We start from the raw sequence: 72089 nt of genomic DNA on the forward strand, positions 1-72089 counted from the left end.
AAAGCGCTTTCAGAAGCGCTGCTATAGGGGTAAGACTACGAAAGCGCTTTTGTCCTAAAAAGCGCTGGTAAAGGCCTAGGTACGAAGGCGTTTTCCAAAAGCGCTGTCATAGCTTCCAATTAATTTTTTTAAAATAAAATAAAAGTCACAAATCCCTAATTCTCAGAATCTCCCTCTTCTGTTAATTCAGTCTATTTCCCTCTTCTCTCATCCACAGTCACGAACTTCCTCCGTCTTCAGCTCAACCATTGCAACAGTCACCGCCGTTCACCACCGGTCACCGCCGTTCTCAGCTCCATCAACACCGCCGCAACTCACGAAAGTCTCTTCTAAAACACTATTCTCAGTTCCTTCTCAATTTCAAGTTGTGTCGATTTCACTTCAGGCGGCGACAACACCTCCTCTCAGTAACAACAACTTCAAATTCGTTTTGAGGTAAATCTTCTCTCATCTTTCACTATTTTTCTATCTTCAAAATATAACAATTTCCTACAAATGCAAAACATGTAGTTACAGCTATGGATGTTGTTTATGCTCTTAAGAGACAGGGAAGAACTCTCTACGAATTTGGGGGTTAGGATTAGGATTTCATTTTCGATCTTTTGTTGTAGGTTGTTATAGCTGTTTATTAATATGGAATTGAAATATTAGAGCAGTATGTTAGAGCAATATGGAATTGAAATGTTAGATATATGATTTTTATTTCAACAATTCTGAAATTCGTTCAATATAATGCTAATGTTACAACCATCTAAGTTTTGCCTCCTTTTTAATATTTACTGTGTTGATTCTAGCTATGAAATTCAGATTTGTATTAATGTTTCTTTGTGAATCTTGTATGGCTATTTTGTGATGCATTTCAAAATTACCAAGTCTGAGCTTCAGCAACAATAGTTACAAACCTTCATTTTTTATTTGTGGAAAACCATATATAATGAAACACCAACAAAAGATAAAGTTAGAGAAAGTGATAGATGATGATAAAATGACAAATTTTAATTTTGGTGGGTTTGTTGCTTGTTTGAGTAAAGATGAAGTTTATTGAAAGGTATTGAAGATTAATATGAGATGGAAAAAAACTAACATGTATGCGTACTGATGTGAGTCAATAGTGGTTATTTAAACAATCTTGTTGCATTTCGTTGTTCCTTGACGAGTTACGATGGTCGAATCTTGTTCATGATTTCCGATAAACAAAGTTGCCTGTAGCAGCACTATTTACTAATAGGTTTGGTTATTTACCTTTTTGCTATTGTAGAACTGATGAATTATTCACTTAGGTGTTAGAACTGATGAATTATTCACTTAGATGAATTATTCTTTGTAGTTATCTATTAAAATTTGGTTGTTATGTGTGATTATTTCCTTTACTAATACATGTTTAGAAATTGTTATGTGTGATTATTAAAACTTGGTTGTTATGTGTGATTATCTCCAATTTTTCCATTATCTTAATTGATTTCATTTTGTTCTTTGAAGCTTGCTTTACTCAAGCTCAGTTAAAGATTTGTAGAATTTTTTCCAGCAGCTTAGTTTGGTGTTTCATTCCACTAACGCTTTTGAAGACTTGTAGAATTTCTTCAGGTATTCAATCTGTTTATATACTGTGTTGTTACCTTAGATATAATATTGTTAATATCTGAACAGTTAATCATGTTCTGGCCTTGTGGTTCAATCTGTCTATATACTGTGGTGCTCTTGTGTCTATCTTTGTGTTTCTTGAAAGCTTCTTATTCATGTTTATTAATGTTGGAGAATGAGATAGTTAAGTTAGGTTGGTTATAAGTAGAAGTAAGTAAGTACTAGAAAGAGATAGTTAATGTATTGCTGTGAAATTTGATCTTTATATATTCATCTAACATTCTTCATATCCCAGAGTGATTAAGGATTTTCTTCTTTCACTGGAACAAATATTTGAGCATTTCGGTTTTGTAAATTCGAAAAGTCTAGAACATATGAACTACTTACTGCATTTTTCAAAAATCGAGTTCTAGCTAATTGAGTCTAGAACATATTTGAGCATTTCGGTTTTGTAAATTCGGGTGTTTGTAGTTACTAGCTAATTGATAATTGATTTCATATCATTTTAAACAATTGAGTTCTAGATTGGGGTTTTTTTGATATTGTGTTAGTAGTGGTGTATTTAACTGCATCATGTGTGTTTAATTTTACAGTTACTTTGAAGCCTCTGGTTTCAACTTGTACAACGCCGATTCAAACCTACCCGTCTCCCACATCAAGTCCAACTCAGGTTACTAGCCATTTCTTCTTGCTTATAGTTGAAGGATAGAAAAACACTTAGAAAGGGGGGGGTTTGAATAAGTGTAGTCTAAAAACTTGAACGATAAAAACAATTTGCACAGTTATTTTTATCCTGGTTCGTTGTTAACTAAACTACTCCAGTCCACCCCCACGGAGTGATTTACCTCACCTGAGGATTTAATCCACTAATCGCAGCAGATTACAATGGTTTTCCACTTAGCCCACGACTAAGTCTTCTAGAGTATCCTGATCACAACCTGATCACTCTAGGAACAAATGCTTAGACACAAGCTAAGACTTTCTTAGAGTATCCTGACCACCACGTGATCACTCTAATTACAACTGCTTAGACACAAGCTAAGACTTCCTAGAGTATCCTGATCAACACTTGATCACTCTAGTTACTTACAAATTAATGTAATCAAATAAGAGTTTTACAATGCTTCTGAAAAGCTATAATCACAACAGTGATATTTCTCTTAACGTTTAAGCTTAATCTCACTAATATATTACAACAGCAATGTAGTGAGCTTTGATGAAGATGAAGTTTCTGAGCTTTGAGTTGAACAGCGTTTCAGCAAGTTTTTCAGAATAAGTTCTTTCAAAATCGTTAACCTTGCTTCTCATCAGAACTTCATATTTATAGGCAATTGAGAAGATGACCGTTGGGAGCATTTAATGCTTTGCGTATTCCGTACAGCATTGCATTTAATGTTTCACGCTTTTGTCAACTACCTCGAGCCTTGTTCACGCTGTGTCTACTAACGTTGCCTTTAATAGCTTCCAACGTTCCTTTTGTCAGTCAGCGTAGCCTGCCACCTGTACTTTCTTCTGATCTGATGTTTGTGTATACAACGTTTGAATATCATCAGAGTCAAACAACTTGGTGCATAGCATCTTCTTGTCTTCTGACCTTGAAGTGCTTCTGAGCGTGATACCATGAGAACTTCAGTGCTTCTGCTTCTGATCTCAAGTTCTTCTGATGCTTCCATAGACCCATGTTCTGATTCTGCCTTGACCATCTTCTGATGTCTTGCCAGACCATGTTCTGATGTTGCATGTTGAACCTTCTGAGACAAAGCTTCTGAGCGCTGATTTGTGCATACTCTTTATATATTTCCTGAAAGGGAAATTGCAATGTATTAGAGTACCACATTATCTCACACAAAATTCATATCCTTGTTATCATCAAAACTAAGAATATTGATCAGAACAAATCTTGTTCTAACAATCTCCCCCTTTTTGATGATGACAAAAACATATATAAATGATATGAATTTGCGATCAGAAAGAGCAGACGGCTAAAGACAATTACACAGCTATAGCATAAGCGTGTGAATATGTCTCCCCCTGAGATTAACAATCTCCCCCTGAGATGAATAATCTCCCCCTGAAATTAATACTAGAAGAATTTTATAAATAAAAGACTTCCCTGAGTATTTCAGTAGAGACGTTCACAGTGCTTGATCTACAGAACATCCATGACTTCTGATTTCTGCTTCCATAGGACAGCTTCAGAATATTGAATTTCTTTAGATCCTCAGAACATTCACAGCTTCTGACTTCTGCTTCCATCGGACAGCTTCAGAACTTAAACTTCTTTGATCTTCAGAACATTCACAGCTTCTGATTTCTGCTTCCATTCGGACAGCTTCAGAACTTGAATTTCTTTGATCTTTTAGAACATTCACAGCTTCTGACTTCTGCTTCCACTAAGACAGCTTCAGAACTTGAATTTCTTTTTTCATCACTTCATGCTAGATTGTATCAGAACATTGTTGAATGTACCAGAGCATCATCAGAGCATCTCTACATCCTGAAATGTTACAGAACAAAACTAAACGACAAAAGTCAGCATGAAAGAGTCAGAACATAGAATATGTTTCATAACACATAATATGTATCAGAGCCATATGGTATGTGTCAGAACACATAGACATAATGTTTCAGATCATATTCTATCATCAGAATGTCTGAACATTCTTCCTTCTTGCTTCTGATTCTGAAGCTTCATAGCACTCAGCTTGCTTCAAGAATCCAAGAACTTGATTCATCTTGTTGCGTCTTATATTGATCTTGAATCTTCAATTCCTGCAATAACACAACTTAAAGCATAGAACTTTGCAAGTTCTGTTAGTAATGCAACTGATTAAATCAAATCATTTATCACATATTTCTCCCCCTTTTTGTCATAACATCAAAAAGAATATAAAAGATTCAGATGAAAAACAAAAAGAAACTCATGGAAGAAAAAGATAATTTTCATTTAAGTTCAAGCAGACAAAAGTACAGAAGTACAAGAAGATAAGGAAGACCAGATGCACAAAAACAGATGCAGCAAAAACAAAAACAAAACAACTAAGTCTCAATCTAAGATGACCCTAGCTTTGATAAGATCTTGGGGGCAGAGGGACCTTCAACATCTGGTGGGTTAACAACTTCTGGAATGGCCAAGCTTGGGTCTTTCTTAGAAGGGTTTTCCCTCAAAAAGTCAAAGAGAGTCTTGAAATCTCCGAGCAGAACAGGATATTGAGGTATCCAGACCACAATCTCCCTACAAGAGTTAGCTTCCAATGCAGCAGCCAGTCTTGCTTCTTCCAATTCATCCACAAACTGCTTCTCCTCAGCAGCAACACAATTTCTGAGAGGATGGTAGTATATACCATTATCACCCTCCAGAAGGTAACCAGGGTAACCAGGGGCAGCAGCCACTAGTCTCTTCTGTACTCCCATTGCTTCTACTTGAAAATCCTTGCGAAAGCTTTTCCAAAGATTTCTTGTAGAAACATCATCCAGACCATTTAGAAAGGCATCCTTCAGAAGGTCTAGACTGCTAATCACCTCATGTCTGAATAGTTCCAAGTAGGTATAGGGTTCAGGTTCAGGCGGATTGAAGGTGAATTTGTAGTCAGGGTAGAGAAGACAGTAGGGTTTGGATTTTCTGGTAGGTAAGGGATGGGATATAGAAGGTGGAGGTGCGGTGGATGAGGAAGAGGGGATATCTGAGAGAATGATTGATGAGGATGGGATATCAAAAAGGATAGATTGAGAAGAGGATGGAGTATTTGTAAAGGGAATTGGTGAGAAAGATTTATCAGAAGGAGTTGGGGGAAGAATACTTAGAGGTGTGGGGTTTAGAATGGGAGAGGAAAAAGATGATGGAGAAGGATTTGGTAAAGTGAAGTTTACTTTTGGTTCAGATGGAGGTGATTGGAAAGATGGTTTAGGGACAGAAGGAGGTGGAGTAAAAACTTGCCTGGAGACGTGTTCAGAAGAAGCATGTGAAGATCTGGTTCTGTGAAAGGAGTCTCTGATCCTTTTCTCCCTTCGTTCTTCAGAGTCCACCTTGTCAGGATCATAGGTGACCCTCAACTTCTTGGCTTTCTTAACCTCATCTTCTCGGGCCTTTCTTTTTAGCCTAGCCTTTAGTTCCTTCTGATCCTTCTTCGGAAGATCAGCCTTGGACAGAAGTACTCTGCCACGGATCCAAGCAGGATCAATATCTGATTGCATCCTAACACAATCTTCCAGGTAAAGCTTGACAACCTGATGCAATTCTTTATGAAATAAAGAGGCAAAGCCTTCAACAACAACTCTTCTTGACAGGATGTCAAGAAAGCTTGTGCACACAGAAGGTACATTTTGAATGAGTTCCAGTCTGAACAAATCCACACCATTGAAGATGGGACCTTGAACTACTCCAAGAAAATGAGATGCATTGAGTTTTCTGATGGAGTCCAGCACTTTGCTTTCAATCAGAATGTCTGAAATCATTCTTCCGAACGGAATAGTCGTTCTTGGAATATGAGGGTACTTCGCCCTTTCATCTTCTCTTGACTCAAAGATAGAAGTCTTCAGATTTTCAAACAGAATATGCGAGATGTTGATCTCAGTCTTTTTGCCAATGCAGAAAAGAGTATACTTGTGATCCGGACTGATGTAGGAGGAGGAGAGCATCCTCTTTCTATGGTGAAGGGAACCCAGAATAATCTCAGTCCATGCTTTATAAAATGGCCTTAAGGTGCCCGTGTTATGAGAATCAATTCCAAAAGCCAGAGAGATTTGTTTTTCAACTTTAGACCAGTCAACTGTTGCATGTCGAAGACCAGACCAACCTTCTTCATCATTCAGATTGTACAGCTTCCTGATTAGCATTCCAGTGATAACCACTTCATGCCCTAGCACGAATGAAATGATGGCAGTTGGAGTAACCGTTGCATGTACCCAGAAATCCTTCACAAGTTCAGGATAAATTGGACCAACCAATCTATCAAGATATTTAGACCATCCTTGCTCAAAGATTCTTGTATCACACTTAAAGCCATTTGCTTTTAGGTTGTTGATGTCCACAGCAGATTCACATAGAACTTCCAGTTCTTCCGTGGGTATTAAGCATGTTTTCAATGGAGCATACTCATATTTGCGTAGAAGGATCTGTGTAGAAGTGAGTCTTTCTTTTGAATTTGATGAACATGAAGATGAGTTCATGATGATTATGCTTTGAGATCAAATCAAAAACTAGGGTTTGAAAAACAGATACAACGAAAGGGATGCACAAAAGAGAGAGAGAGAGAGAAAAAGAAGGAGTGAAGGTGAAGCGGGTTATTTAAAAGATTTGAAAATAACGAAATCATTATGCATTTAATGAGAAATGACATTAGGAGAGAGAACATGGTAAATGAAATGATTTAACATAGTTACCTAGATCGGCGTCTATTCAACTGCACGCTTTGTACTAACCGTACATACACGTGTTCACCATCAGATAATAGATGACAGCTGTAGATTTTGAATAGACTTTACGCCTTCTGATTCTGATCACTGCTTCTGATTGTCACTCTTTAGGAATGATCTTGCTCTAATAGGATCATCTTTCTTCCCAAGGATTACATCTTCTGAATGAGCTGAGGTAAGTCTAGGTGATCTTCTGACTGCTGGCTCTTCAGAAATCCTGAGATTCTCTAAAGATGCAGCAACTTGATCTTCTGATCCATTGCTTCTGAGACTGCCAGCTTCTGCAGCTTTGCTTCTTGGTTCTACAGCTTCTGAGATATCAATATCAATATCTGCAAAATTTTCAAACTGCTTTGGCTTTTCGAGACCAAACTTATCATCAAACCTGATATTGATTGATTCTTCTACAATCAATGTTTCAGTATTGTATACTCTGTAGCCTTTAGAGCGTTCAGAATATCCAAGAAGGAAACACTTTTGTGCTTTAGAATCAAACTTACCAAGATAATCTTTAGTGTTCAGAATAAAACAAACACATCCAAAAGGATGAAAATATGAAATGTTGGGCTTTCTGTTCTTCCACAATTCATAAGGAGTCTTATTTAGAATAGGTCTGATAGAGATTCTATTCTGAATGTAACACGCAGTGTTTATTGCTTCTGCCCAGAAATGCTTAGCCATATTGGTTTCATTGATCATGGTTCTGGCCATTTCTTGTAGAGTCCTATTCTTTCGCTCTACAACTCCATTTTGCTGTGGAGTTCTAGGACAAGAGAAATCATGGGCAATACCATTTTCTTTGAAGAACTCCTCAAAGAATTTGTTCTCAAATTCACCACCATGATCACTTCTGACCTTTATGATTTTGCACTCCTTCTCAGATTGGATCTGAGTGCAGAATTCAAAGAACACTGAATGAGACTCATCCTTGTGTTTCAAGAACTTTGCCCATGTCCAGCGGCTATAATCATCTACGATGACTAATCCATATTTCTTCCCTATGACAGATGCTGTTTTGACTGGGCCAAACAGATCAATGTGCAAGAGTTCTAACGGCCTTGAGGAAGAAACAACATTCTTAGACTTGAATGCAGGTCTGGAGAACTTGCCCTTCTGACATGCTTCACAAAGAGCATCTGATTTGAATTTCAGATTAGGGAGTCCTCTGACCAGATTTAGTTTGTTAATCTGAGAAATCTTTCTCAAACTAGCATGTCCTAATCTTCTGTGCCAGACCTATTGCTCTTCAGAAACAGACATAAGGCAAGTCACCTTCTGCTTCTCAAGATCTGAAAGATCAATCTTATAGATGTTGTTCTTTCTCTTGCCTATAAATAGGATTGAGCCATCCTTCTGACTTACAGCCTTGAAAGACTTTTGATTAAAGATTATGTCATAACCATTGTCACTTAATTGACTTATGGACAATAAGTTATGAGCTAATCCATCTACTAGAAGAACATTAGAAATAGAAGGAGAGTTACCAGACTTTATAGTTCTCGAGCCAATAATTTTGCCCTTCTGATCTCCTCCAAACTTGACTTCTCCACCTGGTTTAAGCACCGGGTCTTGGAATGTAGACCCTCTTCCCGTCATGTGTCGCGAGCACCCAGAGTCCAGGTACCATGACATGTTGTGCTTTTCCTTCTTTGCAGCCAAGGATATCTGCAATAGGAATAATCTTTTCCTTAGGTACCCACAATTTCTTGGGTCCTTTCTTGTTAGTTCTCCTCAAGTTCTGATTGAACTTGGGTTTAGCAAAATATTTAACAGGAGGAACAGCATGATATTCTTTAGGTTTATCAGCATGATATTTCTTAGGATGTGTCACATGCTTCTTGGTGTGAATAGTGTTAAACTTCTGTGCATGTGAAGTGAGCCTAATATCATGAGCATGGCCATATTTGAACTGATCATACAATGGCTTGTATGTGATCTTCAGATCATCAACAAGTTCAAATTTATGTGAGGTATCACCCTCATAGCCAAAACCAAACCTTCTGTTTCCAGAAACACCATATATCATAGAAGCAAGATGACTTCTGCCAATACTTCTAGATAAGAACTTTCTGAAGCTCGAGTCATATTCTTTCAGAATATGATTCATGCTAGGAATGGATTTTTCTGTTTCAGAACGAGATCCACTATCTTTGGATAGATTTAAAACTTTTTCCTTCAGTTCAGAATTTTCCAATTCCAGCTTCTTAGTTTCAAATTCAAACTGCTTTTTCAGCTTTTTGTATTTGATACTAAGATGAGCCTTGAGTTCCAGAAGTTCTGTTAAACTGGAAACTAACTCTTATCTAGATAGTTCAGAAAATACCTCTTCAGAATCTGATTCTGATGGAGATTCTGATCCATCATCTTCTGTAGCCATCAGCGCGAAGTTGGCCTGCTCTCCTTCAGAGTCTGATTCTGATTCTGATTCAGAATCATCCCATGTTGCCATAAGACCTTTCTTCTTATGAAACTTCTTCTTGGGATTCTCCTTCAGAAGTTTTGGACACTCGTTCTTGTAATGTCCAGGCTCATTGCACTCATAGCAGACAACCTTCTTCTTGTCAGATCTTCTGTCACCAGAAGATTCTCCTCGTTCAAATCTCTTTGAACTTCTGAAGCCTCTGAACTTCCTTTGCTTGCTCTTCCAGAGTTGGTTTACCCTTCTGGAGATCATGGACAGTTTATCTTCTTCTTCAGATTCTGATTCTTCAGGATCTTCTTCTCTAGCCTGAAAAGTGTTAGTGCATTTTTTAACATTAGATTTTAATGCAATAGACTTACCTTTCTTCTGAGGCTCGTTTGCATCCAGCTCTATTTCATGGCTCCTCAAGGCACTGATAAGTTCTTCCAACGAAACTTCATTCAGATTCTTGGCAATCTTGAATGCAGTCACCATTGGACCCCATCTTCTGGGTAAGCTTCTGATAATCTTCTTTACATGATCAGTCTTGGTGTAGCCTTTATCCAGAACTCTCAATCCAGCAGTTAGAGTTTGAAATCTTGAGAACATCTTCTCAATATCTTCATCATCCTCCATCTTGAATGCTTCATATTTCTGGATTAGAGCAAGAGCTTTAGTCTCCTTGACTTGAGCATTTCCCTCATGGGTCATTTTCAATGACTCATATATATCATGGGCAGTTTCCCTGTTAGATATCTTCTCATACTCAGCATGAGAGATAGCATTCAGCAAAACAGTCCTACATTTATGATGATTCTTGAAAAGCTTCTTTTGATCATCATCCATTTCTTGCCTTGTAAGCCTTACGCCACTGGCTTTCACTAGATGTTTGTAACCATCCATCAGAAGATCCCATAATTCACCATCTAGACCAAGAAAGTAACTTTCCAGTTTATCTTTCCAGTATTCAAAGTTTTCACCATCAAATACTGGTGGTCTAGTATAACCATTGTTACCATTGTATTGCTCAGCAGAGCCAGATGTAGATGCAGATGGATTTGTTTGAATTTCACCAGCCATCTTTTACTGAAGCGTTTTTCTCTTCCTGAATCTTTTCTAAACACGGTTAAGTGCTTGCACCTTAGAACCGACGCTCTGATGCCAATTGAAGGATAGAAAAACACTTAGAAAGGGGGGGTTTGAATAAGTGTAGTCTAAAAACTTGAACGATAAAAACAATTTGCACAGTTATTTTTATCCTGGTTCGTTGTTAACTAAACTACTCCAGTCCACCCCCACGGAGTGATTTACCTCACCTGAGGATTTAATCCACTAATCGCAACAGATTACAATGGTTTTCCACTTAGCCCACGACTAAGTCTTCTAGAGTATCCTGATCACAACCTGATCACTCTAGGAACAAATGCTTAGACACAAGCTAAGACTTTCTTAGAGTATCCTGACCACCACGTGATCACTCTAATTACAACTGCTTAGACACAAGCTAAGACTTCCTAGAGTATCCTGATCAACACTTGATCACTCTAGTTACTTACAAATTAATGTAATCAAATAAGAGTTTTACAATGCTTCTGAAAAGCTATAATCACAACAGTGATATTTCTCTTAACGTTTAAGCTTAATCTCACTAATATATTACAACAGCAATGTAGTGAGCTTTGATGAAGATGAAGTTTCTGAGCTTTGAGTTGAACAACGTTTCAGCAAGTTTTTCAGAATAAGTTCTTTCAAAATCGTTAACCTTGCTTCTCATCAGAACTTCATATTTATAGGCAATTGAGAAGATGACCGTTGGGAGCATTTAATGCTTTGTGTATTCCGTACAGCATTGCATTTAATGTTTCACGCTTTTGTCAACTACCTCGAGCCTTGTTCACGCTGTGTCTACTGACGTTGCCTTTAATAGCTTCCAACGTTCCTTTTGTCAGTCAGCGTAGCCTGCCACCTGTACTTTCTTCTGATCTGATGTTTGTGTATACAACGTTTGAATATCATCAGAGTCAAATAACTTGGTGCATAGCATCTTCTTGTCTTCTGACCTTGAAGTGCTTCTGAGCGTGATACCATGAGAACTTCAGTGCTTCTGCTTCTGATCTCAAGTTCTTCTGATGCTTCCATAGACCCATGTTCTGATTCTGCCTTGACCATCTTCTGATGTCTTGCCAGACCATGTTTTGATGTTGCATGCTGAACCTTCTGAGACAAAGCTTCTGAGCGCTGATTTGTGCATACTCTTTATATATTTCCTGAAAGGGAAATTGCAATGTATTAGAGTACCACATTATCTCACACAAAATTCATATCCTTGTTATCATCAAAACTAAGAATATTGATCAGAACAAATCTTGTTCTAACAATAGTTTGTTGTTTTCTGCCTATAGTTTATTGTTTATGGTTCTATTTAATTTCAATTTAGTGTCTCTCAATCATTTTTTTGGTTTGTGGACTTATATTACCTTGAAATAAGGTAATGTCTTCTTTAAGAAATCTGGTGTAGGTTAAAATAAGGTATTGTCTTCTTTTAGAGACTCAAACAATCGAGACAACTGTAACTTCCTATCTTTAGCTAACTACCAACTTAACCAATATGACATAATGTAACCTTCCAGTTATAATCAAGGATGGCCAAGTCAGCCATAATAGCGTTTAAGTATGTTACATTTCTAGCTAAATGACGTCTTGCTAGACAAGAAGTAATGAAATGAGACATCACAGTAGTATATTTTTGTACTATAGTTGCATAACATTCTATTTCAAGACTTGAGTGGTTTGACAAGATTTATTTCTATTATTCACACTTTATAGGATCTCATTAGGTATTCTGATCAAGACATAATGATGATAGCTATTTCTTATCTTGACAGAATTCCTTAGTACCTGATAGAGAAACCAAGAAGCAAAAGCATTTGTTTAGCTTAATTAATATATGGATAAAACATGGATGAATTCAAACCGATTGTCGAAAGAGTATGAGAAAGGGGTATGGGAATTTGTTAGGTTTGCGGCTGCGCACGCCGAAGACCCGATTCGAATGGCGTGTCCTTGCTTGGGTTGCTGTTATGGGGGTAAGGTTGACAGGAATCAGTTGGCATCGCATTTACTACGGTTTGGAATTGATAGAAGTTATACATGTTGGACAATGCATGGTGAGAAAAGTAACGGGAATGTTGAGTCGAGGTGTAATACAAAGTATGCTGCAAACGACGATTGCACAGACACATATGATTATGATCGAGTCGAAGAGATTGCAGAAGCGCTTGAAGAAGATCTTGAGGATTGTCCCAAAATGTTCGAGAGGTTGGTAAGCGATGCAGAGAAACCGTTGTATGATGGTTGTTCAAAATTCACAAGATTGTCTGCGGTGTTAAAGTTGTACAACTTAAAGGCGGACAATGGATGGTCGGATAAAAGTTTCACAGAGTTATTAGCCCTTATGAAAGATATGCTACCAGAGGATAATGTTCTTCCCAATCGAACGTATGAGGCCAAAAAGATGTTGTCCTCTATTGGCATGAACTATGATAAGATACATGCATGTCCAAACGATTGCGTTTTGTTTCGAAACGAGTATGCAGCGTTGAATGAATGTCCTAAATGCGGTGCCCCTCGATATAAGAAAAAGTTGTCTCCGGCCAAAGTCTTATGGTATTTTCCTATAATTCCGAGATTTAGACGCATGTATCGTAGTGAAACCGATTCAAGACACTTGACTTGGCATGCAGATGAAAGAATTATTGATGGAAAGTTGCGACATCCGGCAGACTCACCACAGTGGATGAAAGTTGATACTGATTATCCTGAATTTGGAAAAGAAGCAAGAAACCTTCGCTTGTCATTGTCTACTGATGGAATGAACCCGCATGGTATTCAAAGTATCTCGCATAGCACATGGCCTGTGATTCTTATGATTTATAACCTACCTCCGTGGCTATGTATGAAGCGTAAGTACATGATGTTATCTATGCTAATTTCTGGGCCTAAACAACTAGTGAATGACATAGATGTATACTTGGCACCCTTAATCGAAGATTTAAAGTTTTTGTGGGAGAATGGTGTGGAGGTTTACGATGGGTATAGGAAAGAAAGTTTCAACTTGAGGGCGATGTTGTTTGGAACAATTAATGATTTTCCAACATACGGAAATCTATCCGGGTACAGCAATAAAGGTCAAAAAGCGTGTCCTGTTTGTGAAGATGAAACCGATACGACATGATTGGATCTTTGTCAGAAGAATGTCTTTCTCGGCCATCGTAGATTCTTAAATTCTAATCATCACTACCGTGGGTGGAGAAAAGCATTCAATGGAAAGGCCGAACATCGTACAGCCCCGCCTTTTTTGTCAGGTGATCAAATTTTTGAAAAGGTGAAAGATGTGAGCACTCAGTTTGGCAAGCCTTTTGCACATTCACTTGTCAAGGGTGGGTGGAAGAAGAAGTCAATTTTTTTTGAACTTCCATATTGGAAGTCGTTGTACGTAAGACATTTCCTAGATGTTATGCATATTGAAAAAAATGTATTTGACAGCGTTATAGGTACGTTACTTAATATACAAGGAAAGTCTAAGGATGGCCTTAACATAAGGAAGGACATGGTAAACATGGGAATGAGAACTGAATTGGGACCCGTGACGAAAGGAAGACGAACATATCTGCCACCTGCTGTTTACACTCTATCTAGAAAGGAGAAGAAAACATTGTGTAAGTTCCTCAGTGAAGTTAAAGTTCCAGAAGGCTACTCTTCAGATATTAGAAGACTTGTGTCCATGAAAGACCTCAAGTTAAAGAGTTTGAAGACGCATGATTGCCATGTTATAATACATATTCCGAATAATGTGCTTTATTAAATTTGTACCGATTGTTATATATTCAATTTGTATAGTTTTTTCAATTTCTATTCTGATTGTTACAATACTTATTCAATTTTGGTGCATATTTTCGTTTTGTACATAACTTTTGAACCATGTATCCGTTTGTCGACTTCTTTACATGTAACTATACTATTTTGACAATTCCGGAGCTGCTCATTCACTTATCTTTACATCGATTTCGAAAAGTCGGGCTTAGGGTCTGAATTTCGGAAAACCGACTTCATTTTTGAGTCCGTGAGGACGTTTTACCATAGCCATGTAAATTTCGTTCAATTCCGACAACTTTCTTTTTTTTGACGCTTATTCTGATTTCATCGATTTCGATTCCGATTTACTTGTACATGCATGGTTTGACTTCCATTTGACTTGTATAGATTGTTAGCTTATTAATAGTGTAGTAATGTGCTTTAGTTTGTTTGATGCAGGTTCAATGGCTAGTAATCAAGAAAACCCATAAGAAAACTCACAAGATAGAGATGCTCCGGATACAAATCCTCCACCCGATACATCGTCAAAAGAAGTTGCATGAGGCATCACCATTATGAAGGGAATCATTTGACATAGAGACCAAGGATTAATATATAATTTGGAATGGAATTCTGATAACCAACCAATTGGTCCTAATTCTGCAAAGTTGACAAGCTATATTGGTACACTTGTTCGTTTGCATATTCTAGTCTCCGTAGCTAAATGGAATCTGAAAAGCAAAGAGTTGGACGAGAAAAAAGACATGATTTGGGACGAGCTTAAGGTATCATATATGGTTGTTGTTATTATCTTGACGATAATTTGATTAAATTACTTATACTAACACACTTTTTGCGTATGTTTGTTTACAGAGGTCTTTTAACATACCAGATGAGCGTAAACGCTTCATTCTTGGTTTGGCCGGAAAAAGATATAGAGGGTGGAAAGCTTATTTAACAAACACCTATCTTAAGGATAAAGAAGGACACTTTCTTGAAGAGGCCCCGGGACGTCCAAAAAAGTATGAGATCTTCATTGATGAAGATGATTGGGTTGAGTTTGTAAATCAAAGAGATGAAGCTTTTCGGAAAAGGAGTGCCACAAATAGTGCGAGAGCATCAAAAGCCGCGTATCCATACAAAAAAGGGCGTTTGGGATATGCACGCTTAGAGGAAAAAATTGTAAGTAAATAGAAATGCGTTTTAATTAATTGTCTAAATGTGTTTTATTTGACGATTTTATCATTTGTGTCAATGCATAGTTAGAGGAGACGAAAAGTGAGGAAACCTCACTTCCAGTACATGTGTTGTGGAAGGAAGCTCGTGTGGGCAAGAATCGAGCTGTCGATCCTGATGTTCAAAGAGTTTATGCTGAATGTGTAAGTATAACACTGTGTCTTTAATTAAATTAAATGTTTTTTAATATATAATTGATTTTTTATCTCCACTAATAATTATTGAAATGTAAATGAATTACAGGAGACCTTGTCGCAATCTGTATCCACCGGTGAGGACCAGGATGATAGGAGCGTACTTAGTAGAGCACTAGATGCTCCTGAGTATCCTGGTCGGGTGAGGGGTAAAGGTCATGGTGTGACTCCAACCTCTTTTTACAAGCATTCCAGGAGAAGAAATCCTACCAATAAAGAAGTGTTACAAAAATTGCAGGAATTACAAGCACAAGTCTCTGAATTGCAACGAGATAAAGAGGCGTATATGAGAGAAAAGTGCAATACTTCATCGGTGAAAGAAACTAGTGATAAAGCTAGTATCAACTGTCAAAGAAAATTTCCCGAGGTAATTATAAATTCTTTTTTCTTACAATTGTTCTATTTCTGTAATGATAATGACTCTATATTTATTATTGGTTTAGGGCATTTCATCTTGCCAACTATACTTATCGTCACCGGATTATCGCCTAGTTGGCAAGGGAAAAGTGCACAACACTTTGGGAGATTTACTTCACCATAGACCGATCCTGGATGGACACCTGAAAGTATCAGTGGATGTTGTATTAGATCATGATGCGGTGCTACCGGTACCTGACATAGTCTCAGAGACGACATTGCTGCGAGATGCAATAGGGTCATTTGTTGCATGGCCCTCGGAGCTCATTACCATTAGTGATGAGGTATATTGAAAACGATTATGAATCATTTAGTTTTCGAATGTCAATTCTGCACCGTTTATTAATTATTTTTTACATTTTAATTTTAGACTACTCCTACAAAACCCGCAATTAAGGGTAAAGGGATTTTACAGGAGGAGGAGTCTGTTGCATCACTAAAAGAGGTACATTTAAAGTGTTAATATATAATCTGAATCTAAAACTGCATGATTTTATATTTTACCTAACTTATATGATTTTTAGGCATCTGCTCGGGGGTCACAACAAGTGACGCAGCTAATTCGTAGCGTACCACCCAAGGGTCCTCCGAAGCCAGCGGCAAAAAAAGGTGGTGCTTTTGTGCCTCGATACCGGACGACACTCGGGACAATTGTTGATATGTCCGATTTGAAGGATGGTGGTTTCCGTGAAATCAATATGGATGGAGGTATCTTTGGTATTGAATTCATGTCAAATATTGCACTAGATGACTTGGAAGAGATTTTTACGCATGAACAACTAGGCGTCGCTAATATGCACTCATACATTCGGTAATATTCACTCATCCGATATATTATTTAATTAGTCGAACAATTTATTTACACATTTCAATGAAAATAATCTAATGTTTATTATGTTTTTATTTAAGGTTGTAGTATGACAGAGTGTTGCGCGGGACTGCATTGTCAAACAGATTTCGTTTCGTGTCTTCCGCCCATTGCAGCGGAATGACAATTGCTACGGAACCAGAATCAGTTAGACAGTGCTTAGTCGATAGATTCCTGTCCACCGGCAATACATAAAGTCTGATTCTTTGGGCGTATAATACCCGACCAGCAGGGTTAGTTTCTCATTCTTGGTTCATCTAATCTTTGTTTCTTTTGCGTAGCAAAATTTTCATATAACCTATTGTTTTAATTTATAGAGCACACTGGTTGTTGCTTGCTATCAACTCTATCAGAGAAGTGGTATATTTTCTGAATTCGGTAGATGGTGAGTGGACCAATTATACGGCTATGAAGACAATGATTGATACGTAAGTGGGATTGTTCTAAATATTCGTGTATATTTATATATTTAATTATTTGTGAGATTAATCTAAATATATGCTTTTATATTTTTGTTAGATCAATACAAGTGTTCCGAAGTCAACGAGACGCACAGGTATCCCAGACTAAATCAAACAACATTACTTGGATCAAAGTGCAGGTACATTATTTTTCACAATTTTGCTTATAATATTTATGCTACTTGATAAAACAAGACAACTATAAAATCTTATTTGTTTTTCTATGTAGTGTCCGATACAGCGAAACAGTTCAGATTGCAGATACTATGTTTTGAGGTTTATGAAAGAAATCATTCAAGCGAATCAATTAGAGATTCCAATCACGGTATGAATTTATAACTTAAGATAATTTCTTATAATTTATTACATTTAACTAAATCATTCATATTATGTTTTTGTTTTGTAGTACTTTGACAAATTCCATGCTGCTTCTTATACGAGACTTAAGTTGGAAGAAATCAAAGAGGATTTGTGTCAATTTTATATTCAGCAACTATTCATGTAGGATCTGTGTCGATTTGAAGTATAATATTATAGTACTCTAGGATGGTTACTAACTTTGTTCATACTGTTTCCAATATTTGAAGTATAATATTGTTGATGTTACTGATTTAGTTTATTTGACATGAGTTAGTTACATGTGAAACTTTCTGTATTCATACTTTACATGATTTAGTTTGTTAGACACAAACTATAATGATGTATATATATAATTTTGGATATTATAATGGTATTATATTAGTATATATATATTGTCCTACCTATGGTTGAAAATATATCGTCGAAAATATATTACAGGTCGAAAATATTACAGGTTGAAAATATATTACAGGTCGAAAATATTACAGGTCGAACTGGGAGGCTGAAATTACAGGTTGCACTTTAAAATACCTCATTTAGCAACGACAACGCTTTTAAAAAACGCTCTTAAAGGGCCACCTACTAAAGCGCTTTGTTACTAAAAGCGCTGCCTAAGATTAAAAAAAAAAGCATAAAAAATAAAAAAAAACGCAACCTACGAAAGCGCTTTTGGAAAATCGCTCTTATAGGGGGGCTACCAGAAAAAGTGCTCTTATAGGGGGGCTACCAGAGCGCTTTTTCTGGAAAAAGCGCTCTTATAGGGGGGGCTACCAGAGCGCTTTTCTGGAAAAAACACTCTTATAGGGGGGGCTACCAGAGCGCTTTTTCTGGAAAAAGCGCTCTTATAGGGGGGGCTACCAGAGCGCTTTCAAAAGCGCTTTCGTTACCTACGGCAGCACAGGCTTTGGCAGCGCTTTAGTAGCCCAAAAAAAGCGCTTTTAAAGCCCTTCCGCGTTGTAGTGTGACTTTGTTTTTACGGCGAATGATAAAACAAACCACCATACGAACATGAGATCTCTCAATATCTCGTCAGACCAAAAAAAGATATTTTTTAACGATAAAAGCATATATCAATTGCACGTCAAACTGTCGATCTCTATCTACAAGGAGAAAATACTTGAATAGCAGGATGGCAATCCTCTTGCACCTATGGTGCAGATTCAAGATCGGGTTTTTGAGGGATTGTTTGCTCAATGGCCAAATGCACTTGTTGTGAAACTTATAGGAAAAAATATTGGTTACCATATGATGAAAGAAAGGTTACAACAGTATTGGAAAACCTCTAATGGGTTTGAGATTATAGATATTTATAGTGGATATTACATGGTGCAATTTAATTTTGGAGGTTGATAGATCAAAGGTCATGGCTCAAGAGCATGGTTTTTGGATGATTTTTATTAATATTTAATAGTGCAATGTTGGATGTCGGGGTTCGCTTCTCTCTCTGCTACAATTGATAAGATTATGATGTGGATTCGTTTTCCAAGTCTCAATCTTATTTTCCACGATGAAAGCATTCTTTTTGCCTTCGGCGCTGTTATGGGAACCCTAATCAAAGTTGATAGTAATACATTGCAAAAAGAGGTAGATTTTCAAGAGTGTGTGTACAAATTAATCTCAATAAACTAGTTGTGGGGAAGGTAAGATTGAAAGGTCACTGGTATAAGGTAGAATATGAGGGTCTTCATCGTATTTGCACTAATTGTGGTTGTTTTGGACACCTAGGTAGAAAGTGCAAATTGGATCCCATGATAACTCCTTTAGTTATGATGGAGAAGGACACTGTGGTGGAATCAAAAACTCACTTTGGCGTATTTTGAACAATAAGATTCTTTACGAACAGGTGATTTATGGTGTTTTCATTGGTGGTTTTCAATATGATGTGGCATAACGAGTTCAATTAGAGATCATCAAAAAATTAATAACACTCAGTGAAGTCCACTAAATATGACTCAACACACTCCTTTAGGACAAAGTGGCGTGTCAAAAGTAAAAGGCAACACAATGAATCTGACTTTGATGTTAGGCTTTTAACCATTGTAATTCAAAATGACAATTTCAAGCCCAATATAACATCAAGTCTGATGGGTATTTATGGGGTGGGTTTTCGCGTGAGATTTACAACTCATATACAAGTAAATGCTAACACACACTCTTCTACACCTAATCGCTTATTTCTTCAGCATGATAAGAATGAAGGCATCACGCAAATCAATGACAAAATTCGATCGCGATGAGAATAATGTCATACTTTCAATATCGGGAAACACCTTGGTTCCCCCCTTTTGTCTAAGAGAGTTAAGAATTCTAATTTTCTGTTGTCTTGGATTGTATTAACAACAGTCTAACTAGTTGGAAATGATATTTATTGAGTAGGGCTAGTAAGGTCAGTCTTTCAAGATCAGTTCTCAATATTATGCCCATTCATAATATATGAATAATCTTTGGTTTATGAAAGGTGTTTGTAATAAAATTAATTACAGCATTGCATAATTTATTTGAGGAAAATTTTGTCACTGGGTGAAATGGAGTAATGTGCTTAACCTAAGGGTTAAGATCGACTTGGTTTAAGAAACGTGATGATACTCTGTCATTACGTAAAATCTGTGAAAATTCTGACGAAATCGGAGAAATAATGAAAAAAGCCAACCAAAAATGTGAAATAATGGAACAAAGTTTGCATAAGTGTGAAGAAAGTGGGCTTAGAGAAATTGTGAAGATAAAGGAAGAAAAAAGCCTCATTTGCATATGGTTTTCACACGAATATGATGTTCTCATCGTGGGCGCCATAATGTACAATACGGGCACGGTGAGCCAACAACTTTGACACGCCTTTCAACTTTAAATAAGACTTTTTGACTACTTTTCGAGGGGTTCCAAATTTGATAGTGAGTGTGACATCTTGGATTTTTAAAAGAAGAATTTTGAGGGTGTTGGAAGCCATTGAAAACATTAATCTTCATCGAACTTCATGTTCTCTTCATCTAAACATATGGTACTCGGTAAGACTTTTACTAATGATGAATTAAATTTCAAAGTACTCATGTCATTAACAAAGGCATGGCAATCGAAAGTGACTGCGATATCAGAAAATAAGAGTCTATCCAAAATTACTTCCACAACATTGTTCGAAAAACTCTAAGAGCATGAGATAAAACTTGAAAGATTGGAGAAGCATGAAGATCAAAAAAAGAATTCAAAAAATATTTCCTTAAAGACCAGAGTCAAAAAATTTATTATGGTAAGCAAGATGATAAATCTCAATGCATTAGTGATGAAGATGATGCTCTAGTCAAGAAATTTTAAAAGTTCTAAAAGAAGGAAAGAACAAAATAACAAAAGAAATGGGTCAGAAAGAAGCACCAAGAAGGAATGTTACCTGCTTTGAATGTGTAGAAAGAGGACATGTCAAAAGTGAATGCATTACACTTCAAAAGAATAATAAATTCAAGAGCAAGAAAGACAAAAGGCCAAAGAAAGCATATGTAGCATTGGATGACAATAAAAGAAATTCATCTTACGATGAAGACCATGCAAACAGATGAATGCATGGAGATTTGTTATGAAATCTAAAGTTGGAAGCAAATAAGCAGAGATAATCAAGTCAACTATGTTCACCAACCCTGGGGATTATGGAAAGGTGAAGAATATGTATGTTACATATAAGCTTCTGTTCAGAATCTTGATTAGTAGTCTGATTCCTAGGGAAGGAAGTACAAATCATATTTTTTTGGGATCACAAGCACTTCATTTGGTTTCTGATGAATAGGGAGAAGATGAATATGGTTGCGTACATCTTCAATCATTTGTTTGAAGCTATCAAAGAAAGTCAGAAGCATCATAAGAAGAATGTTCCCTATGAAATGCTTCTATATGAGACGTCCCATTATAGCATATTAATTCAAACTCTAAAGGAACAAAATGCTACTCAGGATTTAGAATAATCATATGTGAGCATATTATCGGTGTCATTCTAGGCAATATGAAAATAATAAATAAGAAAAGGTTGTTGTGAACCCAGAAGATGGTCTGAGAATCAAAAGTGTCAAAACTTCTTATTTTTCATATTATCCTGTCATCTTTAAGATGAATAATCCATAGGTGATTCTGGAGTATACCTGTAACGCCCCGATTTATTTAATTAGTTTTTTATAATTAAATTGTGTGATATTGTGTGTTGTTTGGTGTTTTGGTGTGTTAGGGGACCCTTCAGTGTAGGGTGATAACCTTAGAAATTAGAAATAGAGATGTTGGAAGTGTGTGAGCAAAAGTGTAAAAACATGAGGGTGATGGGAGACTGTTATTACTATTATTATTTAAATTATAAATTATTTAAATAAAATAATGTTAGTAATAATGAAATTAAATAAATAATTAATAGAAATATTATTTATTTAATTTGTTAAAATTAATAATAATAATAATAATATTATTATTATAATAAGAGAAATAGAAAATTGACAAGATAGAAGTGTCTATATGTAAAAACAGAGAAGTAGTGTTGCTAGAGTATCTGCTAACGATTTTGCTTCCTTCTTATTCGTCGTACAAACCAAAAACACACACTCGTGATCAATATATTATTTCTTAATTTAATTAACCTTATAAAATAAAAATATATCTCATCTCACTCATTGGGGGTTCTCACGCACTATGGGCATTTCCAAAAATACCTATTGTTTTCGGTGGTGAATATACGAAAACACCTTTTTTTATTTACGTTGAATTGTTCCGTAGATGCATCTACGCAACCTTTTTTTTACGCTGTTTAAATGGTTCCGTAGATGCATACAAGGGGTAAAAATGAAATTTCGACATGTGCCCAAAAATATTATAGGGTGGATTGAGATATTCTCTAAAATAATACTATAATTTATTCATTTGTTTAATAAATTAAAATAACAACACACACTCATTATTACGGGGAAATTAATAAAATTTTCCTCCTCCATATTATTTCACGCAAGTTTGCATAAGCTTGTGTTTTCATCTTTCTATATAATTAATGGGTGCTAGATTGAATGGATAAAAGTGGAAGAGACTCTAAATATCATCTCTCTCAGCAGAGATGTTCATGGGTGTGGGTCGACCCACTAATCTTTTAATTAAATTGAATCAACTTAGAAATTACCCGAACTTGTTCATTTACAAGTATACCCAACTCAACCTGCAACAACTCATATAGTTTTGATTTGGGTATTAGGTTTGAGTTTTGCAACCCGTAAACCCATTGATCAAAACCATTGATCTGACATTCTTAATTTCTTTTTTTTATTACTATTTTAAATAAAATATAAAATTATTATCTTAGTACTAACCATAATTCAATAATACTATTAGATCAATAAGTTTACGTAATTCTAAGATTAAATGTTGTTTCTTATTTTCTTTTTTATCATTTCCAACTTACGTAGTTTATAAAAATAAGGTGACTTGTGGATTTTTATACTATTATCCAGTGTTATGTCATGTTGATGAATAATATTAGATATTATATGATGTGCTTCATCCATTTTGTGTGTTAAAAATGGGTATAAATGTATTGAATTGTGTTACAATATTTTTAAATGGATTATTTTTTTTTTAAATTTGAAACACAATCTATGAACCCAATCCAACTCAACCCATAAATAAACGGGTCGGTTCGAGTCGATTTGTATAATGAAATTGCAGGTTAGACAACGAACCCATCCCATTAAAGTTTAAACTAATCGAATAACGAATTAGACCAAACCTGGTTCAACTCAATCCATATACACTTGTATTTCTTGGTATTTCTTCAAATATAAGGTGAGAAAAGAAAAAATGTTTGACCCACAAATTTTAATCAATCATTCTTACTTCATCAATTAAGCAAACAAGAGAAATAATCAATTTCTCACATATCTCTCTCCAACTTCTCTCCTTCAATTTCTCTAAAAAACAAACATAGACAAAGAATTAAGGAGGGCAATTTTAGAATTTCATTTTCCTTATGTTTTTTTAGGTATAATAAAAGAGAGGGGTATCAATTATATTGTCTTATTCATTCGTGTCATATACATTCTCTTTGATTTATTATCAACATTCTCTTCGATAATAATATAGTAGTAAATGATTTTTTTTTCCATTTATTCTTTTTATAAAGTTGATTCTTGTCATCTTATCACGTTATGAGAATGCATTTCCAACCTAATCATCAAATTTACCATGAAAACATTTTTTACTTATACTTAAAAACAAAAATATTCCACATGTTTCATATTTTTTTATCATTTTCAACTTACGTATTTTATAAAAATAACGTGTCTTGTGAAATTTCATACTATTATTATGTGTTATGTGATGTTGATGAATATTATTAGATATTATATGATGAACTTCATCTATTTTGTGTGTTAGAAATGAGTATAAATGTATTAAATTGTGTTACAATATTTTTAAATTGATTTTTTTTTTAATTTGAAATACAACCCATAAACGAACAGGTCGGTTCGGGTCAGTTTGTGTAATGAAATTGCGGGTTGTACGACGAACCTAACCTATTAAAATTTGAATGGATTGGATAGCGGGTTAGGCCAAACCTGATCCAACACAATCCGTATACACCCCTATCTCTCGGTCTTTCTTCGCATATAAGGTGAGAAAAGAAAGTGATGGCCCAAAATTTTTAATCTATCTTTCTTACTTCATCAATTATCCAAACAGGAGAAATAATCAATTTTTCACATATCTCTCTGCAACTTCTCTCCTTCAATTTCTCTAAAAAACAAACATAGACAAAAAGTTGAGGATAATTTTAGAATTTCATTTTCCTTATGTTTTTCTAGGTATAAAAGAGGGAAATTTCTTAATGCACCACATGATTCTCTTACATACAGCGTGAAAATTTTAATTATGCCATCTGCTTTCGTAGATGCACCTACAGAAATATAATAAACTAGTACAAATGGGCATAAAATACACATAAATCCAGTTCAGGGATTGTTCCGTAGGTGCATCTACGAAATGACTTAGCGCCACATTATTTCGTAGATGCATCTACGAAAGTATCTGATATATTTGAACCAGCTTAATCACTCCCCATTGTTACATTTCTTCATCAACACTCACTCTCCACAACCTATAAACCTATATCTCCAATACCATTTTTCACTCCAAAACTCAAACTTTTTGGTGCAACAAATCAAATGGAGCAAGAGAAAACTGAATTTCAAATAAATATTCATCTTCAACCATTGCATTGCTCACACATTAGATTTCTGTTAAAAAAGTAACGATACTTCCGTAGATGCATTTACGAAATGTGTTGAAGATGAACACTTCCGTAGGTGCATATACGGAACAATGTCTGTGTTCAGGGGTGGAAATAGGCTGAGCTGAGCTAGGCTTTGCCAAGCCTAAGCCTGGCCTGTCAAAAAAACCGAAGCCTAAGCCTGGCCTATAGCCTGTCGTAGACTTATTTTTTAGGCCTGAGTCTGGCTTTTTCGAAGGCCTGGTTAGCTTGTTAGCCTACATAAAAGCTTATTTGTTTTAGACATATGTAAATAAGCAATTAAAATAATGTTTAAATAGACTAACTTATTTTAACTTACCTATTAGCATAAGCTCTAGGAGACTATTTGTTTAAGAAAACTTATGAAAACAATGCTCATCTATGTTTTCATCTTATTTTCACAAATTCTTCAAGATAACAGAGTTTTATTTATGTATTTTAATTCAAAGTACAAAACATAACATAATGATCATAAAAAAATATTCATATTTATTTAAATAGGCCGGGCTGATAGGCTTAAAAGGCTTTTTTAAGACTTGAGGCCTAGCCTTTTTAACTAAATAGGCTTATAAAGAAGCCTAGACATTTTCTATTTAAAAATAATGTGTGGCCTAGCCTGAGCCTATATAGGCCAGCTTATAGGTCCCTGTTATCGGCCTGGCCTATTTCCACCTCTATCTGTGTTGTTTTTTTTAGCAGTGTTGTAATTTTTTTGTTATTTTGACAATTATACTGTGTCTGGGTTGATTCCGTGGATGCATCTACAAAAGTATTTCGTAGGTATATCTACAGAACATTTTCACACAAAATATAAAAAAATGTCTTAAAGTTGCATCTACAGAAGTTTGAAGACATTTTTGCCAATTCAATGATGTGTGTGAGATATATGGAATGAGGTTTGAAATTTTCTAAAAAAGAGGGGTATTAATTATATTGTCTTATTCATTCTTGTCATATACATTCTCTTTGATTTATTATCAACATTCTCTTCAACAATAATATAATAATAAATGATTTTTTTTCCATTTATTCTTTTTATAAAGTTGATTCTTGTCATCTTATCACGTTATGAGAATGCATTTCCAACCTAAGCATCAAATTTACCATGAAAACATTTTTTACATATACTCAAAAACAATTAAAATACTCCTCATGTTTCATATTTTTAAAGAACTCTTGTAACTAAACAAGTCTAGTACATAATCTATCAATTAATTAGTGAAAAAAAATTATATTACGATAGCCACAGCAAACCGTACGGTACGCAATTGTCTCAATCTAGAATTCTAGATCTGATGTATAAGCACTTTCCGAACCTAACCTTAATTTCAACAACCCGTGTTCTTGTTTTTGAACAATCTCAAAAATCGAATTCACAGTTCGTTAACGTTCCTTGTCTTGTCCAATGAAAGGTCACGATTGGATCAACACGTGTCTCCCTGACGAGTTAATCGTCGAGATCTTCCGCCGCCTCGACTCCAAATCAAGCCGCGACTCATGCTCTCTCGTCTGCAACCGCTGGCTCCGCCTCGAACGGTTCACCCGCTCTTCCATTCGTATCGGCGCAACCGGCTCGCCTGACCTTTTCGTTCAGCTCCTCGCTTCCCGGTTCTCCAACGTCACCGCCGTTCACATCGATGAACGGCTATCCATTTCACTCCCCGTTCAATTGGTCAGTACACTCTCACCGATTTCGGTGATTCAGTGTTTCGATTGGTAATTTTTTTGTGTGTTTGATTGATTTTTTGTTTTGTGTAGGGGAGAAGACGTGTCACCGGCGAAAATTCGCCGGCTTCGGCGTTGAAGCTTCATTATGTTAACAATAAGAATGGATCTTCCTCTGAGGAGAGTGATTTTGATTCGTTGTGTTTGTCTGATACTGGATTAGCTGCTCTTGCTGATGGGTTTCCTAAGCTTGAGAAGTTGAGGTTAATTTGGTGTTCTAATGTTACAAGTCTTGGGTTATCATCACTGGCTTGGAAATGTGTTTACTTGAAAGCCTTGGACTTGCAGGTTAATTTTCCATCTTTTAGGTTTAGACTTGTTATGGTATAGGATTAATGAAGATGTTTTCTGTTTTTTATAGGAAAATCAGCATCTCTTATAGGATAAAAGAGTTTTATTGTGATTACTGATTGACTAGTGTATGTGGATAGTTTGAATTGAAAGTTAAGCTTATATGTCTTAAGGGCTATTTAGATAAATTACTTAATTAGGTGCTTATGTATAAGCTATATTTATTACAAAAGGTAAAATAAGCTAAAATAATTTATGAGCATGTCATAAGTTGTTTGAAAAGTTTATGGAAATAAGCTAAAAATAGTTTATGAATATGTCATAAGCGGTTTCCATAAGCTCTCTCAAACAATCTCAGGAGTGCTTATGCCAGGAGATCGACTCAAATACGCTAGTCCAAGCAAACCGTAAGTCTTAAAGGGCAAGAGTTTATGTTTATGAAGCATTAGAATATTGAGACACTGAGGCTCAATCCATTTTCTCTATCAATGCTTCATTTGAATTGCTACTCTATCAATATATTGGATTGTAGTAGATAAATGGTATGAATGATGCATGTTTATTGGTATAACTATTGAGATTTTCCTCTAGGGTTGTTATGTTGGAGATCAAGGCTTGGCTGCTGTCGGACAGTGTTGCACGCAACTTGAAGATTTGAATCTGCGGTTCTGTGAAGGCTTGACTGATAAGGGTTTGGTTGAGTTCGCTTTAGGTGTGGGGAAATCGTTAAAATCTCTCGGTGTAGCGGCTTGTTCCAAAATAACTGACATCTCAATGGAAGCTGTAGCATCACACTGTGGATCCCTTGAGACTTTGTCTTTGGATTCTGAGTTCATCCACAATCAAGGGGTGCTTGCTGTGGCTCAAGGATGTCCACATTTGAAATCTCTAAAGCTGCAGTGTATTAATCTTACAGATGATGCTTTGAAAGCTGTAGGCGTCAGTTGTTTGTCGCTGGAGTTATTGGCTCTATATAGTTTTCAACGATTTACTGATAAGTGAGCCACTTTCTTATGATTGCTTTGCTTTCTAAGGATTTTCATTTGACCGTAGTTGTTGAATTTGCACAAAATTATAAATAATGCTTGTCTTTGTTTCTTATGTTATGATATGTCTTAAGATTTATTGAACTTAAGACAAATTGCAAATCATCTTAATGTTTTTTGACTTGATCAACCATTTTAAGGGTCGATCATTTTAAAGCGGCTGTGCTAAGTGCTAACCATCCCTTTTCTCTGATTAAATTTTAAAATTGTGTTTTGACATAGCCCAATGGCTTCTTTTGATCCATCTAGCAACCCCTACCTAGTTGTTTGCTTTATTTATTTTAAATTTTCCTTTTGTATGACCTCCAGGGGGCGGGGGGAGAACTGCAGTCTACGGGTTGTTTATGAGCACATTATTAATTTACATTAAGCATTTTTTTTTGCGGTTTAGTTAGTAATTTTCTTCCTTAATGTTCCATTCAGGGGTTTGCGTGCTATTGGAAAAGGATGCAAGAAGTTAAAGAATTTGACTTTGAGTGATTGCTATTTCCTAAGTGACAAGGGCTTGGAAGCAATCGCTACTGGGTGCAAGGAACTCACTCATCTCGAAGTCAATGGATGCCACAATATTGGAACTCTGGGACTTGAATCTGTTGGGAAATCATGCCAGTATGTTTTGTCGTCCTATATTTGTATTAGCTTGTGGTATTGATATAATAGTTGATGACACAGGTTATTAAATGTTCAAATTTTCCATCAACGAGGCTAATCTAAACTCTCTGTTATGCAGGCATCTCTCAGAGTTAGCATTGCTTTACTGCCAAAGAATTGGTGATCTTGGGCTTCTTCAGGTTGGAAAGGGATGTCAATTCTTGCAAGCTCTTCACTTGGTAGATTGCTCAAGCATTGGAGATGAAGCCATGTGTGGTATAGCTACTGGATGCACAAATTTAAAGAAGCTTCATATCCGACGCTGTTATGAGGTATTCCATCTGTGTTCATGTTTGGTTTTCTATATGAAAATGCGATTCTGTATGTGTAGTTTCATTTTTTTTTTACTTTGAACATGTTTTTTGGGTTGCTCACTTTCAAAATGCATTATGAACCTTATAAACTAGAAATAACAATGATATTATTCATTTTGGCCAGAATTAAGACTGGCACACATTTCACACAATTATTCTAATTTGGCCTTAAATATTTAAATATTTCAAGTAATTTATTGACTTAACAGTCAGATATTACTTCACCTTAATACAGTCCAAACAAAACTTATGCTTACGAATTTATTTTAATTAAAAAAATTTCAAATGCAGCTCTATTTTTCAATAATTAGTTTATTCTTAATCTGGCATAACTATTTCATTTATAATGCATTTTTTGAACTAAGTGACATCATAGCAAGTTAACTGTTTGACCAGTCCTATGATGTCACTCCCTTTAAAGGCTCATGCTATGTGTTGTTGTTTTGCTTTTTGAACTAAGATGATTCGGTTTGTTTGATTCTTATTTTCTTATTATCCACTCTAGCTCCTTGTTATTGTTAGGATATAGAGTTATGGCTAATCAGGTTTGTTAAGTAGTTATGAGGTGTTAGAGAAGTTAGTTAGTTATTTGGATTGTAATTATGAGTTGTTAGAAAAGTTAGTTAGTTATTTGGATTAGTTAGAGAGTATGTGTATAAATAAGAGAGCACAAGGGTTAGATAATATCTTTGAATATTGTAATTGTGAATAGAGTATTCTCTATTGTGAAGTGGAAGCCCTCGGAGGAGAGATTCTCTCCTATTCTATCACATTTTTTTATTAGAGTGTTTTATATTTCGAATCCAATTATTTGGTTCCTAACAATTGGTCCGACCTGCCGGATCTTCGAGAAGTGTCAATGTAGTTGGAGATGGAGGTGGCACAAATGGTGAATTTGCGGACTTTTATGGGGATATATTCCCATTGGGTGGATTGCATGGCTGAAGAAACTTTTGAGGAGCAGGAAGTTCTTAGCATCAAGAAAATCAAGATTTAACCTGGGAATCTTTTCCTACAGGTCTGATCAGAGGATTTGGAAGGCAAAATAGTGGGTGTAAGGCAGAGGGAGCAGCAATACGGAGGATACAAAACCTACCAATATATTCTTAGTGAAATGGTAAAACAAGAAGAGAGGAAGAGCCAAGAGTGGAGGCTGCAATCCCTGTGGTCAAGAAGAGTGTCTAAGGGATTGGCATATCTAAAAGGTTGACGGGTCTAAGAGTAAATATGCTACATGGTGTGTCCAACAAGTTTGAGGCTCAACCTTCTGCAAAGAAGATCTTGTCACGGCAACAGAAAACTATTTTTGAAGGAGACAGCCACCAAGAATCTTGTTCTTGGGCAAGAAAGGTGATTGATATGACCAGTCCATTGGGGTTAGGACTTTTCATGGTTTGGTTTGGAGAGAAAACTGAACTTTTGCCCAGTTCCCCAAAACTGAACCAAACTGTCATACCAGTTCCTTGAACAGGTTCTCCATTTTCGAACTGAACAGAACCAAGAAATAATGAAACCATTATCCAAAAATGTAAGTTATTTCCTATATTCTATATATCATTTAAAATATGTTTATACACACAAACACATCGTAGACAAATTCAGAAGGAGATCATTTATGTTCAGAAACAAAAATTCTTCAACCTGATAGATCGGAAACATACATGAAAATTGGAAATAGAAAGAGAGGATCGAAGGCAAGTGTCAATTGTCAGAGCACAAAGCAACAAAATCCATAAAAATTATCAAAACAAAAATCAAATGCATGCACCAGACCTTGTTTGCAGAAAATCAAATTGGGAGGTTGATGAGGTTTTTTGCGGCGGTTATTATATTTACGACGGAGATATATTACTTGCGACATAATTTCTACTCATGTCGTCACTGCTATGCGATGCAAATGTTACTCGCGACGGTGTTTCTACGTGACACAGATGCTACTCGCGACGACACTGCTGTGCGGTGAATATTTTTAACAGCTGGCGGCGCTGCTACGCTCAAACGCAACAATTAAGACACAGAAGTTGGCCACGGAGCTTCAGTTATTACCCTCTAATTTGTTAATTCCTAATTTGGGTTTTAGGGTTATTTGACTAGTCATTTTTGGGTGGTCTAATTTTAGTTTTTGTTTGATTTCATTCGGTTTTACTGATCTGATTTTATGTTATTAGAATTTGTTTTGTTTCAGTTATGTTACAATTCATTTTTAGTTTCTAATGAATGGTTCGGTTTGTGGTAAACGTGGTTTGGTTCTCAATATTACAAACAGGTCAGTTTAAAACCAGTTTTGTTCGGTTCTCCTGTTCTGTTTTGTTCTTTGAATTTCTTGTACATCACTAATTGGGGTGGGTAACACCAAGGCAAGAATCAAAATTAACATCAGATTGGCCAGTGGAAACAATGCTGGAAAAATCAAGAAACAGAAAGAGAATGTTTCAAGGAAGAAAAAATGGATGAAAAGAAGGTAGATGTGAAAGGTGAAGGTGGAAATGCGGAAAGAATTCAACAAATGACCGACGTGGCCTTGGACCACCGGCAAAGCCACCAGATCGAGAGTTAGCCGTGGCAGCTGCGGAGAAGGCAAGACAGATTTGGTTGACAATAGGAATGGGCTTGTTAAATAAAGAAGGGGATGTGTTGGGCCCAAAGTTTGGCGTGTGTATGAGAGGAGAATTAAGAAAGGAGTCACTAAGAAAGTGTGATAGCTGAGGTGGCAATCTGTTAGGATATCCTCTCAATAAATGGAAGAGTGGGAATTAGTTATAATCATTTTGCATTTTGTACTCACTTTTATGGTTAGGCAGTAGGAGAAGCTTGTTCTCTAATTTTGGAGCTTTGCATGGACTTGTATTTCCATTTCCATTTATATTTGATCTCTGCTCTATCAGTTGCTATGGCATGTAAGTGATAAACAATGTAAAATGAAATTGGTTGAAGCACAAATGGGTTCAACAAGCTCCCAGCGGTGGGATCCAGGAGGGCCAAGAATTTTTGTTTTTCTCTAACACAATGGATATGAGTAATTAGCATTTAGCAAGTGGTTTTGTCATGAAGTTACACATAAGGAGTTTGGGGAAGAATGCTTTTGGTGGACAACAACATAGGTTGGCTGCTATATACAAAACAGTGGAATACGAAGGCGGGCGAAGAGGAAATTGGTTCACCAAGCTGCAAACAATGGGATCTAGGAAACTTTTGTTTTGTACAACAAATGTTACAAGAAGAATATGGTAGATGTCAACCTTGAGGACAAGGTTGTTTTTGAGGAGATGTGTATTGTTAGGATATGGAATTATGCTAATCAGGTTAGTTAAAGTAGTTATGAGGTGTTAGAGAAGCTAGTTTTATTTGAGTTGTAATTATGTGTTGTTAGAGAAGTTAGTTAGTTAGTTCTTTGGAGTAATTAGAAAGCATGTGTATAAATAAGAGAGCAAGGGTTAGAGAATATCTTTGAATATTGTAATTGTGAATAGAGTATTCTCCATTGTGAAGGGGAAACCCTTGGAAGAGAGACTCTCTCCTATTCTTTCATATTTTTTTTAATAAAGAGTGTTCTTTATTTGGAATCCAATTATTGGGTTCCTAACAGTCCCTTAACACTATGACTTTATTGAATTATTCACATATCAAAGAGTATAGTGCTATTTTTTCATCCGAAGTGTAACTAAGGAATATGGAAAAAAAGTTTGTTTCAGGATAGTGAATAATCAATCCACTATAACTCCCCTGTGTAAAATACATGAATTCCCTTATGCATTCTCGTTTTTCTCCTTGCATAAAATAAACGTTCATCATATAATCAGTTTTGCATTAAACCAATTTTTTATTATTCAACCAAGTTTTATATAAGATTACGGTGTTTATACATTTTTGACTCTTTGTCCTGATATTTCCTGCTTTTTATCTTCTATATTAGATTGGCAATAAGGGGATCGCTGCTGTTGGTGAGAACTGCAAGTCTCTAATTGATCTTAGCATTCGATTCTGTGATAGGTAAGACCACAGTTATTTTATTCTTCCTATCCATTGAAATACTCTCAGTTACATGTCTTCTATTATCATATTGTTATTACTAGAGAAACTTTTGCAACATGCTCTTGAAATATTTTTATGGCTGGTTCATTCATTTTTCTCAAACTCAATTTAATTCCATCATAAATTAATTACTTTTGAGAAAATGTGTTGACTTTATAGGAAATGAACTACTCATAATTAGTTTGTTCAAGCTTGCTCTCGATTACTTAATTAACATTTTTTGTATTTTTTTAACATGGATGATGTCAACCTAACTGCTTTGTTAAATTGCTAGGGTGGGGGATGGAGCCCTTATTGCTATAGCCGAGGGCTGTTCCCTTCAGTATCTGAATGTAAGTGGCTGCCACCAAATTGGAGATGCTGGACTGATAGCCATTGCAAGGGGTTCCCCTCAACTCTGTTTTCTGGACGTGAGTGTACTACAGGTGTGTATTCAAGTCCCTCCTTTATATACCCTAAGCGATGTAGTTTCTTTAGTTACAGTCCTTTATTAGTGATGTGCTTTCTTGATTCAGTTATAGCTCTCAGTTCTCACCAAAATGTTATTGATGAAACATGCACCCAAATGAATTAGCCCAAATTTGTGCACAAGAATATATGAACTTTGCAACCTATCTGCTACTATACCCTAATGAAGTCTTGCAATTTTATTGTTATATGTTTTTCGCTTCATCGCATTGCTCAATACAACTGCAGAATTTGGGCGATATGGCTATGGCTGAGCTGGGAGAGAATTGTCCATTACTTAAAGAAATAGTAATATCTCACTGCCGTCAAATAACAGATGTTGGTTTAGCGCATCTTGTAAAAAGCTGCACCCTACTAGAGTCATGCCACATGGTTTATTGCTCTAGCATAACTTCAGCTGGAGTGGCTACAGTTGTTTCTAGTTGTCCCAACATAAAAAAGGTTCTTGTCGAGAAGTGGAAGGTTAGCCAGCGGACTGAACGACGGGCAGGTTCTGTCATTTCCTACTTGTGTGTGGACCTCTAGACTTCCTTGGCTACATAATTTACATGCATATCCTCAAGTTTCTTACACTATGGTGTGTGAATATAAATAAAGTTTATTGCAAGCTGTGAAAATGGGTACAATTGTAGGATACATGGCTGTGTAAGTTTCCACACAAACATAAGTTTTTTTTTTCTCTTAGTCAATAAGGTTTTTCTGGTAATAATTTAATGCTTTAGCCTCATGAACACTCCAGATACCTCGTCGTAGGAGTGCCAAGAGGGTAGGAAACAATAGGCTTAGTTAAATATGTGTTGTATTGATATGTAACTTTAAGAAAATAAATATTTGCTTTGATTTTATTGTTTTGGCCTTTTGGGAGTTGCATGGTTTTTCTTCATCTCCATCTTCCTTTCTGCTATCATCACTAATGTTATGCTTTTCAGTTTTCACTTGGCATATTTAGTTTGTGTTAGTACTGCATGACAGAAGCAGCAAAGCATGATTTTCTGAGGAGCGTTTATCTCAATTCTGGATTTCAAATTTTTTTTTCTTGTTATTCTTCATTAACATTTTAGAACTTCTTTTGTATTTGGCTATTCATAAAATACCTATCTGAATCTCTATGGTCAATCAAGGAAAATTAGTTACGAGATAAATGTGTTATAACTCTATCATAGTAAATAGTTGTCTCCTTTCTATGAATCAATTCACACGTCTTACACTAAAATAATAATTATGTGATATTCATGCTTGATGAAGTTTCACTTTGGAAAAGATACAGTAACTCAACAATTTTGACAATTCTCACATCTCAACAACTATTTCAATTAATAGTCCTTTCGAACAATTTCACCCTAACACCAGTCTCTCAATATCCAAAGGAACAACCTTTAAAATGCATAGCCTAACATCTTTAAAATGCATACTCTAACACCGGTCTCTCAATATCTAAATAGAACAACTATTGACCCTTGCTATTTAGCCCAATGGGATTGCACACACTTTGCATTGGTTGGCCACTTTGGATGATTTTTTATTCAGAAAATCTTATATTATCTGTTTAGTCTCATATCAGACAATATATGACTTGAATATGTATTTATAAGTGAGACAATTTTCACTCTACAAGTCGATTTTATAGAATTGAGTTAGGTTCAATCATATTTCTTAATATGATATCAAAAATCTCGTATAGAATCCAATGGACCACCTGTCATCAGGTTTCTTGTTATCGAGCCACCTATAAGATTGAGTTTGCCCCAAAACCACATTTCTTTACATTATTTGTTTCAACTTTTTAACTTTTAAAACTTTTCTTCGTTAATATTTTTCTATTAATCAACTTGTTAACAAGTTTTTTCCTTTCATTTTTCAACTCATAAATCTAAGTGCTTATGTTTTGCCCCTGTCCCTCCAAAGAGGTTACGCATCATGTAGTGGTAAAAAACAAGTCAAACTAGGAAATAACAAGGAACTTGCCAACAAATCAATGTTGGACATTGAAGTATCTTTTACCTTAAGATCCCTTTTGAAGCTGTAAAAAAGTCACTACTAAGGACATATATCTAGAAAAGGAACATATCCATAGATTTCCTAAACAAAATTTGTTTATTATTCAATGTTTAAGGATATCTTTTACACTTTTGTGTTATAAATAAATTATAGTAAGCTGGACCGGCTAATGAGTAGCAAGAGTGTGATTAATTTGAAGCAACTAGCTTAGCTGAATAATCTTATTCATTGACCTATGGTTGCTATAAACTGAGTCAGTATTATTCACTTCACGTTATGCATCTGTTATATCAACATTATAATCATTATATAATACAATATTACATCTGCATTAAGATTTATTCCTACAGACAACTCTCTAAACAATTCTTAATGACATACTAGAAGATTCTTGTCCCCCTAAAGATTTACTACCGTAATATTTACTATTTATAGATTAACTTTTTAACCTCATATGTGTTTGGATACAGAGAATCTTAGCAGAGAAAAAGTTCACTGCAAAAAGCCATGCTTCTGATGCATGCCATATATTATGAGACAGTTGTCAGCACTAAGGTTAATAATTAAAAACAAGAAAAAAAAATATAGTAGTTGGAACAAACAAATAGAACAAAGAAAATGGAGATTCATATCATATGCGCATGCCTAGTTAATGTTTCTTTTCTAGATAAGAAATCTAACTAAAGATCTCTGCAGGTAATACTTCATTGTTAGCCAAAGATTTGATAATGTGGATTAAGAGAAAACCTAATCACACTTATTTTGTTTTATTGCCTATTGGGAAATGAAAAAAACAATAGTACTACTATATGTTATGTGGTCTAGAAACTTTTTCAATGTTCAAGAGATTTGGCTTTCTGATTTTGAAAGGTATAAAATGGACATGGAAATATCTTGGAGTCAGGGAAGGTAGAAAGATCAATAGGTGAAGAAAATAATACTACTAGTTTTAAATAATGATATAGCAGTACTAGTAATAAGCTTTATGAAGAGGGCAGAAAGTTTGAGGCAGAGGGAACATGATGGCCTCCATGTTGACATGTATCCACACCAACATGCCTCAATCTATCACCTACATTATCATTTGCTTCAAGGGTATCTTAAAGCATGCATGAAAACTTACATTATCATTTTTAAACATAAAGGTTTTGGACTGCCAAGTTTGAAAATAAGTTATTTTTAAAAAGTTTAATACAATTTTTAGACCTTTAACTTGATATCCGGATTTATCTTGGTCTCTTATCTAAAAACTTTATATTGATCCTCTAACTTTTTAAAATAAATCATTTTAGTCATTTCTATTCATTAGTGGCTAACTTAGCAATCGATTTTCAATTTTATCTCTCGTTGATTAGAAGAAAATTAAAGAAGCAGTGTGATATATTTTAAATTTATTTTGCCAATGTCCAAATATATGTATGTTATCATAAAATGGAATGACTTTTTTATTGTTTTTGTATGAATATCAAAGGATCAAGATTTTTCTAAATAATTTCAAATATCTTTCTTATTTGTCTATATAATCATATCATATTTTAAATCAAATATTCTTTTAGTTTTTTTTTGAAATTCATATAAATTGATTTTTTGGGTAGGTTACTTTATTTGATCAAATCTAACTAGTATAAACATTTTAAATAAAAATATTATAAATATTATAATTCTTAATTAGTTAAAGATTGGTATTATAATTTGACTACAATTATATTCTACAAAATAATATGACATTAAAATGATATTTCATTTGAAATTTTTATATATAGATAATTTTAAGTACTATTGTAAAATTTATTAAAAATACACTTTATAATTACAAATATTTTTGTCTTTCATATTTAACGTAGAAAAAGTTTAACCCGTGCCTCACACGGGTCCTAAGTATTAGTGTGTGTATATATATATATATATATATATATATATATATATATATATATATATATATATATATATATATATATATATATATCAATTGATTTATAAGATTTTATAAAAAAAATTTAAGAGTCTAAGTCTAATTTATTTTATTAAATAAACTTTTAAAAAAATTTACGCCTAATATTTTTGTTAAATATGTCAAACTACTAAGGGAATGTTTGTTTTGGCTTTTTAAAATATATTTTTTTATAGTAATACATAATTTTGTGTAAAAGAAAATTATGAAAAAACTTTTCTTAAAAAATTCAAATGAAAATTAATTTGAATAGTTATTCTTATTATATTATTTTAGTTATTTCATCATTTTATTGAAAATTTTTTTGAATATCAAAATTTTAAAAATCAATTAATTTTGAAGCTATTTCAAATAGATTTTCATAAAAGTAATTTTTGAAATACTAATTTCTTAAAAAATTGCGATTTTGACTGTGTTTTGAACTTCAATATTATATGTTTATATTATAGGATGTGAAAATTAGTGTTTCAATTTAGAAAAAACGAATATAAAAAAACTTGTAATATTTTAAAAAATAATTTTATAAAATCTATTTTATGATATACAAAGAAAAAAATAACATTTTTTAAAACTGAAACAAACGGACTCTTAAACATAACTAGATTATAAATTTTGAAGAACGGTCTAACCTATTTTCATTCTTAATTCTAATATAATATTATAACAAAATTCTAACTAGGTTATTTATAAGAAAAAATTATTTTTAAATTAATTAAATAATTAATATGTACGAGATATATTAATTATTTAATAATTTAAAAAATAATTTTTTTCTTATAAATAAAGCATATATGTATACACTTTTCCAACCTAGCAAATCTCTAATTATAGAAGAAGAATAAAAATATGATGAATTTTAGTAAGGATAATATGCTTTTGCATTGAGTTAAAATGGGCATGATTGGGGATGATTAATTACCTAGCACCGTATTGTACGGACTACGGATATGTAAATGAACAAGACAAAGAAACAGGACAGTGAAGGTCACGCAGCAGAATCATGCATACTTGCATACTTGCGTGGTGCAATCAATAGTTATGCATTTGTTTTCAATGTAAGAAAACATAGAAGCACAAAGGAAATGATGCAGCGTGTATGGAAGGATGCGATTATATTTTGTCCATCTAGTCTCCCCTTTTCGAGATGGATTTTACTCTGCCATTGGAGTAGGAACAAAAATAATTCAGTTTCTTTTCGTCATAAAATAATATTAGCTCCGGTCCCATTTATAAGAAAAGATTTCCTATTTAGATATATTGGATAAATAATGTATCTGGACAATATGTTGTCTAGATACATTATTTATTCAATGTATCTAAAAAGAGAATCTTTTCTTATAAATAAAACCAGAGGAAGTACTACTATTTCTCTTTGCAATGATTATTTTATATTCTATCCTATCTTTATATTAAAAAGAAGTTTAAATTTATTAATTTAAACTATATAGTATATATAAATTTAATATATTATTTAGTTAATAATTTTTTTAATAAATAAGAATAGAGAAAGTATTAAAAGCTAATAATATCCTACCAAGAAGTTAGAAATACTAATTTTAAATTAATGATAATGAGCTCTTTCAACTATTCTTCTTCCATATCACCGATGAATTATTAAATTTAGACAATTTTTCATCCCATCCCATGACTCTCTTACGCACAATCGAATTAATTAAATTGTCCTCGTACTCTCGTAGATGCACTTCCGGAAGCATTCTTTTTAGTTTAACGTTGTTTGATTCCGTAGCTGCACTTACAGAACTCTTCCGTAGATGCATCTACGGAACTATTCTTCTTTCAACTATTCTTCTTCCATATCACCGATGAATTATTAAATTTAGACAATTTCTCATCCCATCCCATGACTCTCTTACGCACAATCGAATTAATTAAATTGTCCTCGTACTCCCGTAGATGCACTTCCGAAAGCATTCTTTTTAGTTTAACGTTGTTTGATTCCGTAGCTGCACTTACGGAACTCTTCCGTAGATGCATCTACGGAACTAACCCAGACTCAGAAAACTAGAACAACAACATTTGTAACGATAAAAGATCTATTCATTGATTAAAATCAACATTGATTAAAAGATACATCGAAATTTCAAACAGAAAATTCAGAAAACTAAGAGATCTAAGAAATTACAACAGTTAAAACAATGTCATATGATCCATGCATCATTAGAATAGAATCAACGTCGCCTTCCACTTCATCCCACCAACGTTCCTTTTCTCCGGTCTCAGACAAGGTCCTTGTTCTAAGCCTCTAGATCTTTCTGATGACTTCGCCGGATTTGTACTCCCCTCTAAAAAAGACATCAGAGTCCTCTTGAGTTGGTCGAAGGAATGAATGTTCCAAAATTTAACCGGCTTGGGAGTTTGACGGAAGTGAAAATAACATGCACATCCCTTTTGCGATAAACCGGTTCAGGATTGGGACGCTTGAATGATGTTCGCTGCCATGAACAAGGCCTTATGTGAGTCATTTTTGTGTTTGTGTTTGTGTTTGTGTTTGTGTTTGTGTTTGTGTTTGTGTTTGTGATTGTGTGTAATAATGCAATCCTAGAAACTCCAAATTTATAGAAGACTTTGGTGATTATGGACCACACAATTTCTGTCACAGAATGTTCCGTAGATATATCCACGGAAGGGTCATAGATTTCTCTATTCCATAGACGCATCTACGGTAAACACCATTATTTTCAATATCAGACTCTTCCGTAGATACATCATTGTTACAAACGAGTTTCTTCTTGCATTGCCGTACCATTATTCGATCTACCTATTACCACACCAAAACCAAGGTTATTGGCATTCCTACGAATCCATGTTAGCATGCTTTCACGATCATCAAAGTCTTGCTTGCTACTAAAGTCACCTCCGACGTCTACCATATTTGCGACTACCCCATCAACACTCGTACAAACATCGATTAAAGGAGCTAATTCTCTTGAAATATTATCGGGGTGCATCATACCTATTTGCAAACAATTGCTAAAATAACACAGAATTACAACACTGCCGGAAAAAACAATACAGACATTGTTCCGTAGATGCACCTACTAGGGGTGGCAAACGGGCATGCCCGCCCCGTTTAGGCCCGCCCCGCAAAAGCCCGCGAAAAAACGGGGCGGGGCGGTGCGGGCTTTTTTAAGAGTGCGGTCTAAAACCTTGCCCCGCCCCGCAAAAAAGTGAGGGCGGGGCGGGGAAAGCCCGCGGGCATTCGGCTTTTTAGGCCTAAAAATAGTAAAATTCTATAAAAAACAAATGCCCGCAAAAGCCCACAAAAAAACGGGGCGGGGCGGGGCGGGCACATTAAAGAGAGCAGGCCTAAAACCTTGCCCCGCCCCGCGAAAAAGTGCGGGTAAAACGGACTTTCCCCGCGGGCCGGGCCCGTTTTGCCACCCCTAGCACCTACGGAAGTGTTCTTCCTCAACACGTTTCGTAGATGCATCCACGGAAGCCGCGTAACTTTTTTTAGAGAAATAAGTTTTGGAAATAATCAGAATGAAGAGAAGAAGAACAAATGAAGATCTGAGTTTTGAAAAGCACTGGAATGAAGAACAATGAATACTTGAAGTGCTGGGTTTAGTGTTCTTGATGAACGTGAAATCTGTTAAATTTTATTAAAAATTATATTAATTTTATATTTTAATAACACTATTTTTATATTTTAATAAGACTATTTTTTATAATTTAATGTGATTGAAGATTTGGAAGAATTGAAAAAGTGAGAATTTTGTATTTATTGAAATTTGTATTCATGAGTGTTAAATAAGTAGTTGCAGAAGAAAAAGAAATCAACAAAAATGAACATGGTCCAATAGCACTTTAATATGTATAATAACCAAATTGTCATCAGTTTCAATCTGGCCAAAATTTTGGAATAATGTGCCACCTTTTTAATAGATAAGTGGTCTATTTGAACATTTTAAAAATTAAGGACCAAAATGGACTCTAAGATAAAGTTAAGGGACGAAAAAGAATATTTTACCTTTATTTTTTTAAAATCGGTTTACATAAAGAAGGAATTTCAAGAGGTGCGTCGAGAAGTTCCATACCTTCTTGATAGAGTCCATAGTCTTGCTTGTACTTACTTAAGTCAAGATTGGCTTGATGTTAAGTGTATAAAAAATAAACTATTTCAAATCATCCCTGATCCTCGAAGTCTTTCTTCGACGTCAGAGAGTTTGATATCATAAAAGCACGCAACGCCCATAGAGATGAAGCAGCGCGCGTCCAAAAAGATCGGTTTGGTTCTAAATCAGTTTTTCACAAAAACCAATTTTTAAAAAAAACCAGTTTTAAATCGGTGCTCTCAAAACCAATTTTTAATATTAAAAAAAAAACAATTTTAAAACGGGTTTTATATAAAAAATGGTTTTTAATTTTTTTACACTCACTATAACTTATTTTATTAATAGAATTTCTTCTAATTGTTGAGTGAATAACTAACTATATAGAACAATTAATTACAGTTAACTATTGTATTTCTTTTTATAAATTAAATAAAGGATTGAAATAGTTCTAAAAACTATAAATTGAATATCATACAAAAATAATATAATATATTTTTTAAAATGAAGAGTGGCTAAATTTCTTTTAACTTGAATGACGAAACACACAATGAATGTGTCAAGAATGGAAATTAGCTTGTGACACTGTAAATTTCTCTATTCATTAATATGAGTAAGGATCCACTCTATTTCCTAAAAAAAAATGGAGGGTCCATTAGTATAGTTTTGTGTGTGTAAAGTTAAATAAATAATAAATATGTGTCACATGTCTTAAAAATACGTGTAATATACACACAAAATTATAGTAGTGAAAAAGAAATGAAGTTTAAAAAATGGAGTGGATCCTTACTCCATTAATATCATCTGGTTTTATGGATCACTATTGGTTTTGAAAAATAGAAATGGGTTTACTGTTTTGGTGACAAGATGGATCTGGTTTAGTTTTCATTGAACACAAATTGAATTTTTAAAACTGATGCACTGAATTTTGTATATCCGATCTCATAAACCAGTTTTTTTTGCATCCCTAGCATTAGTTGTAATAGTTTTCTTATCTATGAAGATTAAAGAGATGAATATCCATCTCTTATGAAAAATCAGTTTGAGAATTTTTTACAAAAGATTTTTTTTAAAATTTATATGAAATTATAATAGAAATATAGCAAAATGATTATTTAAAATACTCTTTGTGGGATATTAAGTAAAGTTTGTTGTCAGTGCAAACTTATTGGCAGAGCCGTTTTCTAACAAATTAACACCTATGCGGGGTCCTATTTAAGAAGGATTACAAAATTTTGTTTATTTCAATCCATAGTATGCGCATGATTTGCAGGCTTATCATGTTTGTATAGAAGAAGAAAGAAAACACATGTCAGAGCACACCAATTAAGCTATAACCAATAAAAGCCAGAGAAAGACATGCCTAGATACAAAATAATTTTTGAAAGGAAGAAATGAATGAATTGAAGCACATGAACCACTTTTCAATTCATGGCTTCAAACTCTCTACATATCATGTATGATAAAATATGCGCATGCAAACACGTATGGCGGCTAAAGGCAGCTTGTTCCTTGCCAACTGATGATGCCACTGTCTTGTAGTTTAGGGATGAGTGGGGACACCATGTCCCTTAAAATCTCAGTAACACTTGACACAAAGATGGAGTGAACCAAAGTGTGCCATCAAGTTGGGATACATGCTAGATGATGTGTACTCTTGTAGGGTGTTGTACGTTGTTGTCACATTGTGGGACCAATCATGGGTTTCAGCTTTGCATTATTATGTAGAGGGTGGGGGGCTTTTAGCTTGTATGGGGTTTAGAAAGGTGCATATACTTTTAGTGGGGCCTAACTAATTTAGGATCAAGGTGGTTTCCATTTTTTAGATAAGAACATTTTATTTGCCTATTGAAATTATCAAGTCCTATCAAAATGAAATGAAATTGATAATTTAAAAGACTTAAAATTTAGAATCTAAACTTTGTCAACTCCAATAAATATATATCCAAATCAAATTCAACAACACTAACAATATAACATAACTTTAAAACATTAATTAAACATAAGTAAAATCATGAAGAAAAAAAAACCACTTCATCTAGTTTATAAGTAAAATCATGAAGAAAAATGAGCCACTTCATCTAGTTTAACCATGCACGCTTCAATATTATTAAATGTTTCGAGACAAATCAAGGTTGAAAAGATAGTACGGATAAATATGATAAAGATTGCATGTCTAATTTGACCGGTCCCTTGATATGATACTGATCAAATATTGAGTACACGATTCTTACATTATGGTCATTTTAAATTTGCATATTGGTGAAACAAATACATCAATCATCATCGATTGATGGACAACGACAGTTCTCAACAATTATCACCATTCTTTTGTCGTGGTAGTTGGAATGATGATTCAATTGATTTAGTTGGTCTTTTAGATCAAACAATGCAACATCGACGTTGATCTTAAAAAATGAGGACGAATCCTCTTATTGTTGTAAATTATAGTTATGTTAGAGTTCATTTTGACTGATTATGAGTAAGAGTTCATTATTTTGTGTTATGAAATACAAATGAACCAAACATAACATTCAATATATATTTAGGTTTTATAACCCGAATATACGAAATACTCCTTCAACATGTGTTCAAAATATAGAATTTGAATCAATGATTTATAATAGTAAAATACATAATATAAAATACATCTTGTAGTTTTCTGTACAAACTACTCTCATACTTCCTCAATCTATTGGGTCGCAAAACATTCTTAACTTGTTTTAGTATCACTTGGACATCATCGTGAACTACATTACTACTCTCATTCTTCCTCAATTTATTGCGTCACAAAACATTCTTAACTTGTTTTAATATCACTTGGACATCATCGTGAACTACATTATTACTCTCATTCTTCCTCAATCTATTGCATCACAAAACATTCTTAACTTGTTTTAGTATCACTTGGACATCATCGTGAACTACATTGACTTCCTTTACATTCTCAACAAATAGTAACTTGGATGTCAAGTGTCAGATACACACGAATGCATAGACTAAACTACATGTGTTGCCTCCTTTTCTACTGTATTTCATATTGAGATACATGTGTGAGTTAAAAGTTCCACATTGTTTGAAAAAATGGAGGTTGAACATTTGAGCTGTGAGATGACCCATATACCCAGTGCCTTAAGGATTTTGTTGAATATGTGTTTTCTCACACACTTGTGTGTTGCTCTTGATCCATTGTGGATTCTTGTCGTTATGACTCATCACTGACATTAAAGCAAATGTTCTAATTAAGGGAGGAAATCGAATGTTAGCTATCAATATATTTGATTTGTTTTTTCTTAAACAATATCATGTCTACATTAAAGATGAATATTCCTTGGATTGATAAAGAATGAATTTCTCTTTATGACAATGCACGGTAAACAGATTATTTGGTCCAACAATGTCTTGATTATATTTTAGAAAAAGGATAAATAAAGTGAGTTTAAAGAATCAAATTGGAATACAATACAAGAAAAATATAGTGAGTACAATTTGGTTGACACTTACTCCACAGATTAAAGTGACAGTGTTGAACGAAACCTATCTAAAGAAATTATGAAATTTATTAATTTTTTTCATCAACCACATTAACCTTCGATTGATGATGAAAATGAGTCTATACTCATTGAAGATAGAAGATGAAAGTAATGTGTCTGACCATCTTAATAAATTTAATGAGCTGATATCTAAAATCATGAATGCATGAGAAAAAATTAAAGATGAAGAGCAAACACTAATTTTGTTGGCTTCATTATCCAAATTTTACAAACCATTAGTGAAATTAATATTAGCAAGGAAGAACACCCTACATTTAAATGAAGTCGAAAAATCATTGAAGAAGAGTCAACAAATGATGGGTATTGATAAATCTCCCAAAGAAAATTAGATACTAGTAGGTAAAAGAGGGAAAATGAAAAACTCTAGTGATCAATATCGTATAAGTTTTCAATCAAGAGATATGAATTATGTCAAATGTCATTATTGTTAACAACTTGGTCACCTATAATCTAGATGTCTTAATTCACAGAAGATGTGCGAAGCATGAAGAAGAAGACCGAAAAATTGAAGAGCGTCTCTTCTACAAATATGATTAGTTGTGAAGACGATCGAAGAGATGTGAGACTTTAAATGAATGTAATATATGTTGTGTTAAAGTGAATACTCATCCAAGTCCCACATCGAGTAATGTGAAGAAAAAAAATGTAAAAAGTTATTATAAATATGGAGAGTTAGTTTGAGTTTATTTATCACAACAACTCTAGTCTTTTTGGTGTATTGAAAATTTAAATATAGGACAATACCACCTATCTCGTCTCAGTCTGTCAACTGTGCAGGATATAGACACATCAATCTTCTACCGAGAACACATGGTTCAAGTATTCACTATACTGCTGATCAACCTATTCTCGACTAATAATCACTAGGCATTTGAGAAAAATGAATGTCTATGAACACCTCAATCTTCTACAAACAACGAATGGTTCAGATACTCACCATACCGCTAATCAACCTACTCTCGACTAATCATTAGCCAACAGAGAAAAATGATGTCTGAGAATACTTTGTACGTATCCAAACAGTTGCAAAGCTCGCTCTGATAGGTACCAGACCATACACAACTCACATCTTATCCAACCAAAATATAAGTATATGTCATCTATTAAATGTGTGTCGGAGTGAGTACTAGTGTAGAGAAGAAAAACACATCTTAAATGTATTTTTCATAAATTTAATATTGTAACCTTCACTCTAACATTTTACTCTCGTATTAAATCAAATTTATGTTGACCTCATACTTTCAAAACAAATCACACATAAAATCTTGAGACTCACATTAATTTAAACTAATAAAAGTGATTGGTGGAGAAAATGTGCATGCACTACACTACTCTTTATTTCATAAGTGTCATCTCCAATTTCTTTTTAAAAATAATGAAGAATATCTTTGTAGATATTTTTTGAGAGTTTGTTGAAACCTTTTTAACAAGATTTGATTCGATCGGCAAATATTGTGGTTTTTCTAAATATCATTGATGGATATGAAGGGTGTGTGTGACTAGTATTTGTGCAAGAATATTGTGCATTTGTGGTTGGTAATTCCATTTGGGTTGCGTGTAAGAGAGCGAAAGTGTGGACAAAATGTGAGATAGTATGAGTTCATGCGCATGCATTTCAAAGAGTGGCTGCCAGCCACAACCATAAGATTTTGTAGTATTCATGACGCCATACATTTCCATCATTTCTACCTCTTCCAAACTTCAAATTTTACTCACAAATTTCCATCATTGCATTCAAATTTAGCATACTAACTACACGTTTTATACCCGTAATACTAATTAAGGGTAAGTTTGTGCTTATATTGTTTATTATGGCCTGGTGAATTAATTATTGATATAATCTTCACCCACAATACAAAATATGATGGAAAAGTTAGTTTTAGCTGTCGGTATAGACAAAATTACGGTTACCTATAAACACTTAAAAGAGTGCGAGCCCTGAAGTACTCGTTAGCATTTTTTTAATTGTTTTGTAACTCAAGTTTTTAAGACTAATCCAATTTAGAGAGTGAGACACACACATGGATAACAAGTGTGCATGCAAGCTTTGATAAAATAATGATAATGCCACCTTGTTACATGAAACTGCATGAAGAATAAAAATGATGTTACATAGGGGCTTCCCCAATTCAAGGATACTCTCATTATTTACCTCTCACGCCTCATTTCTTTTGTTTTTTTCATTTGGTTCCTTCATAACTCATATTCTGCAAAATACTTTTTGTTACTAACACTTGTCCTCCTAGCAGTATACAAAGACAATATCTCTATAGTTACAACTTACAATTTCAATGATGAAATTGTGTATTCACTAGACAAAAATAAAATGTCTCTATCAATTGTGTTGTTTACTCTTTTCCATTATGCAGTGACATTATCCATATCCTGTATATATGGTTACATTAACAAAGTTCATTAATTAGTGGCTGTGATTTTCTTTACAAAATGATATGTTTTAACTTCTCTACTTAGTTCATGCATAATTACACTGTATGGAGAATAAGTATACAAATCTATCTAGGCTCTAGCTTCGATATATGATTATGTTTCTATTTTATTAGATTTTATCATTGATATGGAGTACTTGAACTCCTACAAAATCTCAAATTTATTTGAGATATTTGTGAAAAGAAGAGTATATATATGATATGTTTTCAACACAATTATATATGTCACATATCATTAGTTTAGCCAATCATTCTGGTTAAATTTTTTATTTGTTTTTATAGTTTCAAGGAAAAAAATTAAACCAATATTATATCACACACCAAATTAAATAACCCATAATGCAAAAAAAAAAAGAGACGGTGTATCTTTCTCATGAGTAATTTCTTTGTAGGTCGCAGGTTTGTCAGGAGTTATTGGATCTTTTTTAGTGTCGGGACTCTCACTTATTCTAGAGTTTTAGATTGGCTTGGCCGAAAGAGGGGATATTAATACAAGGTACTTTCATGTCTAAGTTAAGTAGAGGACTAAGATGAATAGTTTGGTGACCCTCCTTGTGGGCGACCTTTGGTTGGAGACAGTTCCCAAAGTCTGGGGAGATATTTCTAGATTCTTTAAAGAGAATTTTTCTAATTTCGAGGCCTTTAGCTCAACCCTTGATGGGTTTTCCCTGCCGTGTCTCTCTTTAGCTGAGGCTGAGTCTCTATCTTCTATATTTTTGCCTTTGAAAGTGGATGGGGTGATTGCTGAGATTGATGGGTCTAAGAGTCCGAATCCTGATGGATTCAATTTTTTTATAAGAAGTTTTGGGGGTTGTCAAGGATGAGGTTTGTGTTATGTTTGATCAGTTTTTTCAGAATTCCGTGTTACCTAAGATCATAACGTCATTTTTTGCCGCTCTTATCCTGAAGGGTGGGTCTCCTTTGGAGTTGGGAGGTTTTACACTTATTCCCATTATTGGTTAATTGTATAAACTGGCAGAAGGCTTTCTTTACTATAAGGCGAGTTCTCTTCCTTTCAAGTGTTTAAGACTTTCTATGAGTGCAAACCTGAAGAAGGAAAAAACTTGAGATCCTCTTGTTATGTTAGTTTCTAAGAGATTTGCCTCTTGGAAGAAGAGATTTGTTAACCTTGAAGGTAGGATGGTCCTTCTGAATTCAATGTTGAACTCAATCATCGTGTTCTTTTTGTCTCTTATGAAGATGCTGGTCTCAGATTGAAGGAAGTTGGTGGATTTGCAAAGGCGTTTTCTCTAGGGGTGCCTCGAAAGGAGAAATAAATGTCACGCAGGTTAAGTGGGAAGATATGTGTAAGGAAAAATTGGTACGAGGTTTGAGAATGAAAGATCTTAGATTTGTTAATCTTGCTTTATTAATTAAGGGGATATGGAAGATTCTTTTGGACTTGCCGTCACTTTGAGTTGATATTACCAAGGCTAGGTATGGTTCCCAATGTTTTGAATCCAATTTGGGAGGCAAGGTAGGATGGCTTATGAGGGTCTCTCATTGATGGAGATATGTCTTTCTCCTTGGATTTCCTTCGGATCAGGAGTCTATATATTTTGTCTCCTTTTGTGTTAAGATGATGTCTAGGTAGGGAATACCCCTTTGTGTGTATCTTTTAAAGGTTATTTCTTATCTCGGAGCTGAAATCTCAAGTGGTGGGCTATTTGGATTCTTGGGTAGGGGGTCTGAGTTTAGAGTTTTAGGTGGAGGCAAACTTTTCTTGTTTGGGAGGAGGTGCTCTTTAACGCTTTGCTCGATCTTATCTTAGGTGTGGTTACATAAACTTATGCTAACCTTTCAGCGTGTCAAAAAGGGACTTACAAGGCTTGTTAGGGTTTGGAAGAGTTGGGCGTCTGTTAAAGTGGTTGTGTTTTCTTGGCGGTTGATCTAGAATAGGTTGTCAACTAGACAAAATCTCCCAAGACGCCAAATAATGTGTGACTATAATAATGCATGATGCTTCCTGTGTGTGTGTGGCAGGTGGGGTCAATTGATCATCTCTTTGTGATGTGCGAGGTTGCTTTATCCATTTGGTATTAAGTCTTTAGGTGGGTAGGGCAGTCGAGCCTTTACCACCGTCAATTTTAGGGGTGTTTGAGTTGTTTCTGGATTTGGGTCATCTGAAAAAGGTGTCAGGTTTGGTTTCGATCTATCTTTCAATGGATCAGACTATTTGAAAAATGCATAGCAGAGTTTATTTTTTTATTGGGAGGGCTTGGCGATTACTCACACGTCCTCAATTATCACCTTGGCTTGAAAATGGGTTGATGTACATGCTCCATATTTTGTTGTTTCTCTAGTTGACTAGGAATAAGACTCGCTCAAGTAGTTAGGCATATATGGGTGTGCTAGGTGTCCAGCTGCGATCCATAGGTTTGCAGATGATCATGTCTTTGTTTCTCTAGTTTGCTATCTCCTAAGTTTTGGTGTATCCTTCGCTTTAAGATAATTCGAATAATTGGTTTGTTTGGTTTATGTTTTTCTTATCTCATCGATTTGTTGTTTTGCATTTCGTGTTGTTTTTTGTCTTGAGCTTTTTTCAAACTTGTTTCTCTTAAGCACTTATAGTGCTATTTGCTTCTTATATATTATTTGTGACTTTGTTTATTTTTATAGAAATATATCGTTCCTGCTTTTTAACTTTCATTTTAATATGCCTAATTTTTAAAATATAAATAAAGTATATCTTTTTCACGTAACTACATATATTAATCTATTGAGTAGGAGAGGACTACAATGAATACAACAACTTTCCTTCAAAAAATTTAACTCTGTTGTATTTTTAGAAGTGAATTCGAATTTAAATTTTTTTATAAACTGAAAGAGACCTTTGTCAAAATTCAAATACTTTTGAATTTTTATATATCTATTTAACTATACTCTTCAAATATATTAGTTAAAAAGAAAGTGCTAAGAAACTCAATTGATACCATTTTAATTTTATATCGAACAAGACTATAGAAGATTGTAGTGATATATTTGTGAGGTTCCTAAAATAGGGCGCCATAAGTCCTTTGTTGGGCGCAGCCACATGAGGCGGGGCCTAGGGCGTGTCCTTTATGTGGAACGTAGGCTCACCCTAAGGGGAGATATGAATAATATCGCCTATACAATCCTCCTTAATTGCATGAGGGGAATGACTAACTAAGAAATAAGCACTTAACCATTTCTCCCAGTAAAGGGGAAGCATTTACTAGTTCTTAAGGGTTTCCTGAATCTTTGGCTCATATGCCTCTATAAATACAGGTTGAGGAGACAAATCGTAAATACACACGATACCTCCTAAAACTCACAGAACTTCCCACCTCACGTGAGCTTGCTCTCTCACCACCCTAAACACCATTAAATACGACATCTCGCCATTGCGAGCCAACGCTAAACTCCCTATTAGCTTAGAGGTAACACACATTGTGTATTTTTTGACAAGTACAAAGATAATTTATATCTTTATTATTTTAACTAGACATTTTTTATTTAAATTCAGCCACGAGAAAACAACCGCTATCAATTATTGAAAAAATCTCTATTATTTATTATAGTTGTATCCGACTCAATTAGATTAAGTCTTTACAATTACGCATAAATGTGTAACCAATATTTTAAAAAAATCTTAATTTACATAATGTAAACTATGAAGAGGTGGCTATAGAGCTATAAAATACTAAGTCCTAGTGATAAAAGAACCGATCATGAGCGTGGCCAATATACATTATGTTTCATGTTAATGTCTCTAATAGAAGACAAGATTGAACTTAAAAAACACAACAAAATTGTTACATATCATAATCCCATTCACTTCATAATGCCCAAAATCATGATTCTTGGTTTCATCACCCTCATGCTCTCTTCTCAAACCTCACACTCACCTATAAATACTAACCACACCCCTCACTATTTCTCTCACCTCCACCTCAACACAACATCCAAATCTCTCTCTCATTCTTCTTCCCAAAATGTCATTCTCTGGTTTCGAAGGCTTTGAAAAAAGACTAGAACTTCATTTCATTGACAATCATCCAAATCACAACCAACTTGGTTTAAGAAAACTCGAATTCGAATCCATTCAACAAATCCTACAAGCTGTTCAATGCACAGTCGTTTCAGCCCTTGCTAACTCTTACTTTGATTCCTATGTTTTATCAGAATCAAGTCTCTTTGTATACCCAACAAAAATCATAATCAAAACTTGTGGAACCACACAGCTTCTCAAATCGATTACTCCATTAATCTACTTCGCAAATAATCACTTAAACCTCACACTCTCCTCTCTCTCTTACACAAGAGGTAGCTTCATTTTCCCAAACTCACAACCTTTCCCTCACACTTCATTCAACGATGAACTCACTTTCTTGCAAAACACTATCCCTTCAAATCTTTGCTTCCGAAAAGCTTCCATCATGCCTTCAAAATCTTCTTCTCATTCATGGCATGTTTTCACAGCAACCCAAAACCCTCTTCAATATGATCAAGAATCATACACAATGGAGATTTGCATGACAGGGTTGGATCCTATTCTGGCCCGAAAATTCTTCCGGGAGCCCAACGATGAAAAATCCGGTCACTCGGCCGGAAAAGAAATGACGGAGCTAACCGGGATAAACGAAATCAACAAAGAAGCATTCGTTTGTGATTTTGCTTTTGATCCTTGTGGATATTCAATGAATGGCATTGATGGAGAATTGTATTCTACCATTCATGTAACTCCGGAAGATGGTTATAGCTATGCAAGCTTTGAATGTGTAGGGTCCTTAAACGACAATGATGATAACATGGTTCATGTGTTGAGGAAGGTTGTTCAGATTTTCCGACCGGGGACAATGTCGGTGTCGATAAGGACATGTAGTGAGCATAACAATGAGGTTTGGAGGAAGGTTGCCGGTGCAGTGGAGCCTCTTGGGTTGAAATGTAGGAGTTGTGTTATGGACCATTTTCCGGCGATAGGTTGCGTGGTGTTTCAAACATTTACGCCTCTTCGCCGGAAAAATGGTACAAAATAGTCTTTCTTGTTTATCTGATTTGGTTAAGATTTATTGTATTTTATCTATTAATGGAACTATTAAATCTAAATGTCTAATATCATTTTAAAAGTCTTAATGTCTTATTGTATGATGGCATGGTTCTTCTTTATAAATTAAGAATTAATGTGTGCTTGATTTTGTAGTGAATACATTTGATCAGTGCACGTGCTTCCGTAACACAAGCCGGATTAATCGATTTATTATGTAGGTCAGAACTGGTGCGAAAGAAGAAAAAAAATTGATCTCATTAAAAATTCTATTATCTCAAAACTATATGAGAAATATTTTCATCATTAAAAGTTGTTAGATGTGACAATTAATATGTGAATTTTGATGGCCATTTTTTATGTGAATTTCAAATAGAGATATTCCAAATATGGATGTTTGTGTTTTGAATGCAATGTCCAAAAGGGGAAAGCAGGTAGTGTGGGATAGTGAGATATGATTTTCATCATAATGCATCCCACTTAGGTTTGTCACGCCTAAGGATTTTGAGGAGGGTGTTATGTGTAGTGGGCTTAAAGGTGCAATTGTTTGAGGTTTATATATTCAACTTTTCTTTCTGTTTTTGTCCTTTCATTTTCTCATGTTTTATCTACCTCTTGTCTTTTTATGCTTTGTTTTTATATCATTTTTAGCTTCTCATGAGTTAGGAGTGCTCTTCTACCCTGAAATTGGTTTGGATATGAGCCACCAGCCACGCCTCATGATATTGTTTATGGATAAGTTAAAAAATAATTTGTAATTTTGGTACAAATACTTTCTTTTGATCATAAGCAAGATATTTGAATTAGAGATTAGTCCATGAGTAATTGGATTAGTGTTATGTGTTATATTTTAGATTTTTAAGAAAGAGTTTGTGACCCTTTATTGAAAGCTTTGGTGTCTAACTTTTTATTTGTTTTTCCTTCCTTTAGTTGTATTTTCAACTTATCTTATCCTAATTTTGGGATGGGTTGGTGTGCATAAGGTATATCCTTATGCATGGTGCATAAATACTCTGTTTATATTACTCAAAGTATTATATTTATTACTCAAAATAATATACAGATTACTCAAAATAGTATAAATATTACTCAGAACAATGAATATATTACTCAAAATAGTTAAAATTCGATATTACTCAGAATGATGTAAATATTACTCAGAATTCTGTACTCATTACTCACGATTAATAATTACTCATAATTAATAGATGTGTACAAATAATGGATATATTATTCATGGATTATAATGAATATATTATTCATGGATTATAATATTATTACTCGTTTCTAACTAAAATGTTACTCGGAACAATTTAAATATTACTCGTACAAAACTTATACACCGTGCATAAGAGTATACTTTATGCACATCAACCTGACCCCTAATTTTGTATATGAATATGTTACGTTTATAGTCGGAGTGAATTTGTCATAATCATAAAGTCATTGATTTTATTTAGATGTAAGTTTTACTAAAATTACATTAGGGTGAATAGGTTGTCTCCCGTTAAATAAAAGATTAGTTTCTCATATGTTAATTTTTCCCAAGTACATATACAAAAATAATTAAAAAATAAATGAAAGGTGATGATTTCCATTAGATCCCCTCCAGTCAAAATCTCATTGGAGATAATTCATATCCCACATTGGCATACCATAATTTTAACAAACCTACCACACATCCATTTATACATTATGTCATTCACAATATATATATATATATATATATATATATATATATATATATATATATATATATATATATATATATATATATATATATATATATATATATATATATATATGGCATATCATATGAGAATAACATACTTATATGGGAATGTGAGAATGAATCTGAACCATTGGATTTTAAAATAAATTGTGGAGATTATGGGTGAATCTTTTTTTCTCTCTCCTACATCATTTATTTCAAAATGTAGGAGAGAGAAAAAAAGATTCACCCATAATCTCCACCATTTATTTTAAAATTCAATGGTTCCGATTCATTCTCACATTCTCATATAAATATGACATTCTCATATGATATATATATATATATATATATATATATATATATATATATATATATATATATATATATATATATAGATGACGAGAAGTTAAAAATCGTCGATCTTGCACAATGGCTCTGATCTCCTTTACGGAGGTGCGAGTGGACCTGCTTGGTTAACACTCCAACGCCCAAGTCAGTTCAAAGCTTAAGATGAGTAAATTGAAATTGGGGAGCATATATTAATTGTGTACATTATCGTTGTATGTGAATTGTTTTTATATTTGTGTCGAGTAGAGTGGTTTGAGATGGATTGAACCTTGCTCAATTGGGTCTTTGACCGGTCTAGAACAATTGCCCTCAAGGCTTAACCGAGCACTGAGAGAACCGGGGTAAATCTTAAGTATCATTAATTGGCCTCCGTGTTGTAGTTTGGTGTAAAGCAAAACAGAATCGCTTGGGATCAGTTTTCTTATAAAAATAATGGGGAATAGGTGCATTTAATGTTGTTTCATCATTGATACACTTCGTCATCCGTTCCTGACACGTGCATTGACGTGAACAGTTAGGGTGTGGCACAATATATAGGATGCTTAAGTGCACTTAAGTTTGACGTGTTTTCACAAGTGGAATTCTAATAGTTGATCTTGTGGTTCCAATTTATAGTCAATTTTGATCCTTCAAATATCATTCCTTATAAATAAGGGTGAGTTGAATAATTGGAAGTTTTCGCAACCATTTAGCTTTAAACTTTTCAGTTACTTTTTCAGAGTAATGTTCTCGTTCTTTTTTCTTCAGAATATCGCAATAAGCGATTCAGAGCTTCACTCAAAGCTTTTTCCTTTTTGCATCTCTCCTGCTTCATCAACCTTTTAACACTAGACACCTTCTTAACCCAAGCTTTTTCTTTAGCATTTCCTGCTTTTTAGTTAGGATGAGTGATAACTCCATCGATTTAGTGAGTGGCTCTAAAGTGGAAACTTCATCTGTGTCATCTCATGATTCTCATCATCCGTCCATTAATAGTGGTCACGTAGGACCAAAAATCATATCCATACTTGACAATTTTGGGCCAGAAGGGATACTTGAGACTTTCTTGGAGGAAGAGACTTCTTTTTTTGGAGTGTTGGACGCCCTTATAATAAATGTAGGGACAAAAATAAATCGCGTTGAGGTCCCAATGCCCCATCCCGTTCTTTCAGAAGAGGAGCTATAAGCCAGTTTTCTAAGGAGGGAACACTTTAAATATTTTATTCAAGTTCATGGGAGAGCTAAAGGTCGCGATCCTAGCGATGCTAAGGTGTTGGAACATCTAGATCTATGACGTCAGATGACTACATCAGAATATGACTGGATACATGCAAGAATAACAGACAGTTCCTCGGTTTTGAGCACTCAAGCCTCCCTTGGTAGTGCTAACATTACGGTGGGCGATCCTTTGGAGTGGTCGATCCTTCTGGTCCTGTTTTATGAGTGCTTGTTTACAAGAATAAGACTTCGGCTACCCTTTTATGAATTTGAACTAGTTGTCTTTAAACATATGAAGATTGCTCCTTCCCTGCTATATTCAGGGTCATGGACATATGCAAGGGTCTTCCAACTGTGTACTGAGTACAAGTCTTGAAAGCCCAATTTTAGCTTATTTTTCGATCTTTTTCGCCTGAAGTTAACTACGGACTTGTAGTATCTGAGCTTCTTTAACTACAAACTTGTGGTATCTTGAAGGCGCCACCTCTCTAAAAGCCCCGGCAGGTGGAAAATGTGAGGACGACGCTATGTCAGCAGAGGAATCGGGAACTTCCAGCATCTCAGAGTCTTCCTTCCGGGGTTCTCGAGGAATCAGAGACTTTGACAGCAAGAAATAGAGACAGAAATGACGACTAACTGGATTGGTTGCGGCTAATCTCCGTGTTTGCTTCTGAGTGCTCTTGATTCTAAGATCTAAGAGAATTGTGAACAATGAAACTAGATCTGGTAATCACAGAAATTGTAGGAATCAAGAATCATTTCCCACAGACTGTGCCATTATTCCGTTCGGAGACCAAACATGGATTGTTCTAGCTCTTGAAGGAACCAGAGATGATGAGAGGTTGAAAACCATGGATTTTGCATGGTGGTTCCGATCTCCTTTATGGTGATATGGGGTGGGCCTGCATGGTTAGCACTCCAACGCTCAAGTAATTTCAAAATTTGAGACGAGTAAAGTAAAATTAGAGACTAGAGATTGTTTAACTTCCCATTGCATGTGAACCGTTGTTATATTTGGGTCAAGTAAAATGGGCTTGAGATGGATTGGGCCTTGGTCAATTGAGATATTGGTATATATATATATATATATATATATATATATAAACATTCTGGGATTTTTTATGAGGTTGGACGACAAGTTTAATGCACATCCCAGACTCAGTTGGCCAGGTTCTAAAAGGACCATCCAAAATAGAGCCGTTATGATATCATTGGCCATGTGTACCCTGTGAGGGCGACATCTTTGAAAGTGATAACATCTTGCATTTCAGAGAGTCTAACGCTCCTATGATGGCCATATGTGTGTTGATGGAGACTACGTACTCATAGGATTTACGACATCCATCAAACTTGGTCAAGGAGGGAGGTTTAAATTTGAAATCTTCGGGGACATGTGCACCCCATATTTCTTCTGAGATTGTTTGGGGATCCAGCAGTTCCACCACTTTTGGGGGATTGACCTCTTGTTGGAGTTGTCTGATGTTGTGGACGTCATCTTCCAATTCCTGGTTATGGCGTCGTAGTTCGTCCATGGTGGCACGCATCTCTGCCATGGCATCGACATCACCCTTACTGCTGGTACCTTCTAGCATAGGGGGTTGAGCTCTCTTGTTGACCATGGTCAAAAATAGCTAGGTGTAGAAATTAAGGGTACGACAAGAAATGTTATTGTGATTTAAAAGGGATGTGGCCCATGTTAGTTTTATCGGGGCTCCACGATAGGCGCTATTGTACTGACCAAAAAGTACAGGTGTGCGTGTTCCCCTTGTAAGCAGGTCGACTCAGAGGCTTTAGTAGGTGTATAACACGTTTTGATGGTGAAGGCTTGCTCACGGCAACAAGAAACCTGGTATAGTGGTTTTTAAGATAGTCTAATGGACCAACTTACATTAGGTGAGAGACCTTGTTGATGACCATCGATGTTTGGTTTTAGGCAAACAGTTAGGTCAGTCGTATGTTAAGATTGTAGTGAGTGTGGTGCTCTTTAGGATGTAGATAATGTGTAAGTCTTGAGGTTTGTCCTATTTTCCGTGGGAGAAAGGATATTCATAAAGGCCTATTTGAGACTAGGCTATTGACCCAGTTCATGGTGTTAACTGCTCTCTCCTTGTTAGGAGAAGTTAGTAACCACCTATCTTCTAGGAGTTAGTGGAGACTCCCTCTTTCTTGGTCCCCACGTTGTGGATGCCTTTAGGCGTGTCTCTCAGATTTCGCTGGGACGACATAATTGTTAGGCGAGGACACCCTATTTTAGAACTCCTACAAATATATCACTACAAATTCCAATTAGGCTAATACGAGAAAAAGAAAATAGGCTAATACGAGAAAAAGAAAAGTATAACCATTTTTTTTTCTTGAATTACTTTAAATAGTCGATTGTTCATTTAATCAAAGAACAAATTGATTTCTTCTAAAATTCCTTGTTTGATTTTTTTTAGGGTGCAATTCATATTGTAGTCAACCATAACATCAAAGTTCAATAATCAATGATGCATAAAAAGACTTGTTGAAATCCTTTGAATTTTGTAAATAAACAACTTTTAAATAAAGGTCTCAATAGATCTTTTGAATTATCTGTATTTTTTTTCAATAATTGATTTTTCTCAAGATTCTAAAACTAATGAAATCAACAATATGTAAAAAGAAAAGATTGAAGATAGAAAAATAATAACATTGATAAATATGTTATGAGAAATTTGATATGTTTTGGGCTTAAAGAATTAAACTTATGAATTTTCTTATCTATAAAGTCTTCAATCTCAATTAGGGCTGTTATCAGTCCGGTCCAGTCCGGATATTTGTTATTTCGAGAATCGGACCGAAATAGTAATCGGGTAAATTTGGACCGAACGAAAGCAGTGATGGATCATTTTTTTTACCGAAACCGGACCGTTACTTCGGATATCCGACAAAAGTAAACAATATAGTATTCATTTTTGGTATCGGATAAAAAATTATCCATTTCCGGACCGAATAACATTTCGGCCGGTCAGTTGGTCCGGTTTCCATAAACCGGTTGTCGGGTGGTTTTCCGATTGCATAGGTCCAATAATAGTTATAACCTCAATGTTTCTAAACAGTAGACAACTTCTAACCCATACTTATATAACAATAAAAATATTATATTCTTTTTGTAAATTTAACAACAACAACAAAAATTATATTTAAACTTTTAAGTGCCGGTATAATTTTGTCAAACTCATTGTTAATGGAAACACTATATGGTCAAATAAGAATGTCCCATTGTTTTTGAGAAATTTAAAGTGCACTTGGCTATAATTGAATGGGGTGACACACCATACATAGGAGGCAAGTAGATGACAAAAGTAAGAGACAGATAGAAGAACAATAATAACATGTTCCAAATTCTTAATTAGGCCCCCTTTATAAACTACAACTAGGAGATCTTTCCAAAAAGCTTCATCATTAATAGTATACCAATTTTGACATAATACAGCATATACTTCACATAAGACAAACATATATAAGCGATTTTAGGGTGGAAATTATCATTATGTTGATTATGAGTGAAGTCTTTGTTATTATGAATGAAACCTAGACTCTAGAGCAGTGCATTAAGGTTCAACGTTAGTACTAATTACTAAATATGTGTTTATTTATAAATTATAATTCACTTTCAAACTTTTCAACTATATTAAAATAATTGATAGTATTTGACATAAATATTTAATTATTGTTATTAAATTGAGTTTTGTGTTTTTAATTGTAAAGTGTATAGCAAAATGTTACATGGAGCTTGAATTGCCTGTACTTAATCTGAAAAAGCTCATAATATTAATATTTCTCAACAAAATAAATTTAGGGATAATAATATTGTTAAGTTTAGAGTTGTTAATTTATAATTCCTAAAATTGATCTCTAGTTCAATGTTTAAAGGCCAAAAAATTCAGAAATATAGAAAATTTCTTTATAGACCTCCCAACCTTCTAGCCCATCTCTGGTGAAAAACCCAAACTACCCCTGACTTCGGAAATGCATTTCCGAAATGCAAGAAAAAGGTGTTTTCGGAGATGCATCTCCGAAAGCGTCTTTTTTTTTTTTTGAAAAATTGTCTTATTTCGGAAATGCACTTCCGAAAACAACATTTCGGAAGTTCATTTCCGAAATATTGCGCGTTTTGCAGATTAAGCAAAACAACCCCCCTCCCCCATTCATTTTACCCTAAATCTTCTTCAAACTTCCTCTCTTCAAAAATTCCTGCAAAAGCAAGTGTGCAAAAGCAAGTGTGCATTCCAAAAGCTTCCCAAACTCAACCCAGGGCCGGTCCTTTAAATTTGGGTGCCCTGGGCGAATCAAAAGAATGGTGTCCCAAAAATTATTTTTAACAATAAATACATAAGGATAAAAGACATAATTGGATAAAAACACATTTTCATTTGACATTATGCAAAAAGAATACAAGTATGAATCTTTGAATCAATGTTTATATTACATTAAAACATAAATCACTATAAAGAGACTTCTTCTTCTTCTTCTTCTTCTTCTTCTTCTTATTATTATTATTGATCCGATCTTTTTTTCTATAATTATTTTTACCAAACCTTTAAAATTATTTAAATATCGTCCTCTTAGTATTTTTTATTGCAAAATCATTACTAATTTGCCTATACTCAAGGTTCTTCAAAAAATTATTTTCAATTGAAATCAATGCAAGACTATTTAATCTAGCTTGTGACATAGTAGATATCAAATAAGATTTTAATAATTTTAATTCAGAAACACTTCTTTAGCAGACGCAACACCGATAGGAATAGTCAATATTATTCTATAAGCTAAGTGTGCATTAGAAAAACAATTAAAAGTATTTAAAGAACTCAATATCATATAGCTTGATTTTGATTCAATTGTTAAAACTTTTCTAATGACTTTAAATTCTTCAAACAGAATTTCACTATCAAGATCAAGAGAATCGTCATGTTTTAAACAAGTTTCAAGATGTTTACAACATTCTTTCAAGTCCCTATTAGATAATGATCTAAGCCTCTCAATACTAAACAAGAATTCAAAAATACTTTCATATGTGCTATATTGCTCAAATCTTCTATCAAATGAGTCAATTGTTTGATCTGCCATATATAAGAAATAGTTATTTCGGAAATACTCTTCAGCAGACTCAAGATTCAGTTGTGTGAGTAGAGACGGATTTTTATCATAGTGTTGTTTTTAGAGGATTTTCATCATATTATTAATTGATTTTATTCTACTCTATATTTTTTTATGGGAAATTGCATCCTTTTATTAATTAATTCTGACTTTGTAGTGCCCCTATTATTTTGTTAGTCAGTATTTTTATATTAGAAAATTTTCTTTTAATATATATAGGTGTAAAAAAAAATTTTGGTGCCCCTAAAATTATGGGGCCCTGGGCTCCCGCCCCACGAGCCCGTGCTCAAGGCCACCCCTGACTCAACCTAAGTCATCCTAATCTCTTCAATTGGTAAGTTTTTGAATTTTTTCAATTTTTAGATCTATTATTAAAATCTCTATTAGGGTGTTTAGAAATTGCAAAAACCACATTGGGGTAGGTTGGTACTGATATTTAGGGTGTTTAGAAATTGCAAAAGTAATTTTGAAGTTTGGTTTAGGGGTCTGCCATGGAAGTTGCAGAAAACTTCCTCGCAGGGGTGTTTCGAAAGTTCATTTCCGAAAACACCTCCATCCCAGTTTCGGAAATGAACTTCTGAATTGTATCAGAAGTTCAATTTTTTTAGTTTTTTCTTTTGTGTGGCATATTAATTGATTTCAATTGTTTACAGGAACATGCCAGGCAACCAACCAGCACGCATCAGACAGGGTAGGGAGACCCAGACTGCGTCGGCTAGACGCGAGCGGGCGGCGGCACAGCTGGCGTCGACACAGGGACGGGGGCAGGGCCGGGGACGACGTGTGCGAGTTCCCGTGGGCGAGGGAGAGGGTACATCTGCTTTAGGATCTAGGAGTCGACTGGCTCGGGTATCTTCTTCCCGCCAGCGAGAGGAGGAGGAGGAGGAGGATGAGGAGGAGGTGGCGGCAGTGCCCTACCACGAGCCGGAGGGGGTACTGGATGTTGACCCTCCAGCCGGGGAGGAGGATGAGCAGGAGGACAGCTATCCGGGAGGGCCCTTTGACAATTCCGTGCTGATTAACTACCACGATCACGTCGCTCGGCGTATCTGGGAGGGAGAGGTATTTTTTATAATTTAACCGTTTATTTGTCACCATTTTTTATAATTTAACCGTTTATTTGTCGCTTATTTAATATATGTCGCTTATTTGTTTTTTTTTGTAACAGGAGAGAGAGCCGTTGAAAATGGTGAACCACGCCCGGAAGATTTTCAGTCTGTTTAAACCAGCAGCTGAGTGGTTTAACGACCATGTGCGAGGTTCAGGGCTTAGCGGGCTCTGCATGACGGGGTACACCACCATCAGCACCGGCATGCAGGGGGCATTTGTGGAGCGCTGGCACAAGGAGACGTCCTCTTTCCACTTGCCGGTTGGGGAGATGACGATCACCTTGCATGACGTGCAATGTCTTCTCCACCTGCCGATTAGGGGGCCGCTGTTGCACCACTCCCGGATCCAGAGGGTCGAGGCCATTGAGTGGATAACGCTCTATTTGGGCATGGAGCACGAGGTTGCTCACTTTGAGTGTGTCACGATATCTGGGCCTCATGTCCGGTTCACCACACTGAGCTGCTATTTTGAGCACCACCTGGACGCAGCGGCCGAGGCTGAGGAGGCGGGTGACGAGCTATTCACACACTATCACTGCGGTTGCGCTCTCCGGTGTTGGTACATGCATGTGGTAGGCGCTGCATGCTTTGTGGACAAGAGTGCAAGGTACGTCGACGTGACCTACCTCCGCTACTTCATGGACCTGAATACCGTTCACCAGTGGAACTGGGGGGCAGCTACTCTGGCATGCCTCTACCAGAAGCTGAATGAGGCCTCCAACTGGAGGAGGAGGCAGTTGGTCGGATCCTGCACACTACTTACGGTACGTTTTATTTTAATACATTATCGTATTTATTTATTTATTTATTTATGTTTCGTATTTATTTTTAATACATTATCGTGTTTCTGTTTCAGAGCTGGACCATCTCCTACTTCTCTCGCATCCACGGCTTTCACATCGATCCTGCGTACGTGGACGCCATGCCCAGGGCCGCCAGATACGTTCTCCAGAGGGGGAACGATGCGATGGGACCATACCGTGGATACCTGGACCGCACGATGCACGACGACGTCACCTGGAGGCTGTTCAGCGACTACGCTCAGATTTTCCCCTTTGACGGCATTGCTCTATATTCAGGCTGGCTGGCATGCGGGACCGGCATCATGGTCCGGTATCTCCCTGAGCGGTGCATGCGTCAGTTCGGATTCGTGCAGCGGATACCCAGGTCACCCTTTGAGGCTGCTCCCGACACAGTGACCCGAGTGCAGCTCACTACCATATGGGAGGACTGGAAGCATCATGTGGTACCGCAGGAGTACCGTCTCACTCGGGTCACACAGGACTGGCACAGTGAGGAGGGATACGTCACATGGTTCTATCGGGTGTCACATCCTCTGCTGAGACCCGACGTTCCCGGCGCTCCTAGGCCAGCACACGAGGAGATCCTGGAGAACCAGCAGGCCGAGGATGACCACACCATTGATCTCATGCCGATCTGCCAGCGGATAGAGATGCTTGGGCGGGACGCGTTGGATCGAGGTGTCGTTCAGCAGGGCGGTCCAGAGGCAGTTGCCGTGATGGAGATGATCGTCACTGATGTGGGCCGTGCGGCGACATACAGGCGGCAGAGGAGGTCCCAGGGAGAGAGGGTTAGGCACACCCAGTAGTGGTCGGGTTTATTTATTTTTTGTTTTCGGATTGTATCTTTCGCACAGTATTATTATTATTTTCGGCTTGTATATATTATTTGGATTTGATTTATCATATTAGTATTTTCAGTTTATCTGTTGCTTATTTTATTTGGCGTTTGCGTTTAATTAAAAATGCGAGACTGTTAAGAAAAAACATAAAAAAACACAGTTTCTGCATAATTCGGAAGTTCATTTCCGAAACCCCCCAAAATCTGAATAAATGTGTTTTCGGAAGTACATCTCCGAACACACCCCCCATGAGGTGTTTTCGGAAGTTCATCTCCGAAGACACCCCCCATGAGGTGTTTTCGGAGATGCACTTCCGAATTGTGAAATTTTTTTTAAAAAATCAATGCTTCGGAAGTTCATTTTCGAAGCAGGGGTATTTTGAGTTTTTCGCTGGGGGTGACCCCCATAGGGAGGTGGCTAAAGAAAAAACCGAAATATATGAATCTCAAAGGTGTGTTCCACTATATTGTATAGTATTCACACATCCTATGAAAATTCAAAAATGTTTTTCATAGTGTTCGAAAATTGAAATTCATAATAATCTATTTTACAACAAAATCAATTCATCATAGATATCCTTATTTTTGTCAAAAAGACAGTCAGAATTTCAATATCTTAATATACCTATTAAAGCAGGAATTTCAATCTCTAGATAAACCCTATGCTTTGACTTGAGTATGTGTTTCACACAATATGATTTAAAATGGGGTGAATTCGAGTTTCAAAATCCATATATGGGGTGTAATGAACACGCCCTTTTAAGATTCATAAATTTTTGAAGTTTCTAGACATGTTTGATTATAATTCCGAATTTATAATTTCTTTAAGGTTGAAATCTAAACATGTTAGTTTATAAACATGTCAAGATTTCAATCTCCGTAAGTTAAATGCATATTTTCAAGTCCAAACCATTATAAAATTTGTGTTCCCTTGATTCAGGTTTGAGGTTGTGTGTTTGAGTGCGTATGTATTCTAAAATCCAAACATATTTTACCCTTAATTTGACTTAGTTTAGGATGGTGTTTTTTGTATATTTGATGCGTCAGAAAATTAGAATTCAAATTCTAAGAATAATTTTAAAATTTTGCCATGAACAAGACATGGGTTGTAATGAGTAATGCTATCATAAATAAATAAGCCTCTTAGATGAAGGCTTTCAAAAGTAAAATTGGGCCTAGGGCTTCGATTTTTTCATCAAATTTTTTAAAGAAAAATATCAAATAAAATATTCATTTTAAAAAATGTTCTTATTTTTTTCAAAACAAAAATATTTATTTTTTCATTACAAGTTTTTTCTTTCTAAATAAAGATTTATTTATTTTTCAAAATAATTATTTTTAGCAAAATACAAATTTCGGAATAATTTTTATCATGCCATAAAGTTTTAAAGAAAAAAGTATTCAAACAAAAATTACTTTTTTTTTTCTACATCTTTTGTTTTTAAAAAAATTGTAAAAAATATAAGATCTTTGGTCCTTTTACTTATACCTACAAAGGAATAATAATATTAGGTAACCGGTATTTTAGAAAAAATATATTGATGATTTATAGGTATTAACAAGGTATTTACATTATTGCAATATGAGAAATATAAAGAAATGTTATTGCCAAACTCACACTCACCCATCTTGGATCCTTTGACTTATATTAAAAAGTTGAACAATATGTACATATTACATGTCTAGAGTATAATACATAAGTGCTAATACAGTAACATATTAGAGAGAGGTGGTCTTTGGATTTTAGAAAAATACATAGATAGCGTTACATGTTCATGAATCTTATCTTACATCTAATATATGAAATAAAATTCAATTTCTAATGCTACTCCTCCCAAACACTTCAAACACAATGCATTTAAGATCGGTTTCCTATTTAGTTTTTTTTAAAGGGTTTTATATACGTTTTTTAAGTTTTAAAAAAAAAAAATTATGTGTGGATGTATCTCATATATATATATATATATATATATATATATATATATATATATATATATATATATATATATATATATATATATATATATATATATATATATGACTTTCAAAACCCTCCTCTCAAAAACTGTCCAGAAATCAACTTGCAAAAAGACTTCAAAATAATAAATACTATTCCAACCTTTTTTTTATTGAATGACAATTCATGCATGGAAGTGATAAAACTCAAAGAGAAGAAATATGATTTTCACGCATTGCATTTTATTTATTGAACTTTTTTCCATCTCACAATTTTATTTTTTCTTCATTGTGTATGATTATTTAATATAATTAAATCTATTTGACTACTGTTTATTTTTAAAAAAGTAAATGAACTCAAATTTTGCATTTATATCTAAAATTTTACATTTATATTTGATACTATCTAATTGTTATGACATTAAGAATTCATGTGTTATCACATTAACAAATATTTTGTTTTTTTAATTATTTCATAAGTATTATTTGAAGATTCTAAATTACTACATATTTTTTTAGTTATTTACACAATATCATAATTCAATTACCCGTGCGGGAGCACAGGTCTCTTACTAGTTTTTTCTATTGAACGACAATTCATGAATGGAAGTGATAAAACTCAAAGAGAAGAAGCATGATTTTCACGCATTGCATTTTATTTATTGAACTTTACATGAATGAATGCTTGGTATATATAGTGAATCATTCATGGATTCTTATCCTAGCTAACTTGTGTTCTCATCTAACTACCTTTTTATAGTTAGTTATAGTTATTGTAACTAACTATAATTAACTCTTCTAAGGTACTCTCCCTCAAACTCAAAGGGGTCTAAGTCTATAACCTTGAGTTTGGTTAGAAATACTGTAAACAATGCACTAGGAAGAGACTTGGTTAACATATATGCAATTTGCGTGTGGCTAGGGACATGTTGGATTTGTAGCTTCCCTGCTACTGTGTTACTGAATAAAGTGAATATCAAATTCTATATGCTTGGTTCGTTCATGTAGAAATGGATTATGGGAGATCAAGATTGCACTTAGATGGTCACATAGCAAAATTGGAGTGGTATGCTTGATATGAAGTTGTGTAAGTAGTGATTTAATCCAGAATAGTTCTAAAGTCGTATGAGATAGGGCAAGATACTCATCTTTAGTGCAGGAACGAACTACAAGTGATTGTTTCTTTGAGCTCCATGCAAAGAGATTAGGACCAAAATATATACAAGCTCCATTTGATATGACATTTGAGCCATGTTTGCTCAACTTATATTGACTGAACATGGGATTTGCTACTCCACTTACACCTGGCATGTTTACCTTATTCAAGATATCCTTGGTGTTTTAGGATTGTGTAAGTAATACATATCCGTTTTCCTGATAATGCACTTCAATCCCTAGGAAATATTTTAGAATTTCAAGCTTTTCCAGAGCAAATTTGTCATGTAACTTTGTGATGAGGTCATGAATCAATGCAAAGGTTGTCCTAGTTATGAGAATATCATCCACATACACCAATGCATACAATTTGACTCCTTAGTGTTTATACACAAAAAGAGAATGATCGCATTTGTTAGATACAAAGCCATACTCGATTTGACTTGATGTGGTTTGTCATACTAGGCCCTTTGAGCTTGCTTCAAGCCATATATCACCCTTTTTAGTTTCCAAACAATAGTGGTGTTAGAGTCAATAAATCTAGGTGGTTGATCCATGTAAACCTCTTCTTGAATATCCCCATTGAGAAAAGCATTGTTGATATCAATTTGTTGGATTTCCCACTTTAATGTGATATGTAACACCCGAGGCCGAAGAAGGCAATGGGTGGTTGCATCGCATGTAACACTCGAGGCCGATATGGAAAGGAGTGGTCGCCACATCGGAATGAGAGGGATCCTGAGGATGTGCAGGTATGAGACTGCATGGTTGAAGGAAAGCTTATAAGGATTGATAGGTACCACCTATACCAATAAGATGCATCTTCTTTTCGGTAGCATGTTCCATAAGAACTCCACAGTTAAGCGTGCTTGACTTGGAGCAATTATAGGATGGGTGACCTTCTGAGAAGTTTCCTGAAAAGCGTGTGAGTGAGGAAAAATCATGCTTAAAAGACCTGTGTTGGTTTGTGGGATCAGTCGATAATCCTGAAAGCAGTCTGGGGCGTTACAAATGGTATCAGAGCCATACCTTTCCCAGTATGATGTGGTTCGAGGACGAACCATGCGGAAGCTGGTGAGCATGTAACACCCGAGGCCAAAGAAGGCAAGGGGTGGTTGCACCGCATGTAACACTTGATGCCGAATATGGCAATGAGTGGTCTCCACATTGGAATGAGAGGGATCCTGAGGCCGTGCAGGTATGAGACTGCATGGTTGAAGGAAATTTTATAAGGATTGATATGTACTACCTATACCAACAAGATGCATCTTCTTTTCAATAGCCCGTTCCATAAGAACTTCACAATTAAGCGTGCTTGACTTGGAGAAATTCTGGGATGGGTGACCTTCTAGGAAGTTTCCTGGGAAGTTTCCTGGAAAGCGTGTGAGTAAGGACAAATCATGCTGAAAAGAACCTTGTTGGTTTGTGGGGTCAGTCAATAATCTTGAAATCAGTCTTGGGGCGTTACATGATAGCCAGAGACAAGATAGTTCGAATGGTTGTTGGTTTTACCACAGTTGAGAATGTTTCATGGAAATCAAAACCTTTTTGTTGGTGAAATCCTTTTTCTACGAGCCTTGCTTTGTGTTTATTAACATTTTCATCTAGAGTTTCCTTTACTTTGAGCACCCACTTGCACCCTATAGGTTTTCTATTAGGTGTAAGTATGGATAATGTCTAAGTTCCATTCTTCAATAGTGATTCATGTTCATTCTTCGTGGCCTCATACCAATCTGGATTGGCAAGAGCTTGTTTAGTTGTATGTGGTTTAGTATGCACTAGAAAGATTTTAGGTTTGGATTTTCCAGTTTTAGCTTTAGTCAGCATGGAATGATTATTCATCCAGACATTTGGAACCTGATGTTGTGTGTATTAAGATGGGGATCAAGAGTTTTTGGACTGACTGACTAGGTTTTGTGACCAAGATACATTAGTGTCATCTGTTTGGAGTTGCTTGGATTGAAAGTTATTGATTGGCTGAGATGACACATGTTCCGATGGGACATGATTGGGACTTGGAACTGAGTGAAACCCTAATTGAGGTGACTAAATGGTATTGGAAAAATGGGATAAGTCAATAAAATGTTCTTTAGATGAATTTCGAGTATGTGCTAGTTGAGTTGGTTGACTTTAAGTATGAGGTACATGGTTATCATTATCTTACGGAGTAATTGAGAGAGTGGTTAAATTATGTGTTTGTTCAATAAGTGTTTTGGTTTCTATAGTGGAAATGAGCCATGCAAAATAATAGTAACATTATTGTGATTGGAATGAATACCTTTGAGATTTGTATCAGGTTTGGCTGGAAAAATCTTGTTAAAGGGAAACTCAGAGTTTCATTTAATTTGACATCCTTGGATATGAAAAATTCTTCATTCAGCATTGAGACATTTGTGACCTTTGTGGATTGGAGATACACATAGATACACACCTTGATTGCTTCTAAATTTAAGTTTGTGTTGGTTGTATGACTTGAGTAAAGAAAAACATGAGCAACCAAACACCTTCAATGATATATACTCTGGTTGCTTGTAGTACAAGGCAATATAAAGATAGATGAGTTTGGAGAGATTAGTTATTGGTTGTTTGTAGATTAGAAAAATAATCATGGTAAAGTTATGGTCCTAGTATGTGATTGGAATTTAAGCATGAGCAAGGAGAGTGACCCCCTATTTCCACTATCTGCCTATGCTTTCTCTCTACAGTTCCATTTTGATGTGAATACTAAAACAAATAACGCTTTTTAACCTCAGACGCGAAATGCATTTTACCTCGGCTAAGGCATTAAGGCAACAAAAGGCGTCATGAAAAGTTTCCACTTAACACCTCGGTGATTTGAAAACCGAGGAGCATAGTTATATTCACATGGGTTCGAACCCCAACGGTTGCACTTTTAATATTTGCAAAACTAGCCTATCTTTTATATCGGTTTAATAAAAAACCAAGGGGTATGGTTATTATTCTATTTTTAGTTTTTAAAAATTTGTTACATTGTTTACCCAGAATATTACACTGTTTACCTAGAATATAAAAATTAAAATAAAAGTAAAATTCATATCAAATATCAAATAAAAGGGTAAGATCTTATGTTCCTGATGGAAAAAAGGGTAAGATAATTAATATAAAATATCAAATCATTTTCGGTTGGAATAAATATTTAAGAAGACAAACCTTGAACCCAGAAAAGTTTATGCTCTTTCAATCCATCAATGAGAACTTTTCCATGCGTCCTTAGGTTTCAAGCGCTTCATATCTTTCGTTTAAGTTAGATTTTCAATATTCAGCATGATTTTATAATGAATATCCCTTAGGTTTCACGCGGATCACTAAAGCGTCTTGAGCATTTATAAACATTAAATGGACGACAAAGATTTGTTATGGCCGGTGAAAAAATATAGAAAAAAAAATGCTTAAACATCACCTCAGACATGTAAAATACTAAGGTGAATGCATTTTTCTTAACATTGTCTTGACATAATTTTAAAAATACATTGTATACAACAAATCTTCGATGATATTAATATTTAGATGCTAGATATCCCATGCAAGATGATAGAGATCTTTGGTGGAATCCAAGTTTTGTTGCATACCTTTATATTGCATATGCAAAAAACACTCCATGACTTATCCAACTTCTGATAAGTTATATGTTCCCATCATGAGAATATTTATTTTGTGTACTTGCAATTCATCCCAAAGATATGTTGTAGTGGTGGTAAATATTTCCTCTCTTTGGGGATGCTTCATATAATTAAGAATTAGGGTAAAATTTGTTTAACGAGTGTTTATACAAGAAAGTATGATTAATATACCCCTCGGTTAACTGTAAACTGAGGTAAATAATCATCTCATTTAAGTTATCACCTCGGTTTTGGATAAAAACTGAGGTGTATAATTCTACTTTTTTATTTTAAATATTATATTGTTTACACAGAATTTTAAGGTAAATTGTTTACAACAAATCTTTTCAACAAATATTTGCAGTTATTATTGATAATTTAAGACCCTCTCCCTGTTTAGCATTTCAAAGGTTGAGAACCCTTATTGGTGTAACTTGAAGCAAGAATAATTTTCTGCACTTGCAATCTATCAAATGAGCAAAAATACAACAACATCATGTGAGATAAATTGCAAGGGCAGAAAAATGTTTTGTTCTAGATAGAAAAACATTGAAGATTTTTTCTATCTTGCAATTCATCCTAAAGAATTATGCATGCGAGTTTAGGGTGACTTCATATAGTGAAATTTGATTATTTGATCCCCCGGGTATAAAGAAACACCAAAGGGTTAGTTCCTTTAGTTTACACTTATAAACAAATTAAAACATAAACTACAATAGTATGGATTCAAAGTGTCTTATAAACAAATTAAAACATAAACTACAATAGTATGGATTCAAAGTGTGTAGTGATTTATTTGTACCCTCGATTTTCTGAAAAAACTGAGGGAATATATTGTTTTTATTATTATAAAAAAATAAAACATGGCGCGAGTAGACATAGTACCTCCTTTTTTCTGGATGATGTGAAAGCTTCGTCATGAAATATATTATTTGTAGTAGTGGAAGTATGTGGAAATGTGAGTCTATGAACAATTCCTAGTTCCTTGAGATGTTTAGTGAATGGCGTGAATTCTCCCCCAAAATCATATTGAATAACTTTTATTGTTATGTTAAACTGTGTAACAACATACTTATAAAATAATTTGAAGCCATTTAGAGCATCACTTTTATTCTTGAGATGATACAACCAAGTGTACTTGGAAAATGCATCAACAAAAGCTATATAATGTGAATATCCATTGCATGAAGGGTTAGGAGAAGGACCTCATAAGTCAGTATGAACAACATAAAAAGCATTAGTATAATTGTTATTGGTCAAAGGATCTTTTATTCTATGTGATTTACCAAGACAACAAAAATTGCAAAATTCTACTTACTCTTCATTCTTGCACTAAATTTTACAAAGTTAAAAAACATTAAGGATAGCCATAGAATTGGCATGTCCTAGTCTAACACTCCATAAAGAGGATTTATTTGAAATAAGGTCTAATGCAGTAGTATTATGAACTAAAGGTGACTTTTGATGTAACTTTTGTTTGAAGTTATTTCTTAAAGTTTCAACATCAAGATTTTTGAAGCAGTACAATCCACTCCCATCAAGAAATTCTTCAAGGAGAAAAAACTTAGATGCCTATGATTTCAGATAGCACTTGTCAGCATGGAAATCAAACTATGCATAAGTGG

General features: G+C 34.9%; 2 protein-coding genes across 2 annotated transcripts; both read left to right on the plus strand.

Moving 5' to 3' along the window:
• The first annotated feature begins 26235 nt into the window (after positions 1–26235).
• On the plus strand, positions 26236–34414 carry LOC131595508 (F-box/LRR-repeat protein 4). Its single transcript, XM_058867862.1, has 8 exons — positions 26236–26714; positions 26801–27055; positions 27650–28056; positions 28528–28713; positions 28835–29027; positions 32983–33059; positions 33376–33526; positions 33798–34414. The coding sequence occupies exons 1-8, from the start codon at positions 26448–26450 to the stop codon at positions 34092–34094; spliced, it is 1833 nt and encodes a 610-aa protein (XP_058723845.1). The 5' UTR covers positions 26236–26447; the 3' UTR covers positions 34095–34414.
• A 16988-nt stretch (positions 34415–51402) lies between these two features.
• LOC131599936 (S-adenosylmethionine decarboxylase proenzyme 4-like) lies at positions 51403–52748 on the plus strand. The gene has a single exon (XM_058872176.1). It carries the CDS (start codon positions 51549–51551, stop codon positions 52590–52592), a length of 1044 nt encoding a protein of 347 aa, XP_058728159.1. The 5' UTR covers positions 51403–51548; the 3' UTR covers positions 52593–52748.
• Positions 52749–72089: the final 19341 nt, after the last annotated feature.

The sequence above is a fragment of the Vicia villosa genome, linkage group LG4 (assembly GCF_029867415.1).
Source record: "Vicia villosa cultivar HV-30 ecotype Madison, WI linkage group LG4, Vvil1.0, whole genome shotgun sequence".
Classification (NCBI taxonomy): Eukaryota; Viridiplantae; Streptophyta; class Magnoliopsida; order Fabales; family Fabaceae; genus Vicia; species Vicia villosa.

Bases quoted from the DNA above. Each gene is read 5' to 3' on its own strand.
- LOC131595508 (XM_058867862.1), top strand. From the start codon at position 26,448: ATGAAAGGTCACGATTGGATCAACACGTGTCTCCCTGACGAGTTAATC. The intron at 28,057-28,527 runs GTGAGCCACTTT...TGTTCCATTCAG, and splicing joins TTTCAACGATTTACTGATAA to GGGTTTGCGTGCTATTGGAA. The intron at 33,060-33,375 runs GTAAGACCACAG...TTAAATTGCTAG, and splicing joins AGCATTCGATTCTGTGATAG to GGTGGGGGATGGAGCCCTTA.
- LOC131599936 (XM_058872176.1), top strand. From the start codon at position 51,549: ATGTCATTCTCTGGTTTCGAAGGCTTTGAAAAAAGACTAGAACTTCAT.